This window comes from Nyctereutes procyonoides, unplaced genomic scaffold (assembly GCF_905146905.1).
Source record: "Nyctereutes procyonoides isolate TBG_1078 unplaced genomic scaffold, NYPRO_anot_genome, whole genome shotgun sequence".
Lineage (NCBI taxonomy): Eukaryota > Metazoa > Chordata > Mammalia > Carnivora > Canidae > Nyctereutes > Nyctereutes procyonoides.
Window position 1 is genome coordinate 53,735,586 of NW_026575133.1, and position 52,880 is coordinate 53,788,465.

General features: G+C 42.5%; 1 long non-coding RNA gene across 2 annotated transcripts; it reads right to left on the reverse strand.

The window, feature by feature from the left end:
• Positions 1–36,486: 36,486 nt before the first annotated feature.
• Positions 36,487–50,402, reverse strand: LOC129493948 (uncharacterized). 2 transcript variants are annotated; one of them, XR_008661237.1, is made up of 3 exons: positions 50,242–50,402; positions 49,793–49,858; positions 36,487–36,548 (listed from the first exon to the last, which is right to left on the reverse strand). It is a non-coding gene; the product is annotated as an uncharacterized LOC129493948 (long non-coding RNA). The 2 variants fall into 2 exon arrangements; XR_008661236.1 differs by lacking the exon at positions 36,487–36,548 and adding an exon at positions 40,756–40,851.
• Between the last annotated feature and the right edge of the window lie 2,478 nt (positions 50,403–52,880).

A 52,880-nucleotide genomic window follows, 5' to 3' on the forward strand; every position in this document is an offset into this window, starting at 1 on the left:
AGACAACGTGAAGACACGTAAGGAGAAGACAGCCATGTGACTGGAGTGATGTCCCTACGAGCCAAAGAAGGCCAAAGATTGCTGTTAACACCCAAAGAGGCAAGGACGGATTCTCCCCTAGAGCTGTCGGAGGAGCACAGCCCCATGGACAACTTGACCTCAGACCTCTGACCCCCAGAACTGCAAGAGAATGAATCTCTGTTGCAGTCTCTCAGCTATAGGTGCTTTGTTTGGGTAGGGAAGAAGAGGGTGCTGGCTGGAGCTATCTCTGAGGGGAGACCCTGAGGCTGATTCTGAGAGAATGGAAATAACTGGAAGCTAGAACCACGGCTACAGAGTCACCTACTACTGCCAGGCAGGAACACCATTGTTGGCCTGACGTTGACAGAGACAACAAGCAAACCCTAATCACATTCTCTCTCCTCCAGCTTTCCAGTCTCCCTCTTGATTGCTCCTTGGACAGTTTCTCTCAGGGAGAAACACGGTGTGCCAAACCCCAGCATTGCAGAGTTGACTCTGGCAGGTGGATGGGGAGCTGAGAGACAAGAGCTTAATAACCTGCATGGGGCATGTAAGCCCGGGTGGGAAAAACAGTCACATCTTTATTTTCATTGTCCTGTCTCTGAGAGCCAGCGTTTCCTTCTCTTATGAGTATGAGCCAAAAATAAATGGATAAAAACCACAGTAGGATGAGCAGTATCTGTAATTCCATCACCAGTGTTTTCATTGCACATTAGAGTTGCTGCAGATATTTCAAAATACCATTTATGTTTATCATCGCTACTTCAAAATTATGGGTGTTAGACCCGCTGCTAGACCTAGTAATTTCATGTGCTAATAAAGAAGCAAATATATTGCCAACATGATTTTGTTTTGTAATGTTTTCATAACTTGACTTATTATATTATTTCCTCTGTACTTTAGTAATCATGTATTAAAAAAAACTTATTTGGGGAAGATGCCCAAAGACTACACCAGACCAATGGAGGGGTCCATGGCACCATGAAAAGGTGAAGGATCATTAGAAGGAAGGAGGGATAAATAGAGAGAGCACAGAGGATTTTTAGGGTAGTGAAATCATTCTGCGTGGTAGAGACATGACGTGATTCATTTGTCCAAACGCAAAGAATGTACCACACTAATGAACTATGACTCTTGCTGACAATGATGTGTCAGTCAAGGGTCATCAACTATAACACATGTACCACTCTGTTGAGGGGTGTTGATAGTTGAGGAGGCTCTGCATGTGTGGGGTTGGGGTAAATGGACAATCTCTGTACCTTCCTCTCAATTCTCCTGTGAACCTAAAACTGCTCTAAAAAATTAAGCATATTAAATAAATAGGGAAATAAATATATAATAAAATAAATTAAACATATTTTTAAAAATTGATGATCCTCTTGCATAGACCAATCCTTTCCCCTTTATTCCTGAAAGTAGGTCTCATACAATAGTGACACAAACATGGGATCAGTGGGTGGAGCATGGTATTCTTGTTCTAAACACAAGCACGAAGGAAGGGAATATCGGGACTAGTGGTTTGACTTCAGCTGTCTTTTGGGTGACTCCACACACAATTGGTGCTTTCTCGGGCATCCGTTAGTGGAGTGGGAGGTTTATCTTCTCACCCTTCTAGGGCTCAAATGTGGGTCACTGTTTCTAGGTAGGGCCAGCTCCACGGCTGTCTACACAGAGCTCCTCACTCCAACAGGCCTCACTTCAAAATTCTGCTGCTGCTGTCTAAAATTCTGAACAATTTTAAGCAAGGGGCCCCTCATTTCCATTTTGTGTAGCCAGTCCCGCTGCTAGAAGTGCACAGGCTGGGCTGTAGAATTCCAAATATTTAGGGTATGAGAATGTGCTTTCGTTCCTCACACGAAATAATAATTCACTCCTGCTACTTACTAAAAGCCAAGCCTCATCCCACTGACTTCCCCCCCAAAATTCGAATGATAGTTTATTTTTCTACATAAAGAAAGGACAAATAGGTGAAGGAAGTGGGGTTATGTATTATTCAGATATGCTTGATTTCTTCACATCTTTCAGAACTCTTAATTGAGAAATGGATAATGTCTTCCAAGACAACATTTGATATCACTCCCAAATATATGGCAGATCAGAAACTTGAGACTTCTACACAATCCTCACATCCTTGTGTGGGGTCTGCTTGGCTTTTATTATTTTGGTGGAGGTTTTTTTTTTTTAACATTTCTGATTAGAGGTGCTATCAAAGTCCCAGAAACAGAACTTTCCAGGTATTAATGGTTCAGTCCCAAGGTCCAAGGTCCAAAGGTCTCAATCTTGTACTGTTCTCAGGAAGACCTGCCCCATGCCCACAGCAGTCTGGAAAGCTTAGTCCCGTCTTCCTGCACCTGGACTGGGGGAAAAGACCAGTGGCAAGATAGTCAGAGCCCAATGGCAGCCGCTAACACCACAAGCACAGTTTTAAAAGCTTAAAAAAAAAAAAAGCCATTGTCTTGTTTCATTGATTACTTCAACACATAACCGAGTTGCCAGCTGGAGAATAAAATCCCTCATTGGCCACATTTCTAGAGTAGCAGCGGAGGAGGATTCAAACAGCATCCACTTCCATTGTTTATGGGAAACCACAGGTGCTGGGCAGTCCCTCCTGTATCAGGGACTGTCCACCTGTTACTGAGATGTCAGAGTTGGAGGTTGTGTGAAGCCACCAAGGAAACCCACAGGGCAGGGAACATTCCTCAGTGGGATTCTGATGTTGTGAGGTTTTTCCAACACCTGGACTCACATGCTACTCATTTATTCACTCAGAAGCATCGTTACGGGAGCATGTAGAGTACCTGGGAGCACAGCTCTGCAGCTAAGCTCTCTGGCTATACCACCCACGAGCTCCTGAGTGAATTTTACTACACTGTGCTTTAGTTGTCTCGTTCATACAGTATAAGTAATGGAGACACTTACCTCCCCCCCCCCCGGGGTTGCTGGGAGGATTACCAACAGAAAGCGCTCAGAATAGAGCCCTGCATAACGTAAGTACTCTGTAAGTGGTAGCTTGAAAATATGCCTGCAGTTTACCCACATCTTCTCTAGGGGCCCTGGGAAGTTCAAATCACAATCTCTGTGTATTTAATATTGTGCTTCTTGGATCCTCGGAGGCTCCAGTGATGTATATTCATGATGGTTGAGAAAGGTGAAGTGTGGAGGATAGGGAACAGGCAGCCTTTAGCTCCTACCCCACTCAAGACAAGAATCTTTATCTTATGTATACATTGTGGTTTTCAGGTAAGATTTCATCTGAAGAAAACATTCCAAGAAAGTCTATAAAGAGTTTGAAAACTGGTGGTGTTGGAACCAAGCAAGACCAAGGAAATGCATCCCGGAAGCGAGTAAGTAGTCCTATGTGACTGAATGTAATTAGGTTTTGTGTTGGTCAAGGTCATGGAAGGAAAGCAATGGCACAACTCCAATGCATTGTTAGAAAAGGGCATCATGGGGAGACCATTGGTGTAGGTAGGGTTTGAGGGAGCCATTACCACTCATAGGCCTTGTAGAGACTGCTCTTAGGCAATAGGCTTGAGCAGTGGAAACTTGGGCAAGGTAAAAAAGCCCACAAAGACCACCGAGCTAAAGCAAACAGGCTCATTAAATGATCCACCTCAAAAGAGCCATAGGCCCTAACCAACCGATGCTGACAACCAGGCACAGACAGTTACCAAAAAGGAGAAAACTGCATGCTTCCCCATACTTCCTTACTCTGCCCTATAAATATAGCCCCTTACCACCACCTCATGGTCTCTCCTTTGCTGTCCTGCCCATTATTCCCTTGCAGTATATTCAATAAACTTCAATGCCTTTCATTCTGCTTCAGGTGAATTCTTTTGCTAACTGCACCACCAGCCCCCACCCAATCAGAACATACCACAGGCCCAAAAAGGGGAAGGGAAGGAGTGTCTGGTTTCCAGAAAGGATGGACATTTAGAGAGGGTGCCTGATAGCAGTTGCTGTGTTTGTAGAGGGAGGCAGCCAACCTGTGGGAATCTGATAGGGATGGAGCCAGAAGAATTAATATTCTGACCACACTCTCTGCCCTTTCATCTGTAAGGGGCTCCCAATGGCCAAACTCAACCAGAAGTCACAGGCAAAGGAGTCTATTGATATACTGATGGAGCCGCAGTGGTGTGCTGGTAAATAAATATTTAACAACAAGCTCTGAGGTAGCTGTGCGTATGCCTATTTGTAGTGTTTGCCAATTTCCAATATGTAAATATTCCTACTATGGCCACCAAGCATGAGTTAGGAAGAGATATACAAAATCAGCTCTTGCAGGCTCCCATATCACTGAAGTAGACCATATGGGTCAGCCTCCCAGGACGCAGAGCAGGTTGGGAAAGGATGGAGAGTAGACCTGGAAAGGCACACAAGATATCCAGTGCTAGTGTCGCTGCCCATGCTGCAGCTGCCAACACCAGACCAAGGGTTCTGATATCTGGAACAAGGGCATTGGTGCCTCCATCCTCACTATCAACATAACTGCCATCTGCAAGGCTAATAAAGAACAGTCAAAGCCAATAATCATCTAGCAGGTCAATAATGTAGATGAGAGAGGGAATGAAACAGAGAATGAAAGGAGAGAGGGAGAAAGGGAGGTATAGATTCCATTCTAGGGTAGGAAGTGTCTGCATTTCCATACATAACTATGTTGCTAATAAATATAGAAGGAGGTGGAGGTAGGGAGTTGTACTTCTCAAACTTCTATTAACTTCACCTAATAGCTCAACCCTGTGTCCAGGTAGGCATGGATCCTGTAGGAAGGAGGAGTGATTCACTAGAAATGGGAGTCTTGGAGTGGAGCCAGGACTTAATATACCATGTGGCAGGAGCTCAAGGTCTTAGAGGTCATAGTACCATCCTGTTATCTGCTGGCAGGGGAATGGTTACAGAGCCATTACTGACTGTTCTGAACCTCTGTTGGCCTATCTTACTGAACCATTGCTGAAGGGAGCAAGATTCTGTGACGCTTGGGCCCTTGTGTTATTCTTCTGTTAATGGCAGGCATAGCCTCAATCCTTAAAAATAGTGTGAAATAGGAGCTCAACCTCCAATCACTACCCAATCAGGAATGATCTGTCCCACCATCACCATTATCCACACCAATATCTCAAGTTCTCCTTCCAGGAGGGCAACATCAGGACCTTACCAGGTAAAACCAGTGTGGAGGCTGGCCCAAGCAGAGAGACATGTCCCAAAGATGGCTCTGTGACAAAAGAAATGATACGGAAGTGAAATCTTCCCTTCCTCTCCCCAGACCCACCTCTGCATCAACTGTTTCCATTTTCTTCCCAGAATGATGTACTACTGGACAGATAATGTACATTTATGTTGGCGATCCCTTCTCCTTATGATTTGAGAGGAGGATTCAAACAGCATCCACTCCCATTGTTTATGGGAAACCACAGGTGCTGGGCAGACCTCCCACCAGCCAGGGGGTCATTAACACCAACAAAACTGTCATGAAGCTTATGAAAATATCCTGAGACATAAAGGATGGAGAGCACAGTCTCCGCAAAGAGGAAGAGCATACCCTTGAACACTGTTTAATACAAGAGACAGAAGAAAATGCTAGAAAACAGACTGTAAAACAAGATTTTAACAAAACTGAGGAAGGACAGAGATGTCAGTGACTCTGGCTAAAAGGCAGAGAAATAGAAAAGGAAATTGATGAGGCAGGGAAAATGAAAAGTGAAAAATCCTATTTAAAAAATTTAAATGCGGGGATCCCTGGGTGGCTCAGCGGTTTGAGCGTCTGCCTTCGGCCCAGGGCGTGACCCTGAAGACCTGGGATCGAGTCCCACATCGGGCTCCCTGCGTGGAGCCTGCTTCTCCCTCTGCCTGTGTCTCTGCCTCTCTCTCTCTCTCTCTCTCTCTCTCTCTCTCTCAAATGAATAAATAAAAACCTAAAAAAATAAATAAAAATAAATAAAAAATAAAAAATTTAAATGTATTAGTATCAGAAATGAACAAGCACAAAGCTTCAGAAAACATAATCCAAATATAAAGAGTAAGCTTGCCAAATTCTATGATAATGTAAAAGAATGACAAAATAAAAACTAGCATATATAAGAACTACACAAGAGACCTGCCATACGGACAATTGTCTTGTCTCTGAAGGAGAATCAGAAACCAAAGAAGCAAAAGCAAAATTGTAGAGATCATACAGTAAAAGAGATCTTTCTTTCCCTTGAAAAGAAATTGTATGGTACAGTGACTAAAAGCCCAGACTCTATACGAGGTAGACCTAAGTTCCTATCCTAACTCTGTTGATGATCTCCTCTAAGTCCTTGAGCCTCAATTTCACCATCTGTAAATAGGGAGGGATAAAGAGCTGTCACCTTACAGTGTTGTCATAAAGTAATACATTACATATAGAGCACTTAGCACTGGATCTGGTGGAAGTTTCAGTGTTTCAAAGGGACTCACTGAGTAAGCAAAGTTAATGACAAGAACCAACTCATAGACACATGTAATGGTATTTGTAAATATCAAGATTTGGGGGGAAAAAACCTTATAAACATTCGAGGGAGAGGGAAAGGTAACCTAAAAAAGAAGAAAATTCACCTAACTTCAATATTCTCCTATAAAGCCACATTAAAATGCTAAAAGATATGTCAACTATCACAGTTTTGAGGGATTAAAATAGGTGATCAAGATTATGGACTCAGTCGAATCCTGTATAAAAACAACAAAGAAACAGTCTCAGCTGTTCAAAGACTCTGAAAACATTATCTGCTCTCTATATCTCTGCTAGACAAGTTCCAGAAGGCTTCTTACAGAAACCAAGACATACAACAAAGAAAGAACTCAATAAAGACTAATTTATGTTGTAAAAGGATGAATGGTGAGCATTAACACCTGTTATATATTGAACGAAGCCTAACTAATTATTGGAAATATGATTATAAGATAGAATGCAAATGTCAAAAAAATTAATTATACCTCGATGTAATTTCAGATTATGCCAACAAGGATAAGAGTAAAAGTAAATGGAAGTAAATGCAGAGTAAGTTTTTCATCTCACTAAGGAGGGAATTAACAAATACTGTTTCATTCTTGTCATTGGTGAATATAGAACTATGACTCAAGGGGGCACCTGGTTGAGAATCAGTGGTTGAGAATCTACCTTCAGCTCAGGTCATGATTCCAGGGCCCTGAGATCAAGTCTCACAACAGGCTCTCTGCAGGAATCCGTTTCTCCCTCTGCCTATGTCTCTACCTCCTTCTTTGTGTCTCTCATGAAGAAAGAAATGAAATCTTAAAAGAAAAAAAAAGGGCAGCCCCAGGTGGCTCAGCCATTTAGCACCACCTTCAGTCCAGGTCGTGATCCTGGAGACCCAGGATCCAGTCCCATGTCCCCATGTCGGGCTTCCTGCATGATGCCTGCTTCTCCCCCTCTCTGCCTGTGTCTCTGCCTCTCTCTCTCTCTGTGTCTCTCATTAATAAATAAATAAAATCTTTTTTTTTTTTTTTTTTAAGGAGAAGCAGGCTCCATGCAGGGATCCTGATGTGGGACTCGATCCTGGGACTCCAGGATCATGCCCTGGGCTGAAGGCAGACGCTAAACCGCTGAGCCACCCAGGTGTCCCATAAATAAAATCTTTAAAAAAAAAAAAAAACAAGGCTCATGTAGACATAATAAAGCAAGAAATGTTGCTTAGCTGAATGCCTAAGATGAAGAGGACATGGATTCTGATGAAGACCAGCAGTCTGGTCCTCCAATTTTTGTGTTTCCTTCATCCTTCAGAGAGAAGGTACCCTCTTCCAATATCAAAACTGTATTAGTCAGACGTTAGCCAAGAAAACAAAAAATGGTCTAGGATTTCAAATAAGGAATGCAGCAGAGAACTGGGTGCTTAAAGAATTGTTGGAAGAATGAAGGAAATAGAGGTCAGGGATATTGTGGTAGGCTGTTGGGAAATTATGATTTCTTAATGATTCTGCCCACTGAAGCATCAAAGCAAACATCATGCAAGATCTCACTGTGAAGCTGCTGCCGGCTTCATGTAACACAGAAACCAGGATGCCACAATCTGCCCACGTAACGGTCTGCCACTGGTGGTGGAGAAATAGACGTCTTCTCCTCCTCCACCTTCTTAATCTCCTCACATGACTACTTTTCACCAGTAGAACCTAAACTGGAACCCTGATGGCAACTGATTCTGGTAAATGAGTGCTCAGAAGGGGATAAAGTGACAATGAGCTTACAGAAGACCATCAAAATCATGGAGGAGAAATCCTTGGAAAACATAGTACAGTCAAGTCTCACTATTTACAGTAGTTATGTTTTTAAAGTCATCCAAAAACACTGAATTAGCACAATTAAGCTGCTGCTCCTAGGGCAAATATAGGGTTAGGTTCCTACAAGCTTCTGGTCATAATGTTTACATCAACTGATCAACACATGAATTTATTTTACTTGTTTCTGTTTAAAGAGACCTTTTAAATATATACTGCTGATTCATTAACATTAAACTCACAGCCAGTAGCACCTATAACTGATGCCTGGGAATCCCTGGGTGGCTCAATGGTTTAGCGCTTGCCTTTGGCCCGGGGCACGATCCTGGAGTCCTGGGATCCAGTCCCATACCCACATCTGGATCCCTGCATGGAGCCTGCTTCTCCCTCTGCCTGTGTCTCTGCCTCTCTCTCTCTCTCTCTCTCTCTCTCTCTGTCTATCATAAATAAATAAATAAATAAATCTTAAAAAAAAATAACTGATGCCTGAATGAAGCTTGTCTAACACAGTATTTTCTCAGTGAGGCACACATAGTCTTCTTGTACTTAGAAACACCAAACATCACTTCAACATGATGCTTGGGAGTCATTTCATTTTTTTTAAGATTTTATTTATTTATTCATGAGAGAGACAGAGAGAGAGGCAGAGACACAGGCAGAGGGAGAAGCAGGTTCCATGCAGGGAGCCCGACGTGGGACTCCATCCAGGGTCTCCAGGATTGCACCCTGGGCTGAAGGCGGCAGTGCTAAACCGCTGAGCCACCCAGGCTGCCCTTGGGAGTCATTTCAAACAGTGAAATCACCACCAAAAGGCACAACAATGCAAAACCATGGCACGACACAGACTACATAAAATACCCTCGTTTGCAAAATGAGAACTGAAACAAGAAGCAGAGTCTCCTTGTTTGACCTCAGCTGGAAACATGTATGTCAGGTGATTCAAGTTTTTTACTGCTCTGTGCATGTTTATTTATGACTGCAAAAATGTCTTGCATGTGGACTTTGAGATTACAAATCAATTTGCTTTGTAGAGGAGTTTGCAACTACAGAACCCACAAATAATAAGGGTCATCTGTACATATAACAAAGCAGAAAGGAAAACAAAAAACTTAAATAAAAAACCAAAGATAAAATACACATTTAAAATGATCAGTGTAATCAGGAACCCCTGGGTGGCTCAGTTGGTTAAGCATCTGACTCTTGATTTTGGCTCAAGTCATGATTTCTGGGTTCTGAGATCAAATCCCATGTCAGGCTCCACACTCAGTGAAGAAGTCTGCTTGTCCCTCTCCCCTGCTCCCAGGCCTCCACCACCACCACCCTGCTCTCACTCTCTCAAATAAATAAATAAATAAATAAATAAATAAATAAATAAATAAATAACTTTTAAAAATTAAACAGAATGATCAGTATAATCAAAGGCAAATGAAAATTACTAAAGCAAATGTTGATAGCACATGAGACAGCACTGGTCATCTATCAAATTATAAGAACAGATTAGAATTTTGGTAAACTCTAAGTGGCCACTGACTTTCTTCAGAGAAATTTTATAGTAAATATTAAAGCCTTAAAAATATTCAGACTCTGACCTAACTTTGCACATCTAGAAATTTTAGCTAGATAGGCAGACCTACACGTATACCAAGACTTAATTTACAATAATATTTATTTCAACAAAATATGTAATAGCAAACAAGAAAGTATAAAAACCAAAATGTCTTATAATAGAGACTGGCCAATTAAATTACAGTACCTCTATAAAATAAAATACTATGCAGCCTTTAATCATAATGTTATAGAAGGATAGTCAATGCACGGGAAGATGCTCATCATAAAAAGCTACGTCCACAGGAAAATTAGAAAACAATATATAGTGTTTGAATCCATTTTTATATCTAAAAAGGAAAAAGGAGAAACACATGTAATTTGAAGGTAAATTTCTTTTTTTTTTTTTTTAAAGAACTTATGACAGGGATCCCTGGGTGGCGCAGCGGTTTGGTGCCTGCCTTTGGCCCAGGGCGCGATCCTGGAGACCCGGGATCGAATCCCACATCGGGCTCCCAGTTGCATGGAGCCTGCTTCTCCCTCTGCCTGTGTCTCTGCCTCTCTCTCTCTCTCTCTCTCTCTCTCTCTCTCTCTCTGTGTGTGTGTGTGACTATCAAAAATAAATAAAAATTAAAAAATAATAATAAAAAAATAAGAACTTATGACAATGAGATCAAGATCTAAGCTGAGATCAAGAGTTGGACGCTTAACGACTGAGCTACCCAGGAGCCCCTAAAGGTAAATTGCTTAACAAAAATCTTAGCAAATTTGGATGGAAACAAGTATATTTAAAGAATTAAATATTCTAACACCAATATTAGCGTGCAACTTGAAACTATGTCAGGGCAAAGACAAAGATACCACTATTAGTTAAGTCTCAACAAAAAACAGAACCAAGACAGTATTTTTGAAAGGAGATAAATAGCACAACTTACACATGATTTGTGTACCTAGAAAACCCAACAAAATAAACAAATATCTTTTAGAAATAACCCAAATTAAGGTAAATCTGTAAAGAGAAACACAATAAGCACATGAAAAGATGCTTGACATCATTGGTCATTAAAAAGTCTGAGCACACTGAGTACTAGCAAAGAATATGGAAGAACTGCAATTCTCATTTACTGCTATTGAGAATATAAGATGATATGATCATTCTGACAATAGTTTGGAAAACAGGCAACTACGAAGTTCCATCCTAGGCCCTCAAACTCTCCTGGGCTCAGAGGAGGCCCCTGTCCATGACTTCATTACAGTTCAACCCCTTGCTCTACCTGGTACCACTTCCTTCATGCCCACAGAGATACTTCTTCTTTTTTTTTTTTTAAGTTTTATTTACTTAAGTAATCTCTACATGTCACATGGGACTTAAACTCATGGCCCCAAGATCATGAGTCACATGCTCTTCCAACTGAGCCAGCCAGGCACCCCCCAAGGGTACTTCTTGATAAACCTACTACGTACAAATCTTCTTCTCAGAGTCTGCTTCCCAGAGAACTTGACCTACAAGAAAAGGTGAGAGTATCAATTAGACCCAGATTAAAGTACAGTTGACCCTTGAACAACAGGGGGGTTGGGGCACTGACTCCTCCACACAATCAAAAATCTGCACATAACTTTTGACTTCCTGCAAACTTTACTAATAGCTGATATTTTACTGATAACATAGTTGATTAACACTATTTTGTATGTTATATGTACTATATACCGTATTCTTACAAGAAAGTGAGGTAGAGAAAAGAAAATGTTATTAAAATCATAAGGGAGAGAAGCTACATTTATAGCACTGCACTATAAAAATCCTTGTATAGGCAATGTGCTTGATGGTTCCTGGATCTGTCTGTTGCTTCAAAAGTGCTTGGACAGAACCAGACCCAGGGACACCCCTTCTTTCAGGCTCTGACCACCCTCTAGTCAGAACCTATAGAGGCATCTTCTCAGCCATGCTCTACCTCTGGAACCAGCCAATACCACCTTCTGAGCTTAGCTCCTTACTGCTGATCAACCGTGAGCTCCCAGATTCATCAGAATCATTCCACCAGGCTGGAAGCTGCCATCAACCGCCTGGTCAACATGCATCTTCAGGCCTCCTACACTTTTCTCTCTCTGGGTTTCTATTTTGACCAGAAGGATCTGGCTCTGGAGGGTGTGGACCACTTCTTCCAAGAGTTGGCAGAGGAGAAAAATGAGGACACCCAGCATCCTTTGAAGATGCAAAACTAGCCTAGGGCTGCATCCATTTCCAGAACATGCAGAAGCTGCTCCAAGATGATTGGGATAAAGCCCTGGATGCCATGGAAGCCTGGTGGTCCTGGAGAAAACCTGAAGCAGGCCCTTTTGGATCTGCATGCCTTGGGATCCAAAGACCACTCAGACCTTCATCTCTGTAGCTTCCTGGAGAATTGCTTCCTGAGTAAGCAGGTGAAACCCATCAAGAAGGTGGTGACCACGTGGCTAACTTCTGCAGGCTAGCTCCTAGGCTGGGCTGAATGAGTGTCTCTTGGAAAGCCTTGCCCTCCAGGACACCTAGGAGCCTCAGGAGCCTAGCATTCTTTGAGGGGCCCCACTGGGATCCCCCTGGTGCCAGGGCCTAGGCCTGGGGTTCTCCCTGCAGCTACCAGGCAGGTTTTTTAACCACCCTGGAGGCCTCTCCCAAGCTATGGATCCAATGGAAACAATAAAACTTTTCACAGGAGAAGAAAAAAAATCCACAAGTAAGTGGACCTGTGCCATTCAAGCCTGTGTTGTTCTAAGGTCCATTATATACATTATTGCAATACAATAATGTATTGCATTATTATTGTACATTATTGTAATGTACAACAATACATTATTGTTTCTGTTAGGATAACAGTGAAATAATATTGCATTATTATGTACATTATTGTAATGTACAACAATACATTATTGTTTCTGTTAGGATAACAGTGAAATAATTTTACTAAGTCATAATAACTATGAAAATTTGGAGGGGAAAAAAAAGAACAAAATTGGACTTCAAACACCAGAAATTAAATTTTATCCTAGAGTCATAATAATTTTCTTTTAAAGATTTTATTTATTTATTCATAGAGACACACACACAGAGAGAGAGAGAGAGGCAGAGATACAGGCAGAGGGAGAAGCAGGCTCCACGCAGAGAGCCTGACATGGGACTCGATCCAGGGTCTCCAGGATCACACCCTGGGCTGCAGGCGGCGCTAAACTGCTGCGCCACTGGGGCTGCCCAAGTCATAATAATTTAAACAATATATTAATAACACTTAATAGAAAAAAATCAATGAAACCAAAAACACCATGTGCAATATAAGCCATCTCCAGGATGATACTCTCTTTCTGTAATTTGCTCTCTAATTCCTTGACTATTTCATTCCTGTCTCTTCCCTGAGGATATTAATTCCCTTTTCCATGGAGGCTGCTCATTCCCTTACAGGGACATGAAAGGTAGTTATCAGCATTCTCTTAAGTCTCTAATAATGCTATCAAGACATTTTTTTTCTCCTGTACCAAATCCCTTTTTTCTTCAAGTCCGGTCATTTTGTTATTCTTCCTTCTACCCTTCTAATTAACAATCCACCAAATCTAGCATCATACTTCTATATTCATCGAGCACCTTGATACCTGATTGTCTTCCTCTCCACTTTAGATCTGTTATCTCCTTAAATGAATTCAATTTCCACATGGGCAGCACATCTAATAACCTAGCCTCTTAGTCTCTTCACCTCAATGACAATAAACTTCAACCCTCTTCCCCCTCTACAATCTACTCCCATGTCCACAGTGGCCCTTATCATCATGAGGAACAGTTCTGCCTCTGGAACGTTAAACCCCAGCATTTCAGTCTATCAACCACAGCCTCCTTTTATCTTTCTGCTTTCTCACTACTTCCCTTCTTCTAGTCTACTCTCTTAATTTCACAGACACCCCAAGACAGTCGCTTGAACTCCGAAGGCTATTAGAGTCTCCCAATCAAAATTTCTTCTTCTCTTTTGAACTGGAGCCCAACATTTTCATCTCCTGGTCCTTTTGTCCTCCTATAACATTCACCCAGCAAATCCCCAACCCTAGTAATCTGACAGTTGACTGTTGCTGAAATGGCGTTTTCATGGCAACTGGCACCATGATTGATGGGGTTCCATTTTCAGGTGTGCTCTCATGGCAGCTTGAAAATGCCTTTTACTCATCTTGTTTCTGCTCTTTCCACCTTTTCTTCATAGCTGTTCCAAGCCATTCTCCTGATGCTCCTTATTTGTCCTTACACCCTACTGACAATTCTTCTTGAGGACATTCTTCCTGTAGTTCCCCAGACCTCACACTCTCCAGGTTTTTCTCCTACCAATTAATTTCTCAGCACTCACATTCCTCATCTATCCCTTAAATTTCATGTTCCAGTTGTTTGTTCTTTGTCCCCTGCTGTAAACCACAGACAAGGCTTCAACTATCACCTGTTTTCTGGTAATACAATAGCCCATTTTCCTAGCCCAGACCTCCCTCCTGAACTCTAAAATCCTATTTTCGACTTTGTAATGGACTTTACTACTTGGATTTTCTGCCATCATCTCAGACTTTGCATGTCAAAAATGAAACGATTATCATCTCCCTAAATCAAGCCTGTTTCTCCCATAGTTCTTCTCCAGGATATAGAAGAGGAAATTCTTGTTCCTTTTTTTCATTTGCCTCCTACTTTTCCACCCACTGCACTCAAAGTGGAAAAGTTACAAAACAGATTGGTCCTAATCCAAGACATAGACTGAAGCACATTGGCTGGTGGCATGAGATTACTGTAAACTAATTGTGTGTATCCTCCACTCTCCTACTCTTCCATCTCATTTGTGAATGTGGTTGGACAGGCAAATTGACTTGGACATCTTTCCCCTTCTATCCCACATCTAGGTAGGATGTTCCAATATTGAGACTCAAAGGAAGAGGAGGCAGACCCTCATCTATATGCTCCAGCCCCAGTACTGGTTCCAATAGGAACATATCTTGTCACTGCTGCTTCCTTGGCAACTACAGTAGAGAAGCAGGAAAGGGTGATTGCCAGCACCAATTTCTAACACAAGGTAGCGGGCCACAGTGATCCCAATTACCCTACCCAGAAGCTTGACTGTTATCTTAAAGTTCCCTCATCCTTCCCACAACCATCCAATCGGTCATTAAGTTCTATAATTTTATTTTATTAAAAACAACTTAATTAAGATATGCTTCACATTAAGTTCTATTATTTTATAACGGTCACTGGAGTCTGTGACTTTTCTCATCCACAATATCTTATTCAGAAATGTATTATTGGTCTGTGTCTAGACTGTTTATACAGACTTTCTCTGGAATTGCCTGCACTTCGATCTCAACAACTTCCAACTCATCTTGTAAGATGCTGCCAGAGGGAGCTTTTCTAAAAGACAGATTCTCCTAAGTTGTTCCTCTGCTGAGTTATTCCCCACCCCCACCCCCCCGCCAACATGAAGCACAAATATGGGTTGGCCCAGAGTACCCATCATGATCAGGCCTCTCCTGCCTCTACTCCCTGTGTTCCAGCTAAAACAATTTGTATGATGATGTTCTATACCTTCATGACTTTGCACATACCACTCCCCCCACTTAGAGGATCCTCTCCACATGCACCTTGTTCTTTCCAGACCTACTTCCCCAGGCAATACTAATCACTCCTGTATGAAAACTCTTCATTGTCCTTATACAAATCCAAGGCACTTAGTGCCTTGTATGGAAACTCTCAATGTCAGAATCCCCAATTAGACTGTCAATACCTCCTGTTCATGCAGATGTGAATGAAATATTCATCATTACATCACCAGGCCCATCACATAGCACGTGGCACAAAGCAGACACTGGACAAACAGGAGTGATAGCTACTCTATAGGATGGCTCTAAGGAGCAAGAGCATGAAATGCATAAGATGGTTACTGATTTGTGAGGAACACTCAATAAAATTTTGTTTCCTTCTTATCTTTATTTCCTCCTTAACCTTTGCCCTCTCCTCTCCTTATCCCTGCTCTTTCTCCTCTTAGTTCTCATTTCCTTCTCTTCTCATGCTTTGGAAATAACAACCAGAGGAAATAGATCCAACTTACTTGGACTCAACCATCGTCAGCTTTGAAGTGCTCCAACTCCCAACCCATGACTCAGCCAGTGCTCACCTCATTTTTGCTCCACCTTAATTAACAGTTGACCTTTTAGCTCATCTGCCAAGGAAAGATTACTAGAAGCAAATTGAATGTACTCATCGGGGTGTGTACTAGAATATTCATAATGAGGAACTGAGAGTCTGAGTACTTCACTTAGCAAGACCTTAGCAAGGCAAAGAAGCTGTGGAATTCCTATAGCCTAACCCAACTCCATCCTTAGTAATGTCCTGACTACTAACATGGTCACTGAAATCCAGTGCTACTTAGCATGGTACCAATGGAACAAATAGGGAGTTTCAAATTATTCTGGTGACTCAGAAGAGAAAATTGGCTGGAAACAGAAATCACCAATTTACAGACAAGATGCCTATGTCAGGGTTTCCTTGATGGTCATGGAAGAATGTAATACTACAGCATAGCCCAATAGATTCTATCTTTATATAGAAACAAGGATGACATTTAAGGCTTAACATGAAAAATAGAAGAGGTAGAAAAGACAGTTACTGTTAGAACTAAACTAGTAGAGCAGGGCACAACAGAAATTAAGGATACAGTAAAGGAGGAAGAGACTTCCTTACTATCCTGCCCAGCTCCCTCCTATTCTCTAAATTAGGAAAAAAAAATAACAGTAGTAATGTGATTCTATAAGGAATATAATCCAACCTCCATTTTATGTATTAGAAAACTGACACTCAGAGAGAGTAAATAATATGTCCAAAATCACACAAGCAGACATCACATCAGGTTTCTTTCTTTGTTGTTGTTGTTGTTTTAAGATTCATTTATTTATTCATGAGGCACAGAGAGAGAGAGGCAGAGACATAGGCAGTGGGAGAAGCAGGCTCCATGCAGAGAGCCCGATGTTGGACTCAATCCTGGGACTCCAGAATCACGCCTTGGGAAGAAGGCAGGCACTAAACCACTGAGCCACCCAGGCATCCCTCACATCAGATTTCCAAACCGTCCAACTCCAAAGCCCATGTCATTGCTAGTCTTTCAGGCTGTCTCAAGTAAAACCTACTAAACATGTATGAAATTAATCTATGTTGAATGAGGTTTTTCTAACATTATCGGTCATCTTCTGGCAGAGAAATATTTTAGAACACCCAAAACTATCAGCAGGAGACTTTCATTTCCTGGTCCAGCATGTAAGTCACTTAGAAGTCATCAAGCTGTCTTCACAAGTAAAAAGTGAACAAACTAAAAATCAACAAGTCTTCTTAGATCCACCAGAGAATTGCGGTCAAGGGCAAAGTGCGTCTCCCCAAATTGGAGAGATAGGTAGGCAGATCCAGAGAATCACAACACACCGAGGTAGAAACCTCATCAGGAACCACTGCCCCCCCCCCCAAAAAAAAAAAAAACCGAACCACTGCTCAGAGGATAGGAAACCTGAACTGTAACTGATAAATTGGAGGAGGCTCAGAGTGGACAAGTCTGAGAGTAAAACTTAAGAGGGACTCTCTCATGAGAGGACCCAAGACTTTTGTGCAATATTCACATATCACGCTCTCTGGGAGCTCTATCAGGTTCTCATTGTGAAGATCAGAAAAAATTCTTCTCATGCTTCCAGCAGAAGAAAAGGAACATTCCATTCTTGACAAGACCTAACTTTAGGAGAAACTATTTAGCCAGAATGTAATCTGCAGGGGTTTTGTCAGAGCCTAACTGACCTTGAAGAAGGGAAATACCCAACTCCAACTGACTCTAACCACCCTATGGCACCTAAGACGAGAAGGAAAAACTGAGAAGCACGTGTGAAGTTCACAGCCCCAGGCCAGGCTCACTAAAAGACTGCTGTAGAACACTCCGCACACACCTCACCACCACACTAACAGCCCATCTACTGCAGCATCTTTTACCCAGTACATCATGTCCAGCTTTCAACCTAAAATTACAAGACTCTTTAAAGGCAAAAGGCAGTTAGAAGAGACCATGCAAGCATCAGAACCAGCCTCAGATACGGCAATGAGGTTGGAATTATCAGAGCATCAAAAAACAACTATGATCAATTTATTAATATACTATAACTAATACAGTATAGTATTAATATTCTAATGGAAAAAGTAGACTGCATGCCACCCACGCACTGCGTCACCAAGCTCTCTGTGAGAAAAATGACACACTTAACTTTTCGCATTTAAGCTTGCAGCTAGATTGATTCCACCAATCACACATACCTACTTGAAAGAAGAAAGTGAAACTAACACTGGTGAGGGGCTGGCATGGGTAGTGGCAGAGGTGAGCTGAAGGGGAGCCACACCACAAGTTTTAATTCACTCATTTATCTGTATAGAGACATGCAGCCTTGATGGGCTCCCACATAAACACTGGTTGAGAGACCTCTGGCTGGCATGCTTCCGAAGGATGGACCTGGCAATGTGGTTTTGTGGTCAGTAGCCACAGTTTCCTCAGCAGGCCGATCTGCGGTGTGGTCTGTGATGCTATTTCTGGAAGTTCAGCTTCAATCCATTTTCTCCAGAATGCCCTCAAATTCAGTAAGTCCCTTAGTCCTTTAATATATTTGTTTTCTTTTTAACAAATAACAAAACTCACTCTAGTTGTTTTACTAAGAACCAGAGTCAATGCAACTTGTATTTTAAAATGTTACCTAGAAATAGGGAGGAAAATATTAGAAAAACAATAGCTAAAAGAGTTAGAAGCAATCAAGATGGGCAGCCCGGGTGGCTCAGCGGTTTAGTGCAGCCTTCAGCCCAGGGCCTGCTCCTGGAGACCCGGGATCGAGTCCCACGTCGGGCTTTCTGCATGGAGTCTGCTTCTCCCTCCACCTGTGTCTCTGCCTCTCTCTGTGTCTCTCACGAATAAATAAATAAAATCTTTAAAAAAAAAAAAAGAAGAAGAAGAAGAAGAAGCAATCAAGATAAGAGATGGAGAAGAGTTGCCATTTTCTATGAAAAATCTTGTAGTGTGATGCCGGAGTGGCTCAGCCTGTTAAGCATCTGCCTTCAGCTCAGTATGATATCAGGGTCCTGAGATCAAGCTTATGTCGTCGTCATCATCATCATCATCATCATCATAATCATCATCATCATCATCATCAGACTTCCTGCTCAGCAGGGAGCCTGCTTCTCCTTCTCCCTCTGCCTGTCCCCTGCTTGCCCACACGCTCTCACTCTCTCTCAAATAAATAAATAAATAAATAAATAAATAAATAAATAAATACAGTCTTTAAAGGACAATCTGTGGTGACAGTGGGAACAGAGGCAGGAAGCATAGAACAGTAGGCATTCTAAGAAATTTGACAATTAAGATTAGAGGCTGGGGGCACCTGGGTGGCTCAGTGGTTGAGCGTCTGCCTTTGACTCAGGTTGTGATCCTGGGGTCCTGGGATCAAGTCCCACATCGGGCTCCCTGCATGGAGCCTGTTTATCCTCCCTCTTCCTGTATCTCTGCCTCCCTCTCTTTGTGTGTTTCTCATGAATAAATAAATAAAATCTTAAAAAAAAAAAAGGATTAGAGGCTGTGACACCAGGAAGTACCTGCGAAGGACAAAGGACATGCTCTGTGGGTGATACAGACTTCCCTTGGCCACTTACAGGGAAAGGACTCCACTGCATCTCCCGTGAGAGGGGGTGAGAGTTAGCAGTACAATTCGACTGCAGATTACTCTATTTAGAGATGAGGAAACTGAGGTTTAGAAAAGTGAAGCAACTTACCCAAATCAATCAAATTGTTTAGGAAGAAAACAAACACCCTTCAAATGCTGTTGTCAGCACGATAATTTTGCAAAGGGCTGTCCTTACTCTGACTCAACAAACATGTGTTGAGGATTTACTAGGTGCTAAACCCTTAGCTAACTGCTTTGCACATTTTCAAAAGCATTCATGTCCTCCAACCACATAATCCCACTCCTGGGCATCATCCAAGGAAATTAATCTAACAGACTAGGAAAGTCATTTTCATGAGGAGGTTCCCCACAGCATTATCTACCTGGGAACAACTAGGAACAATATAACCAATAAGAGAGAAATGATTGAGTAAATTAAGGCTTATCTTCTTGAGGCATTTTCTATGGTTAATAATTTCATAAAAGCTATGTAGAAAAATAATCAGAATTTCAGTGTTAACCTTAAATATAAAATAATCATATTATTCTATGACAACTGTAGAAAAATATGTATACATATATATGCAAGGTCAAGATTGAAAGTACACTAAAACGAAAATTATGTAAAATAAGTGAGTGAGCTTATGTATGATTCCTTTTTCTCTTCTTTTTCCCTTCCTCTTCCTATCCTGAACAACTCAATCCCAAAGCCATTAAATGGGGCAGGGAAGGTGGTAGGATAAGGTAGGGGTGAGGGTAGAGGAGCACTTGAGCAGAATTCAGAGTCCAAGCAGTCTGAGAAGTGCATACATGGAGAGGGCTGCTCACTGCAGGCGCCAGAGCCCAAGCAGGATAAGGAGGGCATCTGCAGAAGAAGGTCCTTTATTTGAGGTGTTAGAGCCTGGGAGAAAAGTGAATGGAGGAGGGTATCCCCATGGTATGGGCTGCCCAGTGTGAGGATCAGACCTTGAGCAAGGTGAGGAGAGTGGGCAGCCTAGTGTGGGAAGTCAGAGCCCTATAATGGTGAATTGAAATTGACATTATCAGTGAACTCATTGTTCTCAAGTTAGGTACGTAGATAGACAGATGTGGGTAGATACACAGATACATGCATAGATAAAGAAGTAAATAAAACTGTGTGTATGTGTGTGAATATATATATATACATGCACACGTGTTCTATAGTTTTGTCCTGAAAGGTCACAAAAGCAGGGACACCCATATAGGAATGACCATACTTACTTTCCCAATTTTGGATTGTAGATACCACTGTCCACTCAAAGCAACCAGAACTCCTTGGATAAATAGCCAATTCCAAGCCTAAAGCAGGGAAATTGCAAGATGGGCCTGGAATATCTCTTTGTGCTGAAAAAAAAACAAGAGCCCATGTTGATAGAAAGAAAAAGTTTGAGAAGGAGTAATATACTTTCATTTTCAAAATAACTCTTCACAAAACACTTGATATTTGTAAAGGGAAAATATTTACAGAAGATAAGCCTGCCAGATACCACATTAATCAAGTGACAAAGTGAACATCACCTGGAAAAAGACAAATGGAAATCATACACCGTCTTTGCTGTAAGAGAACATAATCTGAATATTACAGTGAAAAAATATGAGACAAATGAAAATGAAGGACTTTTTACAAAATGACTGGCCTGCAATTTTGAGAAGCACCAGTATCACAAAACTCAAGGGAAAACTAAGGAACCACTCCAGACTGACCTACTGAATGCAAGACATGGTTCTCAACTGAATCCTTTACTGTAAAGGGACAATCCGTGAGAAATGAATGAGAGCTAAGTATTAGATGGTAGTAATGTATCAGTATTAATTCTCTGGATTCAATGGTTGTATTGTTGGTTATATGGACAAATATTCTTGTTTGCAGGAAATGTCCACATTATATTCGTCTGCTATGCCTGCCATACAACGTACAACAGACTAGATGGTTTAAACAGCAGAAATATATTGTCTCACAGCTCTGGAGGCTGGAAGTTCAAGATCAAGGTGTCGGCAGGTTGGTTCCTTCTGAAGGCTGTGAGGGAAGGATCTGTTCCAAGCCTTGGCTTGTAGATGGCCGGCTGTCAGTGTTTTCACATCATCTTCCCTTTGTATCATGTCTGTGTCCAAATTTCCTCTTCCTATTAGAATACCAGTCACATTGGATTAGGCCCATCCCAATCCCCTCATTTTAACTTAAATGTCTCTTTAAAGGCTCTGGTTCCTGGGGCATCTGGTTGGCTTAGTGGTTGAGTATCTGCCTTTGGCTCAGGTCGTGATCTGAGTCCTGGGATCCTGGGATCAAGTGGGCTCAGTGGTCCTGGGCTCAGTGGTTGAGCATTTGCCTTTGGCTCAGGTTGTGATCTGAATCCTGGGATCCTGGGGTCCTGGGATCGAGTCCCACATCAGGGTCCCTGCAGGGAGACTGCTTCTCCCTCTGCCTATGTCTTTGTATCTCTCATGAATGAGTAAATAATAAATAAATAAATAAATAAATACCCTACCTTCTAATTCATCACACTCTAAAGTGCCAAGAATTAGGGATTCGTAAGAATTTCAAGGGGACATCATTCAGTCCATAACAAATATTAAGAGGAATGGTGGGGCATTATTTCACCAATTTACTCTCAAATGGTTTGGGAGAAACAGTTTCTTCTACAGTTTCTCCAACTTTTCTGTAAATTTGCTCTTGTTTAAAACAAAGGAAAAATGTACTTGAAGATTGAAGACAAAATGAAGGCAACAGAGTGATTGTGTTTTATAAAGATTCAAATGGAAAAGTGTTAATTTTATCCCTGACATGATAACTTTAGTGATTTTGAAAATGCATTTCAGTGGAATATTTCATGCCTTCAAGACAGTGGGTATGTGACATATGGCGTAACCAATATGCTTTAATGCCAAATAACACAATCACAATGAACTCATCTGTCTCAGGTCTCTGCTGGATTTCCCTTCCACAGTTAAACTCAGGCATTTTGCAGGATCAATGTGTTTATTTCCGAAGTGGCATCTTACATCATTTTATGGCTCCTTCAACAGGCTACCAGCTGTGTGAGCCTCCCACAGAACCACAACTAGCAACAGAAGGAAAAGGAAGAAAAGGGCAATGTAAAGGAGAGTTTGATTTCATTTTACTGGTGTTTGCCAAATTATAACATCATGCCATATGGTGGATGTATGACGATGCTGGATCTGGAAAAAGCGGGTGGAGTTAAAGGAAGAAGATGAGAAAGGATTAAGATGGGAGACTGGCACATAAATAAGCAGCAGGGAGGAATAAAGCTTATTGGTGAGCTCACTGGGAGATACCAAGATAAGATCCCAACTCAGGCCTTCGTCTACTTCCTCCCTCCTCTACTCTCCCAAATGCACACCTCTGAAGAGAGACCCTTTTTTCAGTGCTCACTTACCCACTGTGATGAAGTGATTGTCTTCAGCAATAGTTTTCTGTGACCAGTATATTCCTTACAGGCGCCTTGCTCAAGGTATAATATTCCCCTATAGAGGCACGTGGGTGGCTCAGTTGGTTAAGTGGCCGCCTCCTGGATTTGGTTCAGGACATGATCTCAGGGTGGTGAGATCAAGCCCCACGTTGGGCTCTGGGCTCAGCAAGGAGTCTGCTTGGGATTCCCTCTCTCTCTCTCCCTCTACTCCTTCTTGCCTCCCACCCCACCCCCATCTCTGTCTCTCTCTCTCTCTCTCTCTCTCTCTCTTAAATAAATAAATCTTTAAAATTCCCCTGTAAAAAAGTAACTCCATCAGTTCCAACATTGTGTTATTAAAGTGTTTCCTTTTAAGATGTAGACATATTCAGGAAGAATCAAGTCATGTTCGTATGAATTAGTGTGTAAAACAAGACAGTACCTGCAAGACGGTACCTGAAATCACTTGGATCTGAGAGAAAGCAAAGGAAAGGGGAACCTCATGTCAGGAGAGCATGAGAAACCAGTTTAGGCATTCATTCTCTGGCATTCTTTCTCTCAAGCCTATACCTCTACTTCCCCACTCCCACCCCAATGGTCAGAGACTTGATCGGGCACCATGTCACCAGGATCCTCTGCATTTTCCAACTCCTAATTTACTCTCTTTCTTCTAGCTGAATTTCTCATCCTGCCCACAATCTCCAATGCATTTAAGATTTAATCTGTCCTTTAAGACTCAACTAAAATATCGCTCTGCCCATCCTTCTTCTAGTTACTACTGTTCTCTTGTTCACACTGCTCTTCTAGCACTTTTTTTCTGCCATTTATTTGTGTACTTGTAAATCCTGTTATCCAGTGGTGAACTACTTTAATGTATGCTCCATGTCTTGCTCCTCTTCTGTGTCAAGGTTCTACCACACTGCCTGGAACACACAAGTGTTTTGGGTTTTTTTAAAGATTTTATTTATTTATACATGATAGGCACAGACAGAGAGGCAGAGACACAAGCAGAGAGAGAAGCAGGCTCCATGCAGGGAGCCCGATGTGGGACTCGATCCTGGGACCGCAGGATCACTCCGTGGGCCGAAGGCAGGCACTTAACCACTGAGCCACCCAGGCATCCCACACAAGTGTTTAATATAAACATTTGCCAGATGAAATAGGCTCAGAGTTAATGAGACCTTTGATTTTCCAGAGACTTATTTACACATTATTTTCACATAACCATGAAGGAAGGCATTAAACCAAAAATGCATGAGAACAAGCCTCTTCATGCAATAAAATTAGTTTCAAAAACATTAATTAACAAGCATCCCCCATTGAAAGGGAAGAACGAATCCAAGAGCAATAACTTCATCTTCACATACCTAGTTAGTTAACATGCATATGCTTTTGTACCATAGGTTTGAAAGTCATGAACTTGAAAATCAGTTCCCCTTAGCTTTGTGAGCTCTGGATTGCGTTTCCTTCCCCATTTGCTTAACATCAATGACACCCAGAACAATGCCAGGAAGGGCTCTGGAGGTGCCCACGATGTTATCAGTGCCTGTAGGGGAACCAGCTTGGGAGGCTGAACTGGGGCCTGGCCAGAAAAGAAAGTACATTTCAAAGGTTTGAATTTATCACTCTCATTTGTTATTTGAACCCAGCTCTGAAAGGTTTGATTCCACGCTAAAGGGATTTTTCACACCATAACTTCAGAATTTATGAATCGAAATGACGACTAAAGTCTATATACTTATTCTATTGACATTATCATTGCTCACAAGGTGTTTGGAATTTCTCCTTGGGATTGCCTCTGATTTGTGTCAGCTAAGACTTTCTTTTGAAACTGAAATGACATTCTCAAGTAGGGTCGCTCAGTTTCTTTTACCAGCTTTCACTCCAAATGACTTGGAACTGATGTCAAAAAATGAATCTGCTGTAAAATGACACAGAGTTATGACCACTGAGGACAGGTAAGAGGAGGTGCCTCTGACACCGACATCTACAGCAATAGTCACTTCTGCCACAAGCATTGAGTATGCCAAGAGGATGCTGTAGGAGAGAAGATACTCATTCAGATATACTTAATTCTGGCATGTTTATATAAAGGGGAGGCTCCTTGCCTTCCACTGTAAAATAGGAATGAGGATTCCATCTGTAAAAGAACAATGATCTATGGGAAGAAAATAAATGGCAGTTTTGCAAAGTGATAGAAGTGATGACTAACCTTATTCTGCTAGCCATTTTGCAACATATATATATATTTGATCATATGTATCAAATATGATCAAATATATATGTATGTATCAAATCATCATGTTGTACACTTTAACCTACATGATGTTATGTGCTAATTATATCTCAGCTGGAAAAAAAGAAATGGAGATTATTTTTAAAATGAAAAACAAGGGGTGCCTTGGTTGCTCACTTGGTTAAGTTGTCTGCCTTCAGTTCAGGTCATCATCCCAGGGTCCTGAGATCGAGCCCAGCATCAGGCTCCCTGCTCAGTGTGGAGTCTACTTCTCCCTTTGCCCCTCCTCCCACTCATGCTCACATGTTCTCTCTCTCTTGCTCTCTCTCTTTCTCAAATAAATAAATAAAATCTTTTAAAAAATAAAATGAAATAAAATGAAATGAAAAACAATGATCTATGGAGGTTGAATAAGGAGAATGTGAAAAAGAGCAGAGCATCCTTTGTTCACTCATTCATTCGCTCAGTTCACAGGTATTAAGCACTGACTTGGAGCAAGCACTACCCTGGGGGCAGAAGAAGGATACAGATGTATGAAACTCAGTTCTTGCTCTCTTAAAGTATTCATACACTGGATGGGGAGGGGAGAGAGACACATAGATCATTGCCATGCTATTTGAGTGCTTTCGAGGAAGCAAGCTACAGAGTCGCTGTAGGAACTTATAGGAAGGGGGGCAGCCCGGGTGGCTCAGCAGTGTAGCGCCGCCTTCAGCCCAGGGCCTGATCCTGGGGACCCAGGATCAAGTCCCACGTCAGGCTCCCCGCATGGAGCTTGCTTTTCCCTCTGCCTCTGTCTCTACCTCTCTCTCTGTCTCTGTATCTCTCATGAATAAATAAATAAAATCTTTAAAAAAAAAAAAAAGGAAGGGAGTTGACCCACGTAAGGCCTGTTTTGTGGGGGAACACTCCCCAGGATAAGCAGGATGGGAAAACCTACCATGTAAATGTAAGCACTAGGTTGCCTTAGGGGAGATCATGCTGCAACACCCTCATCCTAGTTTAAAATATCCCAACGCCCCCAGAAAGGCTATTTATAAATTTATCCAAAGCCTAATAGAGCATGAAACATAATTATCCATGCAAATTGCTCTTAATTTATAATTAATAAAGCCTAAATCACCATTCTACTTAGTATGTGACACTGTAAAATACCTCAAGCTTTCACTAGCAAAGAAACAAAGAACAAAGATGAACAATGATCGTCTCTCACTGTTGGGTTAGGCTACTTCCTACCCAACCTCCCCCTTCTCCAGTCCAGCTGCTTCAGTTTGTAACGTGGGGTAAAAGAGGAAGCGGGTGTTGTGCCGTCTGAAAGTGAAGCATTGTCTCTACCTTCTAATCTACTTCCTAGTGGGGAACTACCAATTAGTCCTGTCTGGTTCCCAGCCTCTGCCACCTCCTCCTCCTAATAAACTAGCGCTCACTGTCCTGATTCTAGTCTTGAGTCAATCCCATAACTCACCCAGGCCCCCATCCATGAGATTTCAGTTATCTCACTGTTGTCCTTGTTCTGATACTTGAGCTTCAGACTTATTCTCTAATAGAACCACCAACTCACAACACATTTCACAGCTAACAATTCCAGGATACCCCCCAGGCACCTGGGTGGCTCAGTGGTTGAGCATCTACCTTTGGCTCAGGTCCTGATCCCAGGGTCATGGGATTGAGTTCTGCATCAGACTCCCTGCAGGGAGCCTGCTTCCCCTCTGCCTGTGTCTCTGCCTCTCTCTCTGTGTCTCTCATGAATAATAAATAAAATCTTAAAGAAAGAAACAGATAAAAATTTCAAGTTTCAGAAGAAATCAAGATATTGCCCAAGATCCCATAGTTGGACAGCTATGAAGCTAGGATTTGAACCCAGGTCTGCCCCATCCAAATGCCCCACTTTCTCCTCTATTTCACCTTGGCTCCCAGTGACTCACGCTATGACTCCCGAATACATTGTCCCACCTCCCTGGTCCTTATTTTCCTCATCTGTAGAAGGGACTATATCAACATTTCTAATATTACTGTCTCTTGGTATATTCATGTCCATATGTTAATAGCATAGGGCAAAAAAAGTGGTGGAGGATTCCACGGTCAAATACATCTGAGAAAACAGATTTAAACAGAGACCAAGATATTTATTGCAGAACTTCTAAAAGCCTTTAAGATAATGATATGCTTGAGGAATGTTTGAGACAGCAATATTGCCTTATTTCCCTTATTTTACCATGAAACTCCATTTTCCCTAGAACACTACTGCTTCCTGGAACCAGTTTGGGAAACACTGTCCTGGATGCTACATAAAGTGCTTCCAGCTCCTACAACCTGTGCCCAGTCTCCAAAGCCTCTGATCCTCTCTCTGATACTACACAAGTTTTAAAGACCTCTAGGGAAGATGAATCCATAATATTTCTCCATGGCCTACATTGAAGCTGCCAAGAAAATCCATGAAGCTAATTAATGGAATCGTTAATTCTTTCGTTAGCACAAAGTAGGCTACCTTCTCATTTCCTCAGCGAGGACCACAGCGAAATGGAAGCTGCAGCTGCAAAGAGCTCTCATGGTTTCGCAGCGCGGTCTATTCCTGGTCATCTATTTTTCCCAGAGCACTCAGACTTGGATTCATTTTCATAAACTCCAGGCTGCTATTTTGGGATTTGCTTTTGTAAGTCTAAATTGATTTAGTTCACAGTGGACTACACTTCGTTGCATCTGCCTACAAGGAGAGCTGCCCATTTATCTGGATTTAGCCTCGATGCAGTGCTATCTGGATGAAAGAGGCTTGGCTTGTGAGGTTTACAGGGGCTCTTCAAAGCCCAGGATCCTGCAATTCCCTGATTTCTCATTCCATTCCTCATATATTTTCATCTCCTTAGGAGAGACATTGAGGATGTTTAAATTTAAAAAAAAAGAAAAAAAAGAAGAAGGAAGGAAAAAAGAGAGGAAGGGAAGAAGGCAACAGAAAAGAAAGGGAAAAACTCTTATTTCCCTTCTTTCCCATTGATTGCTTAATGATTCTTATCCCCTATTTATTAAAAAAAAAAAAAAGTTTATCTGAGGTTGTTCAAGCCAGGGTGGCTAGCAGCAAGATGAGAATCCCTGTTTTCCCGGATAGGAAGGTGGATTCAATTCAAACTTGTACTCCATTTTCTACAAACTAATGGACAAACCACAATGGCATCTGTTTCCCCAACTATAAAATGGGATAATAATCTCTCTAACCTTTTCTTCCATTCTTAGATTGCCCCAAAGATAAATTTGATGCTGTAAAATCACTTTGAACACTTCAGTGAAAGGAGCTACAGAAACAAAAGACATAATTATAGAGCTGCTTGGTAAAGTGCTATTGCATTCTGGCTACAGTGAACTCAGACCAAAAATTTTATTGGATTTTGCTGCTCTGTTTAACCATCATATAATATATGACACATCCTGTTTCCCACTGAAAGGATCACGGCTCCAGGGCTGATGTCAGATCTGGAGCATCCTGTCGTGACAAGATGGCAAGGAAATTAACAAAGACTATGGGAGTCATTTCCAAAGGGCCATGGGATAACCTAAATAAGCTCCTATTGTGCAAAAAAATGGAACCATTGGAGCTTCAAAAGAGTAATACCTAAGGTGGTTGAAAATACCAACATGTTTAAATTTATCAGCTTATAAAATACTTAAAAAACCTAATTCATGAGCTATATGTTCATTTTCATAATTATAGTGAGTTCCACAGATGTGTACATTTATCAAAACTCATCAAATATACACTTTAAGTGCAATTTGCCTTCATTATACCTTAATATTCATATTAATATATAGATTAAATAATCAAATCTTTTACTATTGGATAATGCTAAAAATGCGCTCATTATTTTGAATAATTAGTGAAGAAAATGATGCATTTTTCCTTTCTAACCCAAACTGTATTTTTTTTTACTTATATTTAGTTAGCTATACAGTGCAATATTGATTTTGGGAGCACAATTCAGTGATTCATCACTTACATTCAATACTCAGTGCTCACCACAAGTACCCTCTTTAATATCTATCACCCATCTAGCTCACCCTATACCCATTTCCCTCTATCAATATTCGGTTTGTTCTCTATTGTTAAGAGTCACTCATGGTTTGTTTCCCTCTCTCCCTTTTTCTTTTTCCCCCTTTCCATATATTCATCGGTTTTCTTTCTTAAATTCCACATATGAATGAAATCATATGGTATTTGTCTTTCTCTGACTGACTTATTTCACTTAGCATAATACACTCACTCTAGCTCCATCCACATCACTACAAATGGTAGGATTTCATTTTTGAGGGCTGAATAATATTCCATTGTATATATATACCAATTCTGTGTCCATTCATCATTTGATGGAGATTTGAGCTCTCTCCATAGTTTAGCTATTTTACATAATTCTGCTATAAATACTGGGATACATGTACTCCTTTGAATCTGTATTTTTGCATCCTTTGGGTAAATACCTAGTAGTACAGTTTTAACTGTACAGTTTTAACTGTATTTTTAACTTTTTGAGGACACTTCATCCAAACTGTTCTCCAAACTGCACAAGTTTGCATTCCCACCAACAGTACGAGAGGGTTCCCCTTTCTCCATATCCTCAACAACACGTATTGTTCCTTATGTTGTTAATTTTAGCCATTATAACTGGCATGAGATGGTGTCTCATTATGGTTTTGATTCGTATTTTCTTGTTGATGAGTGATGCTGAGCATCCTTTCATGTGTCCATTAACTATCTGTATGTCTTCTTTGGAAAGATGTCTGTTCATGTCTTTTGCCATTTCTTAACTGGATTACTTGGTTTTTGGGTGTTGAGTTTGTAAGTTCTTTAAAAGTTTTAGATACTAACCTTTTATCAGATATGTTGTCTGCAAATATCTTCTCCCATTTTGTAGGCTGCCTTATAGTTTCGTTGATTCATTCCCTTGCTGTGCAGAAGATTTTATCTTGATGAAATCCCAATAGTTCATTTTTGCCTTCATTTCCCTTGCCTTTGGAGACATGTCTAGCAAGAAGTTGCTGCAGCTGAGGTTACAGAGATTGCTCCCTGTGTTCTCCTCTAGGATTTTGATGAATTCTTGTCTCACATTTAATCTATTTTGAGTCTATTTTTGTGCATGGTGTAAGAAAATGGTCCAGTTTCACTCTTCTGCTTGTGACTGTCCAGTTTTCCCACACCATTTGTTGAAGAGACTATCTTTTTTCCATTGGATATTCTTTCCTACTCTGTCAAAGATTAGTTGACTATATAGTTGTGGGTCCATTTCTGGGTTCTCTATTCTGTTCCATTGATCTATATGTCTGTTTTTGTGCCAGTACCATACTGTATTGATGTTTACAGCTTTGTAATATAGCTTGAAATCCAGAATCATGATGCCTCCGATTTTGTTTTTCTTTTTTCAGAATTGCTTTGGCTATTCAAGGTCTTTTGTCGTTCCATACAAACTTTAGGATTGCCAAAACTGTGCTTAAAATAACCAGATAGTAGATGAAGTTTCTCTTTATAGGTATATTCCTATTAATAAACAATGAAGGAACTCATAATACATTAATGATTGTAGACATAGATTATCAACAACTACAAACATAAAAAAAGAAACATACAACCAGACATTATCAGCCTCCTGATGAAAGAACACACCACCACGTATAAAGTTGCTTTGCCAAAAAAATTAAACCCAATTCTGGATCAAGCTTCTAGGTCCAACTCCCAGTTTGCAGGAAATAGGAGGAAAGGACATGTTAACTGGTAATATGAACATGTGATCAGAAAAATCCAGACAGGGGCACCTGAGTGGCTCAGTCATTAATCTCAGGTCATGATCCCAGGGTCCTGGGATCCTGCTCCATATCAGGCTCCCTGTTCTGTGGGAAGCCTGCTCTTCCTTCTCCCTGTATTCCTCCATCCTGCTCATGCTCTCCTACTTATACTCTCTCCTATCTCTCTCTCTCAAGTAAATAAATAAAATATTTTAAAAAAAGAAAAAAGAAAGAAAAATCTAGACAGTGAGAACTCTGCAGGACAAAACCTGATTTCTTGGGATGCCTGGGTGGCTCAGTGGGCATGATCTGCCTTTGGCTCAGGGCATGATCCTGGAGTCCCGGGACTGAGTCCCACATCGGGGTCCCTGCATGGAGCCTGCTTCTCCCTCTGCCTCTGTCTCTACTTATCTCTTTCTGTGTCTCTCATGAAAAAATTTTAAAAATCTTTAAAAAAAGTTTAAAAAAAAACCTGATTTCTTCACCAAATTAATTACAAAAAGAAAAAGAAGAACCTACAGATTTAAAAAAAAACTAAAAGATATCAAACAACACAATATGTGAGCCATACTTAGATCTTGAAATTTTATAATTTACATAAATTTTAAAACTTATATAAGAATTGGAAATTAAAAATAGATTGAATACTTACTATTAAAAGTTATTGTCAAAAAAATAATAAATAAAAGTTATTGTCTATTGTTGATGGTGTGATACTGTTACCATGGTCATGTTTTGTTTAGTTTTTTGAGAGAGAGTAAGAGGGGGAGGGGCAGAAGGAGATGGAGACATAGAATCTCAAGCAGACGCCACACTGAGTGGGGAGCCTGATGCAAGGCTTCATCTCATGACCCTGAGATCATCACCTGAGCCAAAGCCAAGAGTTGGACACTCAGCTGACTGAGCCACCCAGTCTCCTCCATGGTCATGTTTTTGTTTTTTTTTTAAGAGTTCTTGTCTTTTGTAGATGCTGAAAAATGTATGGGTGAAAATGATTAATACCTGTGATTTGCATCAAAGTATCACAAGAGGGTAGAAATACATAAAATAAGATTGGCCATGACTTCATAGTTGAGTGGTAGGTACATAGATGTTCATTATACTCTTCTCTCTATTTCTATGTGCTTAAAATATTCCATAATGAAAAGTATTTTTGAAAAATAATAATTTATACATTCTCTTGGCAAGTTAGTTAACTCTCCATCATACACTTGCCCAGCAGAGAAATAGATTCAGTAGCATCAAATGCTTGGAGCTCTTCCTGTCAATTAATGTTTAGAAAATGCTTTGAGGTTTGAAGATGAAAGGTATTATGTAATTATAAGGTATTATTACTATATTAGAATTAAATAAATTACACAGTAAATTTGGAAATCTAAATATGATCACACGTATTTTGAGATTTGGGTCATGTGGACCATATCCTTCCTAAGAAATATCCATAAAGGGTCAATGGTCAAAGGTGGAGTCAAATGGAATTCTTTCCCATACAAGGCACCTGGCCAACCTCCTTAGGCAGAGCAAATCTAAGGCAAAATTACTAAGAAAATTAAGTTCACCTTAATTTTAAGTTTCACCTTAATAGGAAGATGTCTCCCCATCTTCCTATTCAAGAACATGGTCTTGTGCCTCTCTTATTCCCTTCTCCATGCTCCTAATTAACCCATGCTAGACTTGCATACCCAAAATTACCCAAAATAATCAATATTTCATTCATTCATTCATTTCACTAAAAAACATTTATTGAGAATCTACTCTGTGCTAGATATACAGATATGAATACAGCTCATCCTGGAGGAGCTCATAAGCTATTGGGGCAGCAAGACATCTAAATAATTCATTATAATGCAACTACATGAGGTGTGGACAAAGTGGAAGCAGAACAGGAGTTACTTACTCTTTGTAAGAGGATCTGGCGAAGTATCACCAGGGCAGTGACATTTAATCTGCTTCATGAAAGATAAATAAGAGCTCAGAGGTGGAGAAAGGCATTCAAGGTGTATTAGTCAGGGTTCCCCAGAGAAACAGAACCAATAAGGATGCATAGAAATACATGGAAGAGGAGATTTATTATAGGAATTGGTTCACGCACTCATGGAAGCCAAGTCACATGATCTGCCATATGCAGGGTAGAGAACTAAGAAAGCCAGTGGTATCATTCAGTCTGAGACCAAAGTCTGACAACCAAGCCAGAAGAAGAGGAAGGTCCCAAATCAAGCAGAAAGAGTGAATTTGCCTTTCCTCAATTTTTTGTTCTATTTGGGCCCTCACTGGATTGGATGAGGCCGAGCCCCATTGGGGAAGACTATCTGCTTTACCCAGTCTACCAATTCAAGTGCTATTCTCTTCCTGAAACACTCTCCACAGACACACCCAGAAATAATGTTTTACCAGCTGCCTTGGCATCCCTTAGCTCAGTCAAGTTGATACATAAAATTAACTATCACACAAGGCAAAGGGCATAATACAAAGTCATAAGTGAGCCTGGGGACAACCTACTTGTGGATGGAGAGATGCATTTGGAAAAGTGGATGGAGCCAGGTCTTGAAAAGCCCTGTATACTGTGCTGGGGACCTTGAACTTGATCCTGGCACCCCTAGATGCTTTCTGATTAAAGAATGCCTCATTCAGATCTGCATCAGGACTGCATATTTCCTTGCTTGGCTTTGGACCACGTGAGACTATAAATTATCTGCCCAGGCTTGTTCTATCTTGTAACCCTTAGTCCCCACGACAGATTTAGATCTTTTGCAAGGGTCTAACTTAAAGGCAGTAATTTCCATTAAAAAAAAAAAAAGACACAATAGCTATAAACAATGCTTTGGAAAGGAGCTCGAGGAAGAAAAAAAAAATAAAAGAGGACTCTATCCCCTAAAATAAACGTAGCCTGGCAATGAGTTAATGTAACCTTTTTTCCCACTTCAGAACTGGTATATCTCTCCTCACAAGTGAGCCTTGGGAGAAACTGCAAAGGGACTTATAAGTCAGTGGTCACATCCCTGGCATTAGTATTAGGATTCCTGTACAAAAGACAGGAGGAAAATACAGGCCCTGAGTCCCCTGAAAGAAAAGTGAATGGAGCCCTCCTTGAAAGAGGAAGAACCTGCGTCCTCATTATGGGAGTTGGGCCAGCAGAGGAGGATAATTGGTGCGGCACAGAGCTGTATTTCCCCAAGGAGTCTACTTCCCAGTTCATGGGAACTTGGTCTAAGTTAGTGACAAAGGAAGCTGTAGGTCTGAAAGATCAAAACTACCTCTGGGAATTTGAATGGAGCCATGAACTCTCAGCGAGCTCAGGAGCTAGACCGCCCACAGCCAGCAGGGAGGAAGTCCCAGCTGGAGGGGCCACCCCTGCTTGGACACAGAGAGCTCTCAGTGAATTCAGGGACCAGAGAACAGCAAGGACTTACTTGGAGGGAATGGGCAACACAGCATGCTTCTGGATGAGAAGCAGCATCTAGAAACCAGGTAGCAGACAGAGAGCTGGTGAGGTCCCGGCAAAAATAGCTGGCAGTTCCACCCTGGGGGTGGGATTTCCTGCCTCTGAATCACAGCCTCCTGATGGAGGGCCTCTTGGTTGGCCCTGATGCTGGCCCCTGACCCGACTGTAGATCACATTAATGCCAACCCAGAACTTATTGGATTATTAACACTTTTCAGCCCTCCAATAATACTACTTTGTCTTAACTTACCTTTCCTTTCCTTTTTCTTTCTTTTTTTTTTTTTAAGATTTTATTTATTTAGGAGGTCTGGGTGGCTCAGCAGTTGAGCATCTGCCTTCAGCTCAGGGCGTGATCCCGAGATCCTGGGATGGAGTCCCGCATTGGGCTCCCTGCATGGGACCTACTTCTCTCTCTGCCTCTGTCTCTGCCTCTCTCTCTCTCTGTGTGTCTCTCATGAATAAACAAAGTCTTTTAAAAATTAAAAAAAAGATTTTATTTTTATTTATTTATTTATTTATTTATTTATTTATTTGGCAGAGAGAGCAAGAAAGCATAAACCAGGAGGAGAGGCAGAGGGAGAGGGAGACACAGGCTCCCTGCTGAGCAGGGCACCCCATGTGGGTCTTTGGACCCTGAAATCATGACCTGAGCCAAAGAAGGACTTTTAAGCAACTGAGTCACCCAAGCACCCTTCATCCTTCCTCCAACTGACTTTGGATTCATTCACACTGTCCAAACTTAGCATTTGAAGCTGCTTTAGAGTTAACACAGTCTTGGGTAAAGCCATACATGTAGCAAGTTTTGCTTTTCCAAAATACTCTACTTGGGTCCTTTTGACATAATTCAATTCCTATTTTCTGCCCTTTTTATCCTTCTTCTTATTCATAGACATCTTGAGAATGACCTTATTACTTTATTAGCAATTACTAGCCATGGATAATTCATTTTCCTATTATTTCAACAGCAGCTGCAGCCTGTCATCTACACTATAGCTTAGTTTCCAACTGCTGGTATAAACAATGTGGTGTGTGACCAACCTGGACATTTTCACCAATTGAATCGATCTGAGGTCCAATTGGTCTAAACACCAATCAGTGATGCACAATTGAGCACAATAATCACTTAGAAGTCAAGTCCTGGTGCATATAGTGCATGTTTTACATCACATCTGTACTGTTTAAAAATTCTGTTGCTAATATATTGCAGTATTGTATTGGTGTTTTCTTTATAAATTTTAGGGTTTTTTGGTAAATTCTTAATAAAATAAAGTCAAAGTTAAAAAAACTGGGTGAGAATTGAATACAAACCTTATGCTTATGAGCAGATGTTTTTGTTGCTTTCCTGCGTGTGGTCTATGTTAAAAATATATTCAGCTCAAGGATTTGTAATTCAGTTTTCAGATTGCTTTAGTGAACATCAACCTTTGGAAGTATCACTTGAAAGTAGTGCTTCAAAGCCTCTGGGAAAAAAGGGACGTAGAAGTCTGCGTGTGTAAGGCGGGGGAGGAAGGGACAGAGAATTGAAATAATCATTCAAAATAAAAAGTTTTGACTAAGAGCACAATATGTTAGTTATCTCCTCATCAATAACAAGTCACACCAACATTTGATGACTTACATGAACAACAAACAGTGTGATACCAGGTATTGTCTCTCCGTTTCTGTGCGTCAAAAACTCGGAAGCACCTTCATGGCTGTGCCAGCTTGTGGCTCTGGAGTCTTCCATGAAGTTCCAGTCAAGGTGAAAGGCAGGTCTGTGACCATGGAAGGCTAGATGGGAACTGGAGGATCTGACTTCGAGGTTGGCAATTTGGTGCTGGTCATTGGCAGACGTCAGCTTCTTGCCCCATGGATCTCTCCACAGGACTGCTTGTGTCCTCACAACATGACAACTGGTTTCCCTGGAGGGAAGGATCCAGGAAAGAACCTCATGGAAGTCACAATGTCTTATTCTTCCCTAACCTCAGAAGTCACACTTCGTCATTTCTGCAACAACCCACCAATCACACAGGTTGGCTCTTCAGTGTGGGAGAGGCTTGAACACCAGATGCCAAGGATCACTGGGGGCCTTCTCCAAGTGTGGCTACCACAGTGACCTGACAGATGTCGGCCCCTCAATATCTCAAGTCTTCTACATTGCTGGAGTTTTCTTGCCCTTCAAAATAGAATTAAAACTCTGCTTAAAAATGCATCCCACCCATGACAGAAAACCCAATGATCTGCATCTAGTCCCAAAGCCCCAGGGCCCTGTGTTGGACATAGAGAGGCTCAGCCCAAATCCCCTTCAAGGAAGGACCCATGGTCCCTGCTGCTGAGAATACCATGTGACACCTCCACTCTCATCTCCTCCAGGTTGTGCCTCAACTACACCTCACCTGAGGCCACACCTTCCCAGGTAGCCCACATCCAGTGACTGACGGAGGAGAACATAGGAAGGCCCAGGCACTCAGCCCTGTCAGGGACAACCCTGACAGACCACGACAGGTCCAGACTGCCACCAGGTCCCCAGGTCCAGTTCAGTCTCTCCCTCTGTTAATCCTCCTGCCTCCCGTAGTCCTGAGCCCACGGGCCTCCTTGACACACAGCCTGAACTCCGTATCTGAGCACCTGCTTCCTGGAAAGCCCCAGCTGCAAGATCCCTTTCACTCAGAGCTCTTTCAGAGCTTTCTCACTCCTCAAACCAAGCATTTCTGTTCATTTCTTTGGCAGAGCCGATGAACTGACTCTGATTCATACCTGGCCCTGGCCACAGAGGCTCTGGGTTCTATCTTTTCATGACCAGGTCAGTCCATCAAGGTTAAATAGACTGTTTTCTCCCCTAGGAATTCCAAGCTTAAATATTAAGGCAATGATTCTTTTCCTCCTCACTCAAGAAGGCAAGTGAAATAGGAGCATGCCTCCACTTGACTCCCAGGTTCTCCCCACCCTATCTCAACACCAGCCTGGCTCTAGCCTTGGCTCCCGTTATAGCCTGCCCCTGCCATCTTAGCCGGGCAGGCCACCTTTCCATAGTGCTCCCCAAGCACCTGTCTACCATCCCGCTCCCCCTTTTATGCCCCTCCTATTACCAGTTCCTCTTTCTCTGCCTCCACCCACTTCCCCACAGTGGGCTGGCTACTATTCCTCCTTGCAAACTCAGCCCTGTGCTGCTCTGAGCATAATGGGCAAAAATAAAATAAATAATAAAATAAAATAAAATAAAATAAGGCTTTAGAGCTATAGCCCCTTAGCATGAAGAATCCTTCCAATTGCGGGATTTATGGTGTTTATGGCTAAAGAAGGCTCAACTCACAATTTTAAAACTAGTGTTCATCTTATACATCTTATATCTGAGTTCTTAGCATCAAGCCGTGCTCCCCACCCCCACCCCCAGTTCCTGCCTGAGCTCCCAGCCCTATTAGACTGGGCCATGCTTTGCTTTTGCCAGGCCCTCAGCCCAGGCGTGGACTCTTACTGTGCCTCCAAGAGGGAGACATGTTAGATCCCCCCCCGCACCACCCACCCACTTAATTGTCAAGTGGCGGCTGCCTCCTGGATCCCCCATTTCAGTGACCTATAGACCAGCTTACTCTGGACCTCCTGTGCCCTCCTAATCCACATTGCGTACTGCTCTCCCCGGGCTGATGTCTCCAGACTCCTTAGCTAACCCTGCACCCAGCCCTCCAGTGTTGGCCCCCAAGAAAGAATCACAAGTGAAGACTGTTTCCGCCTCTTGTGCACTGGTGGTGGGAAGTACATAATTATATCCTTCCTTTATTTGCTTACTGCCTTGTGTGGGTCACGTCTCACCGACTAATTTGTAAACTCATTAAGCACAGAGACTGAGTCTCTCTCCAATGTCCTGTTCCCATCAGGCTGACTCGTTCATTAATTCATCAGATATTTCGGTGATGACTCTGTCCCAGACATTGTTGTTCAAGATACTGAGATATGGGAGGCGAGGCAGTAAAAATAAACAGGATCTCTGCTTTCATGGTGGGTGGACAGACAATCAAATCATCACACAAATCAATGTAAAATCACACCAGAGAGCTACTATTGAAAATGCTATGGCTGCAGTTCCTAAAAAGTTAATAATAGAATTGCCATTCAATCCAGTAATTGCCCTTCAGGGTGTGTAGTCAGGAGAATGGAAAGCTGTGTCTCAAAAAGGTATCTGTACACGCGTGTTCGTAGCAGCATTCTTCACCATTGCCAAAAGGTGGAAGCAACCCAAGTGTCCATCAAAGAATAAAAGGATAAAGAAAATGCAATCTCGCCATATAATAGAATATTATTTGGCCTTAAAAAGGAAGGAAATTAAAAAAGAAAAAAAAAGGAAGGAGATTCTGACACTTGTTCAACTTGAATGAACGTTGAAGACGTGATGCTAAGTGGAATCAGCCAGTCACAACGGGACAAATACTGCATGATTCCACTCATGTGAGGCACTTAGAGTAATAGATTTGTAGAGACAGGTAACAGAATGGAAGTTACCGGGCACCTGGGGTAACGAGGGAATAGACAGTGTTTAATGAGGACAGAGTCAGTTTGGGACAATGAAAAAGTTCTGGAGATATTGGTGGTGATGGTTGTACAACAATGTGAATGTACTTAATGCCACTGAATTGTACACTTAAAAGTGGCTAAGATGGAGGCAGCTGGGTGGCTTAATTGGTTAAGGGTCTGCCTTCTGCTCAGGTCATGATCCCAGGGTCTTGGAATTGAGCGCCCCTCCCCCTTGCTCAGCAGGAGCCTGCTTCTCCCTCTGCTCTGCCCCTCCCCCTGCTTGTTCTCTCTCTCTCTCTCTCTCTCTCTCTCTCTCTCCCTCTCAAATAAATAAATAAAACCTTTTTAAAAAGACCACTAAGATGATAAACTTTATGTGTATTTTAGCATAACTAAAAATAACTTTTAAAATAACCAACAAAAAAATTACACCACATGTAAGAGCAACAAAGGCAGGGCAAGGCCCCCAGAGGCCACGATGGCCAAACCAGATTTTGCAGGATGAGGGCAAGCTATGGGGATCAGTGGTGCATCTGCCCTTGCCCACTGCTGAGGTTCTCAGATGGCATAGAACCCCAGGCTCATTCAGCGGCCTCTATACTCAGATTTAAGAACCGCATACAGAAAGAGGTAAAGGAGCCTCCCACTACAACATCCTATGATAATGTCCAGCGATACATGGATTACCCTTCAGGTTTCGCACACCTGTATTTTCCAAGGACTAAACCAGTGACTCTTAGACTTCAATATATACAAGATGTATCAGAGGAGCTTGTTAAAGGCAGACTCCTAGATCCTGACCCCCTAAACCCACATACTGATTCGAGGGTTTGGCATAAGGCCTAGACATATGTATTTTAAATCATGTAGCCCCCGCCCCCTCTCAAGTGACTTGAAAGACCACCTGGAGACCACACTTCTGTGAGATACTGGATTTCTGTTTATTTGGTAAGCCTAAAAGTCCCAGATGAGACCATCATGACTATTCATTTGCCAGTCAATGGTTAGGAATTGACTGAAACAGTGGCTCAGGGGTTCAGCGCCTGCTTTCGGCCCAGGGCGTGATCCTGGAGTCCCAGGATGGAGTTCCACATCGGGCTCCCTGCATGGAGCCTGCTTCTCCCTCTGCCTGTGTCTCTGCCTCTGTGTGTGTGTGTGTGTGTCTCTCATGAATGAATAAATAAAAATCTTTAAAAAAAAAAAAAAGGAATTGACTGAAGCAATTTTTTTCGGAATGGCCTGGCCATCCAAAGAAAACAAACAGTACAGGAAAATCCATATATCCACATGATGCCCATATCTCAAGCTATTTTACAGACTCGACACTCTCTGGGAAGCAGGGAAATATAGTTTATATGAATTCTGTAAATAGATAAATGAAGGCAAGCACAAGGCAGTGATTTGAGTTATCTAAAAGATGGGAGTTTGTCATGAAATACGGCTCTCAAGCACCTTTCTACGTAGTAGATTAGGTCCAGCCCACCAGTTATTCAGAGCCTATGGTCCCAGAAGTAAGTCGATCAAAACCACTCACTTAGAGGCGTGCAGAGGGAATGAATACTGGCTTATTAGCAAGCTATTAAAATGTGTTCCCGGCGATTATTATTAGGTCGAAGCTGCTGTGTTTAGCACTCCATCAACCTGCAACCATTATTTTCCAATCGTACCCTGCAGTGAGGATCCCAGCCACCCTGTGACTCTGCATGGTTCATAAGGAACAAATCTTGCTCAGCCAACAAAGGATGACCCCTCTGTTCTATATGGTTATGACATGAGCCAAACTTTAACGAATCTTATTTCCTTGAAAATTGATAACACACACGGTAACAGGGTATTATACAAGAGCATATTTATTTTGTAAATCATTCCCAAAACATAGTTGGTTGTGGTCCAGTTGCCCTTCTGTGTTGCTGAGTGACATTCATTTCGTTGGGCTCCAGATGGGACTGGATATAAGAAGAATGAACAACCTGCACGGAGTTTAGAAAATATGTTTCTGTCACTAAGGATAGGCCATTTCTTTGTCATACCTAGATCTTTTACCTTTGTAGAATACCCTTCAGCCAGCTTAATTCCTGCTTTCTAAGATTTTCTTTTATATATTTCTTTAAGATTTTATTTATTTATTTGAAAGAGAGAGTGTTGGGGGGAGAGGCAAAGGGAGAAGGAGAAACAGACTCCCCACTGAGCAGGGAGCCCAATGCAGAACTCGATGCTGGACTCAATCCCATGACCCCGGGATCATGCTGTGAGCCCAAGGCAGACGTTTAACTGACTGAGCCACCCAGAGGCCCCTCTAAGACTTCCAAGAAAGCCTTCATTGACTTGACCTTTCCATTTTAGTATTCCACCTTTCTTAGCATTTCATTTATTTGTGTCTTATTTCCCCGGTGAGTCAGCAAGCAACCTAAGGAAGAGTCAGGATGAAACTCTAGGTCTCCTGATTCTTTCTACCACATGTAAAAATGTAAAAGTCCTCTTATCCCTGAGGAACCTGCAACTTTTTAATAATTTTATAATACAAGGCAGGTAAGTAACGTAGAAAACACATCCAGTAGCTCTTGGGTCTGATAGATCTGTGTTTGAATCTAGTTACATCAGTTGATTTGCTTTCACCCACAAATAACAGAAACTTTCATTCAAATCCTAAGAATATATCTGTCACTTTTCATGACAAAGAATCCAGAAGTAGCTGGAGTAGAGCAGCTCCAGGTGGCTGGCTGAGAATAACCCGAGTTCTTTTCAGCTTTCTGCCCCACCTTACTCCAGGCCTTATGTCCAGACACAATGGCCAACAAAAAAGGACTGAATTTCTTTGAGCATGGTTTCTTTATTTGAAGAATAGTTTTGTCATCTGTATGTACTTTATGGAACGGTAAGAATTAAACAAGATAAAATATTTGCAAGCCCTAAGTGGCCCCTGGGTCGGTGCTCCATACTTGATGACTAAATGTGGTCCTTTCAGAGTCTCCTGGGGGATCTAATTTAAGGGAGTAAGGATGTGGGCCTTGGATTTAAAATCTGCTCAGATTTAAAACCTGGCACCACTGCTTGCTAACTAAATGACCTTAGATAAGTTTACATAATGTTCCTAAGCCTGTTCCATCATCTATAGCATAGACAATTCTAGTACCTAGTTTTTAGGGTTGGGAGAATGTTAAATAAAAGGATCTATGTAAAACACATAGTCCCGAACCTAGTACCCAGGGATGTTCAATAAATACAATCAATTTTTTCATTATGATGATCGCTGGGGGAGCAAAGAGGACTGTAGCTTGGTGCAACAGGGTGAACTCATTGGGCCCTAAAGATACATTTGGGGAAGGAGTCCTACCAGCAAAGAAAGGACAGGGCCTCTCTCTGGGAAGGGCCCAGGCTTACCTAGATGGGAGGGTGGGGGGTGTAAAATGAAAAGTGCTCTTTAGAAGGTCTTCAGTGGCCCCAGGGAAGGTTAAGCTTCTGTTATGGGAATGTAGGGAGGGCGGGATTGCTCCTCCACCCAGGCCAGGCCAGCCTCGGTGGCAGGAAAGGGCCCGGCGATGAGGCTGACTTGCCTCCCAAGCTCCGTAGGTGGCAGTGTGTGTGCAGCATTGGAGACGGAAGGCAAGCGTGGCCGACCCGGAGCCCAGCCCAGACCCCAGCCCAGCTCCACACCAGGCACCCAGGCAAACACCACAATCCGAATGCCTTCCAGCCGCCCATGCCCTGGCCACCCCTTCTCCTCCTGGTCAACCTGCTGTGCTGGAGACAAACCCAGGATGCCCAGGGGCACCTATGCAATAAAAAACACAGCACGAGAAAGCCTCAGCTGAGTCTGTAAACACCATTACCTACCCTTTACTTTCAAAAGGATTTGGGATTTCGAAGCTTGTTTTCCCTTTAACCGATTCCATGGGGGGGCTTTGGGTCTGAGAAAACCATTGTACCAGGGAGAGGTTAAAAGGAAGGATTACATGGCTTTAAGAACTAACTCAGAGTTAGGCTAATTCTTGCTCAGCATGTTTGTCATCCACACTGAAGTAAATGTTTTGCTCACTCCACCCCCTCCCCCAACAAGATGATTTTAGGTTTACAGTGTGGTTTATCCCTCAGGGCGCTGCACAAATTATCTCCTTCTGGCACCTCTGAAAAGCAGTTATTTCAGAGGCTAAGGGTGCCAGCTGCCTGGAACACATTCTAACAAATCCTTTGAAGGAGGCAGACATCATTCCTCCAAAACAGGCAGGTGGCTACAGTCTTAGGAAAAGAATACAGACAACGGAGTCCCAGGTTCGAGTTCCCTCCCTACCATCCACCAGAGTTAAGTTTATGCAGCTGTTCTGAGCCCCAATCTATGAAATGGCCCCACCTCAAGAATATAAATAAAAGGATGGGCAGCACCGTGACAAGCCATTTAGGAGCTGAGCCAAAGAAAGAAATCACAAACCTGGATATACTATATTTAAAATCTTGATGTTTCTCTCATCATTGATTATTTTTGCAATAATTTTTATTTTTTAAATATTGCATTGAAATCTTATTTCTCTTAATCACCGAGTTGGGTGGGGGTTTTTGGCATCCTTTTAAATTTTGCACTAGAGGCAAGCACCTCACCACCTCACCCTAATCAAAAACCCTGGGGAGAAAAAAAAAAAACCCTGGGGAGTAGATAAAATAATATATATATAAACATACCAAGCACCTTGTAGACTTTTCATAGTGTTTGCTGAGGGACTGCATAGAGAATCCGGGGCTGAGTTTGGGGGTTGGAGGCCGGGTGAACCTGCTCTAGGCAATTAACCCTGCATTGGCACTTTCACAGTCTCTTGTTTAAAACCCACAACTCGAGGTGCCTGGGTGGCTCAGTCAGTGAAGGGTCTGCCTTTGGCTCAGGTCAGGTCGTGATTCCGGGGTCCTGGGATCGAGTCCTGCATTGGGCTCCCTGCTCAGCGGGGAGTCTGCTTCTCCCTCTCCCTCTGCCCCTGCCGCTCCTCCTGCTTGTGCGCTCCCTCTCTCTCTCTCTCTTTCAAATAAATGCACAAAATCTTTAATACATAAATAAATAAAACCCACAATTCAGTTGAGCTTTAATACCTGCATCTTCCGACAAAAACTCAAGACTACAGAAGAGAGCATCTATAGGAGAGTGATGCTGCAGCCCTGGTGGCTCAGCGGTTGAGCACCTGCCTTCCGCCCAGGGTGTGATCCTGGAGTCCTAGGATCGAGTCCCACATCAGACTCCCTGCATGGAGACTCCTTCTCCCTCTGCCTGTGTCTCTGCCTCTCTCTTTCTCTCTCTCTCTCTCTCTCTCTCTCTGTGTGTGTGTGTGTGTGTTTCTCTCATGAATAAACAAATAAAATCTTAAAAAAAAAAAAAAGGAGAGTGTTGCTCCCTGGTTCTCCCCCAGCCCAGTCTGCAGGCCCAGTAGCATAATGCTTCTGCTCTGAGTCATTTGAATTCTTCATTTTGCTGCCCCTTTTCCACACCCCCACTTGTGTGTAAGACAGCAGTCAGGGCCCCCCTGCCACAGGGGGGTCGGGACAGACAGCACAGCCTGTTCCTCAAAGAGGAGCCCAGTAGCAGCCAGAGAACCCCCACAGTGGGCAGGGAGGGGATTCACTGAGCTCACCTCTGTAATCCAAGTACTTTCAAACTCTGGTCCCCACTGTCCTTGGGGGTGGGAGGAGAGGGTGGGATAAGAGGGAAGGGAAACACTGATTGGCTGGGTAATGTAGTCACTCAAGTTCTTTACCTTTGTTTCCTTTTTGGAAAGTAAAATCCTATTATTAAGGTTCCAGGTTGTTGTTGTTTTTAAAGACTTTATTTATTTAACTGAGTGGAGGACGGGGAGAGGGAGAAGCAGACTGCCTGCTGAGCAGGGAGCCCAATGCAGGTCTCCATCCCAGGGGCCTGAGATCATGACCTGATCTGGCAAAGGCAAATACAACCAACTGAGCCACCCAGGTGCCCCAAGGTTCCAAGTCTTTTTTTTTTTTTTTAAGCTTCAGTATTGGGGCACCTGGGTAGCTCAGTGGTTGAGCGTCTGCCTTCAGCTCAGGGAGTGATCCTGGGGTCCTGGGATCGAGTCCCACATCAGGATCCCCTGCATGGAACCTGCTTCCCCCTCTGCCTATGTCTCTGCCTCTCTTTGTGTGTCTCTCAAGAATAAATAAATAAAATAATTTAAAAAAATAATATAATATAAAGCTCCAGTATTATTTCTAACCTTGGAAAAAATATTTAGCGTTTGGCAGCTTAAAAAATAATTCTTCAATATGTCCTATGAGTAAGCTACATCTGCCAAACAGAGTTCATCTTAAAGTAGAATGAAACAAAGTGGAATGGGCTTCCAGAGCAGCCATGGACCTCAACCTCCTGGGTTAGTAAGAACCTACTTAAAGCAACTTCCACTTCAACTCCTCTCCTCTCCATTCTTGATCCTTTATTCTCTATTCCTCCCCTCAGGGAAAAGGAAACAAACTAGTGAATCCTTGCCCTTTGGCAGGCCAGTGTTGGGAGGTATGTTATCTAATGGAAAGTGGAGCTGTGAAGCAGACATTCTCTCTCTTTTTTTTCTTTCTTTCTTTTTTTTTTTTTTAAATATTTTTTTAAGCATTTTTTAATTTTTTTTATTTATTTATGATAGTCACAGAGAGAGAGACACACACAGAGACACAGGCAGAGGGAGAAGCAGGCTCCACGCACCGGGAGCCCGATGTGGGATTTGATCCCGGGTCTCCAGGATCCCGCCCTGGGCCAAAGGCAGGCGCCAAACCGCTGCGCCACCCAGGGATCCCTCTTTCTTTTTTTTTTAAGCAGGCATTCTTACTGACGTTTTAAGGATGAAGACACTACCCAAGTTCACCCAGAATCCAATGGCTACACTCGGGCTGAGCCCAGCCTTCTGATCCCAACACTTCCCAACCTCACTTCAACCACCATCTTATTTTTTTTTTTCAACCACCATCTTAAATTCAGACTTCACTGCTGCCAGAGCCAATGTTAGATTCGTAGATAATGGGTGTCTTCCAAAATGTTTTTACCCAGAATTTGCTACACCTAGTTGTTTATTATTAATCTCCATTTTATTATGGGAAAGGTAAGAGGCAGACACTATTCTATGTTCAAAATGAGAGAACAGAAGTATCTCAGGAGAAGAGTACTCTCTGTAAACACTAAATGAAAGACTAGAGGTCCAAATCCCAACAGAACCCCACTCTTCACCTGGGAGACACTAGCAAGTGGAGTGGTTTCCCGCTCTTAGAGCTGCTCCTCCTGAACCATGAACCAGAGGAAGCGCTCTGGCCCACAGCTGGCCATGGATCTCCCCAGACCAAGTGCACAAAGCCCAGTGATCACCTTCAGGATAACAATCATTTGCAGTCCAGAGGTCAGTTTTAACCTGAGTTCTGTGCGCTTAGGTGGGGAAAGACACAGAGAAAGAGAGAGACAGAGAAAGAGACAGAGAGAGGATGAAACCACACGCGAGAAAAGGAGCGTGAGTGTGCACGTAGAAGAATGCTATCATTTCTTCTTTCCTTCTGGCGTAGGATGAAAAATCTCAGCATCACCACATCTGTTTCCCTCAATGTAAGATGTCAAGACATTAATGACAGCCTGTGCGTGGGGTGGCAGAAACACAGAAGGGAGAAACAGCTATGTGTCTTCTCCAGAAGGGAAGAGGTGAGAGAGATTGCAATTTGCCTGTCTTAGACCTCAGCCTTGTTTTCTTCCTTTGCGTTAGAATTCCAGTTTTCAGCTGAGCACATCACTGCCCAGCTGAAAGACTTCATTTTCCAGTCTCGCTTGCAGAGGTCTGGCCATGTGCCTAATTTCTCACTGAAGAGCTAGAAGTGCTGTGTGGGACTTAGGAAAGTCTTTTTTAAAGGGAGAGAATGCTCTTTTCTTCTCCCCATTCTTCCATCTTGCTCCGTGGAACAGACATGTGGTGTCTGCAGAAACATTAGCCATCACCGTGGACCAGGAGACCATCATAGGGGTGGAGCTGGAAGGGACATGGGTCTTTGAGGACTTGGTGGAACTGTCACACAAGTCCTGGAATGCCTAATTCTAGCCTTTTACATGAAAAAGAAATGGGGTTTTATCTTATCTAAGGCTAAATTGGGAAAGGAAGGATGTGTGAAAGGAGGATGTGTTTCTACCTTATGCATATGAACCTAATCCTGATAAAGAATTTATGTTGAAACAGCATAATCTTATTTTACTGGGAACTTTCTTTTCTTCATGTATAGGAAGAAACCACGGCCAGAACAAGGAAAGTTGTATAACGAAACTCAACTTCCTGCATAATCAAAACATCACACTCATTCCACAGGCCAGAATGATTGATTGAGTGAATGTATATTTATTGTGCATTATTAACGTGCCAGGCACAGGAGAGGCCCAAGGAAGTCTTGCTCCTCCTGTTTTACTGTAATGAATGAATCAAGTCAGGGCACAAGAAGCCAATCCACCACATTTCAAAAGCTCCCATTGGCTCCCCAGCACAACAAAAGAAAAGGGAAATAAGCAGCTGTCACTGGCCCTGGTGGGAGGGCTAGGTGACATGAACATATGCCCAGATTTTTTTTTAAGATTTTATTTATTTATTCATGAGAGACACACACAGAGAGAGGCAGAGACACAGGCAGAGGGAGAAGCAGGCTCCATGCACTGGGAGCCCGACGTGGGACTCGATCCCAGGTCTCCAGGATCACACCCCAGGCCGACGGCAGCGCCAAATCACTAAGCCACCAGGGCTGCCCCATGCCCAGCATTTATGTGTTCGCCTCCTTGAACTTAATGGCAACTTTTATGCAATAGGTGTTATTGTCCTCCGTTTATATGTGTGTAAACTGAAATGCAGAGGTAGACCAGTGGGCCCTTGCACAGCCAGACAGTGAATATTCGGAACACTGCTTGATAAATATAAGCTGAATGAATGACTAAAAGTCCATGCTTTGATCACTAGCTTGCAGAGCATAAATGTAGAGGGGAAAAAACGCTGATGTGTGACATCCCCATTCCTAAATGTCTTTGGACTAAATGAATATGAATGGCTGTGGTGCTTCCCTAGAGCCGGGATTGGATGAGAATGCTTATCTGTTCTGGCCTCCACACAAACGGCTCCATCAATCATCCCACTGACCAACCTTCTAGACAGCACTGCTGCTTCTCGGGTTCTTCCTGTGCTTGACTGTGGGCTAACCATGGTACCAGGCACCACGGGAAAGCATAAGACACATCTCTTGGGGCATCTGGGTGGCTCAGGGGTTGAGCATCTGCCTTCAGCTCAGGACGTGTTCCGGGGTCCTGGGATTGAGTCCCGCATCAGGCCCCCCACAGGGAGCCTGCTTCTCCCTCTGCCTGTGTCTCTGGCTCTCTCTGTGTGTCTCTCATGAATAAATAAATAAATAATCTTAAAAAAAATAAAAGACACATCCCTTGCCCTTATTGTGGTTGGCAAGAGCAAACCTCAACCAAGGGACATTTCGGCTTTTAGATACAGGTCCATTACAAGATGGATGACCTTAAGCGAGTACCTCAATCACTCAACCCACCCCAAGTGCCTAATTTATAAATACAACTTTCATTCAGCAAATACAGGTGTTCAGCACGAATCTAAGTGTGGAGGATGCAGAGAGAAATATATAATTGTTGTCTGTAAGGACTGGGTCCAGTGAGGGAGTTTAGAGATAATGGTGTCGTTAGTGGCAAATACGCTGTCCTGTCCCTGAAGTCTCTAATTTGGGGTGCACATAAAGTACTCCAGCCTGGCTCAGAAGTGGGGGTGCAAGTGCTTCTCTCCATCACCACCATCCTGCTGAATCTCCAGTCACCGAGGAGCTTACAAATCTCCTGGTGTTGTAAGGTGGTGTCCTCTCAAAGTGCCCCAGTTTTCATGGCACTTAATGGTGCCCTCAAAGTGGCTCTTCTCCTGGCCCCTGGAACTTCTCAGGCCATGAGACCTTGGTGATAGAGGTCCAAACACCTGTCAGAGCTAGCGTCCCCTCTCCTGGTACTGTTCCCCAAACCATCATGGGTTCTACCCACACCCCGGTCAGTCTTCATGCCCAAAGGCCTAATTTTACTTCTTTTTTTCCCAAGTGATCAGTTTCTGTGGCCTATAGCAAAAGACATTAGGACAAAATCCAAACCCTCAGGAACATAAAATGGAGAATCCAGATTTTAGAAACAGATGGTCTTCCTTCCCCATAAGAGAGAGAAAATGATTTTACTCAGGTTGGAGTGGAACCAGTAAAGACTTGCCACTGTAAGTAACATTCCAACTACACTTTGAGAATGGTGAGCTATTCTCAGATAATAAGTGACATCTCACATTTTTGAGCATTTCCAGTAGTGTGTGCCAGGCACTGAGCTAACTGCTTCACAGCTAAGTCCCTTAACCTTCTCCCCAAAAATGCTGCAGGGAAAATCTAGCATTAGCTGCACCATACAGGTGAGAAAAGAGATTCCAAGTCATGTACCTTTTCCAGGGCTGAATTCAGCCCTTTGGCTCTAGGGCCCATACTTTTAACCACTCTTCTGGATTAGATTATGGGCCTTTTATCTATTGCCTTAAGGATCCAGCCACATGTTCCCTCCTCTGGTTGGAGAGCCCTCCTGCCTCCCCTCATCTCACCAGTCCCTCCTGCTGGGGCTACCATAACAAAATATCACAGACCAAGTGGATTAAGCAACCGAAGTTTATGTTCTCACAGTTCTGAGGGCTGAAAGTCCAAAATCAAGGTGTTGCAGGTCTAATTTCTCCTGAGGCCTCTGTTTTCTAGATAACTGCCTCCTCGCTGAGTCCTCTGTATGCACATCCCTGCATCCCCGGTGTCTTTCTGTGGTCAAATTTCCTCTTCCTATAAGGACACTAGTCAGGTTGGATTAGGACTCACGCTTCAGACTCATTTTAACGTACTCACCTCTTTAAAGATCTTATCTCCAAACCCAGTCACATTCTGAGGTCCTGGGGATTAAGTTTTCAGTACCTGAATTAGGGCGGGGAGGGGGGAGAGTAGAGAATTCAGCCTATAACACAGGTTAAATGTCACTTCCCAAGATAAGTCTTCTGTGATCTCCTAGGTGAGGTTAGTTCCTCCTATGACAAATGCTCCCACAGTGCCCTATACATGTTCCTACTAGCAGTTACAGCTACTATAATTAGTTACTTAAATGACTAGTCGCTCTAGATCTTGCTCCCCCTCTAGATGTAGGCACCATCAGGGGAGGGGTCATGTCTCTGTAGTCTTCTCTGTGTCCCATTTGCTAGCACAGTGCCTCACACCTAGAAGGTACCGTCTTAGTGCACTCGGGCTGCTATAACAGAATGCCAGGGCCTGAGCAGTTTGAACAACAGAAATTTATTTCTCACAGTTCTTGGAGGCTGGGAAGTCCGAGATCAGGGCTCTTTTGAGGGCCTTCTTCCTACTTGCAGATGGCCACCTTCCGACTGTAGTAACCTCCCACGGCCAAGTCGAGAGAGAGAGAGAGAGAGAGAGAGAGAGAGACAGACAGACAGACAGACGGACGGGAGGGGGGGCTGGGAGGGGTGGAGAGAGAGAGAGAGGAAGCAAGCTGTCCCAGGTCTCTTCTTATAAAGGCACTAATCCTATTCACCAGGCTCCACCCTCCTGTTCTCATTAAACCTAATTACCTCCAGATACCATCACACTGGGGATTAAGATTTCAACATATGAGTTTGGGAGGGACACAAATACTCAGTTCATAGCATGTACTCAACAAAGACTTCTAAAGTACAGTGTGGAATAAGGTAAGATTTTTTTTTAATTGGAAAGCATCATGAGATATCTGGTTACTATTAAGATCTTCTATAAAACAAAAGACTATTAGAGCTCAAATGATCTTGGGAACTATTTTGTCCCCTCGCAATAATGAGATATCTGCCAGGAAAAGATCCTTAAGAAAATTGACACCGTGGCACATCATGATTTATCTTTTTCTCGTTGGGTAGGGGGGTTTGCTTAAGATTTTGTTTTATTTTAAAACAGTTCACACCAGCTCATGAGAGCTGATTTTTAAATCTTCAGGGAAGTTTCTTTCTTTTTTTTTTCTTGTATATTTTTTTATTGGAGTTCGATTTGCCAACATATAGTGTAACACCCAGTACTCATCCCGTCAAGTGCCCCCCTCAAGTGTCCGTCACCCAGTCACCCCATCCCCCACCCACCTCCTCTTCCACTATCCCTGTTTGTTTCCCAGAGTTAGGAGTCTCTCATGTGCTGTCACCCTCTCTGATATTTCCCACTCATTTTCTCTCCTTTCCCCTTTATTCCCTTTCACTATTTTTTATATTCCCTGAATGAATGAGACCATATAATGTTTGTCCTTCTCCGATTGACTTACTTCACTCAGTATAATACCCTCCAGTTCCATCCACGTTGAAGCAAATGGTGGGTATTTGTCATTTCTAATGGCTGAGGAATATTCCATTGTATACATAAACCACATCTTCTTTATGCATTCATCTTTCGATGGGCACCGAGGCTCCTTCCACAGTTTGGGTATTGTGGACATGGCTGCTAGAAACATCGGGGTGCAGGTGTCCCGGCGTTTCATTGCATCTATATTTTGGGGTAAATCCCCAGCAGTGCAATTGCTGGGTCGTAGGACAGCTCTATTTTTAACTCTTTGAGGAACCTCCACACAGTTTTCCAGAGTGGCTGCACCAGTTCACATTCCCACCAATAGGTGCAAGAGCGTTCCCCTTTCTCCGCATCCTCTCCAACATTTGTTGTTTCCTGCCTTGTTAACTTTCCCCATTCTCACTGGTGTGAGGTGGTATCTCATTGTGGTTTTGATTTGTATTTCCCTGATGGCAAGTGATGCAGAGCATTTTCTCATGTGCTTGTTGGCCATATGTAGGTCTTCTTTGGTGAAATTTCTGTTCGTGTCTTTTGCCCATTTCATGATTGGATTGTTTGTTTCTTTGCTGTTGAGTTTAATAAGTTCTTTACAGATCTTGAATATTAGCCCTTTATCTGATATGTCATTTGCAAATATCTTCTCTTCAGAGAAGTTTCAATTTGGCTGCTAAACACCGGTGTTATTTAAACTTAAATTCTATGAATTTATGATTCACTAAATGAGATTAAAAATGAAATATTCACAGTTCATCACTTCCTAGTTATTTTACTACATTTGTTATGGACTGAACTGTGTCTTCCCCTTATCACTCTTGTGTTGAAGTCCTACCTCCCACCACTTCCGAATGTGACAGTATTTGGAGATAGGGCCTTTAAAGATGAGATAAAGTTAACATGAGGCCATTACTATGGGCCCTAACCCAATCTGACTGGTGGTCCTAGTAAGAAGAAGACATTTGGACACACAAAGAGACACAAGAGATGCATACATGCACAGAAAGACAGGACAGTCATGTGAAGAGGCAGCACAAGAAACGCTGTGTGCAAGCTAGGAGAGAGATCTCAGAGGTACCCAATCTTGCCCATACCTTGGTAAGATTTCCAGCCTTCAGAGCTGTTAGAAAATTCATGTCTGTTGTCTAAGCCACCTGGCCTGTGATAGTTTGTTATGGTAGCCCAAGCTGAGTGGTCCAACATTGTACTGTTTTCCATAATCTTGAGGTGACCAACTCCTACTGTATCTGTCTGGTGGAAATGCTCTGTGATGGTGTAACATTGGGTGCCTCTCTCACGCACCATGCACAATGGGTAACACCAGGTCAGGAGCTTGAAACCCATCATGATGGGAATATTTCCACCACAGAAACTGGCAAAAATTAGAAATCAAACTTGTCCCTCCAGAGAGCCACGTGTGAAATATTGACCAGCTCACCACTGTTTTTTAAGGTACCAAGGAAAGACAGTGGGAGAGAGGGATTGAATCGAGAATTGTAGGAATGATTTTTCTTTCCTTGACTCATTCACTTCAACAGACTCTGCTAGTTTCTTACCCAATTCAAATCTCTGTTTCTTCCTTGCCAGCAATACCCCAGTTTTGTTTAGGGGTGTATCATCGACTACAAATACT